This window comes from Sprattus sprattus, assembly GCF_963457725.1.
Source record: "Sprattus sprattus genome assembly, chromosome: 18".
Taxonomy (NCBI): domain Eukaryota; kingdom Metazoa; phylum Chordata; class Actinopteri; order Clupeiformes; family Clupeidae; genus Sprattus; species Sprattus sprattus.
In genome coordinates, this window is record NC_137916.1 from 22,360,945 (window position 1) to 22,432,259 (window position 71,315).

The following is a 71,315-nucleotide window of genomic DNA, read 5'->3' on the forward strand; positions in this document are numbered from 1 at the left end:
GTCACAAAGAGTGCAATATTGGTTCAAATCAGGCGTTGTGGTTTGAGACAACAGTTTCAAATAAATACTAATTTGCAGCTAGTGGAGCCAATGTGCCAAACATACTTTATTAGTGGCTGGCTGTTTGACAGATGGTATCCAGCTCTGATCACACTTTGTACAGAACTCCTTTTAGACAGACTTGATGATTGCAGATTTCTAAATGGTCACAAACTTAAGAAAGGCAAGTGTGAGCTTGGTGAGAATAGAGATAGTTGGGCATAGCTGAGAGAGTTCAGAAATAGTTAAGATTACAAATTTCTATGTTTACATAATAATGAATGTATCGCATCTGTCACCTTTAATGGAGAGCTGAAAAAATGAAGAAACAGAAGAAGAATGATAGTCAACCTTCACTACCCATTGCATTCACATGTGACCTCCATCAACTCACCTTCTGAGAGTATGTGTTTGTCATGTAGGTTGGCACATGTATGTGTGTGGGTGGTCGCCTATGCATACTTTTGAGGGGGATGTGAATGTGGTGGAGGGGGTGTTTGTGTGTGTGTGTGTGTGGTGGAGAGGATGAGGGGATGTGTGTGTGTGTGTGTGTGTGTGTGTGTGTTTGTGTGGTTGAGGGGATGTGTGTGACACAGTATTCTAAAGGTCAGAGGCACTGAAGGGGCGAAAGCGTGATGTGTCTGCAGCTCTGGTAAACAGGTGAAGAGGCCCAGTGCTTCAACCACTATGTATATATGTGTGAAGAGAAAGTGTACATATATATATATATACTGTATATTAGGGTGCATCAAATGGCAAAGCAAAAATTAAATCTCAACATGTCAAACCGTATGGAGTTGCATTTTGTTCGGACACACATAAAAATTACTTTTGCAAAGTTTTGGGAAAATTCATTGAGATTTAGAGGTGGAACACAGCATGTGAAAAATATAAAAATGGGCCTTTTTTTCTTTTTTCTAAAATTTTGCATTTTTTCACTGGTATTTTCTTCAGGACATGCATATCATAGTTCTTCTTGAAACCAAAGCCCAGAGTGGCACCAGAGAATGATATCAAAAATTGTCCGTTTTATCATGGCTCCCCCAATGGTTAAAAGCTGATGTGCCGTTCCACCTCTAGAACACCACGTATCGCAAAAATATTTTGCATTTATTATTTTTGCATGGATGGTAACACTTTGAGCACCCAGACAGATCAATATGCTGGAACTGTGTATTTTGATGCACTTTAATATATATACTGTACGTATATATATATATTTATATTGTAAATATATATTGATTTATTTATATATTGGGAATCAAGAAAAATTAGAGTAAGAGGGTATATGAAAAACTAATGTCAACAACAGAGGACACAAGTCTATGGGTTGGTTTCTCAGGAGGTTACATATATTATAAATATGTATATACACACATACAGTATAAAATATAATGAGAGAGACAAAAAAAGGGATAAGAGGGAGGTGCAGTAGAAGGTTCGCCCGCTAAGACAGGACAGCTTTGGAGTTACAGAAAGGTGCATTCATCATACAAACATACAGGAAAGCTTGATATCCACTGATTATTCAGAATGCAAAGTCAAACATACCCACATTACATCAACATGTAACAAAAATAATCAAAAAAACAAATGTACTTTTTTTATACAGATGATATATGTATCTCCCACTTGCTTCTTTGCTACCTTAAATGTGCCATATAATGCATTTATTCAGTATTCGTCTGACTGCTCAAGCAAGCACACTATTGAAGTTTTCAGTGTGATTGCTTGTGAAATGAACTCCATACCATTACATATTGACATTCAAGGAGCAAAGATGAGACGTCGTTGTGTGGTGAGAACTGATAGAAAACAACAATCGCCGCCATTTTCCCCCCAAATCTATATTTATTGGTGCCACCAATAAATAAAGCAGGATTCCAGTCAATGGAAAAATGGCCTCTCCCCACCGGCGGCTGTTGTTGTACGATTTTTTATCAGTTCTCACCACACAACAACGTCTCATCTTTGCTCCTTGAATGTCGATATGTAATGGTATGGAGTTATTGAAACTTACTACGTGTAATTCAGACTAGAAATTGAATGTTTATTTTTCGAGTCTCAAGCCTATAAAGTTGCACTGGCCTTACATGTAAAAAGCCTTACATTTACAAATCTGTCTGTTCAACCGTTAAGATCAAAGCTTTGAGAGCACAGAGTTTTCTAAAATGAGGGTAAATATTGGAGTTGCGTTTGAAAGATGGAGACAGCAAAGAGCCCAGAGGGATTTTAAAACAGCTCAGATTTTAAGCTTGGCTCGTTTTCTTCTGAACAGGTAACCATTGAGCTTCAGCTAAAGTTACCTCAACTCATTTATCGTGGCTACTGGTGGTAGGAATGGGCATTTTAGGTTCCCAGAGAGACAAACAGACAGAGTGATAGAGTGGAAGAATGGCAGATGCTTAAAATTGCAATGGAACCATGATCCAAAGCCAAACATTAGTATGCCACTTGGAAATCACAATCATCCTGAGGTTCCCTCTGTGACAATGGGGGAAGGCTAAGGCAGACAACCAGGTGCTACAGGAATGCAGGATGTGGCGATTAGTTAAACTGTGATCTGGCCATGGTGTGCATGACGGCACATAATGCATGAGGGTTGCTTTGAATACAAAACAGTCCAGGTTAAGCCAACCCCCTGGCCAAACACCAGAGATCTGAATGCCGATTTGTTGGATTTAATAATTCTCAGAGTGAATTTGGTTTTTACAGATTCCAGGGTTATACATTTTACTTTATTTACTATAAATGTTACAGATGTTACATCATTTTTTTTATTTCAGCCAGCAAATCGTTACATTCTGCAATGGTGATTTAAAGTGATTTAAAGTGAAATAGTCACCACCACATTTTTGTCAGTTTTTTTTTTCCTGTGTATTTTTGTAAAGTCTGAAAGTGAAGTTTAAACCTCAAGTTTGACTCAACAAACATCTTAGTAACATTGTTTAACAACTCAAAAATCAACATTGGTGTTAAGATGACGGGGTGTTGGTGTTCATACGTGTTATATGTTCTTATTTATTAGTCCTTAGAAAGTGGAACACAGGTCTTCACTGCCTGGCTATGTCTATGTCTTCCTGTGGTGAACTTGGCACAAAGTGGTTGTTACACCGAAATAATTCAGTTGTGCTTCAACACAAGTAATGACACTACATATGGGCAGCATTTTGGGATGGCATCATGGATGGATGCACCATTTCACCATTGGCCTTCATCGTGGCAATAGAGGTAACCATAAAGCCTTCTTAATGATGCAGGACGGCACCTGTTTAGCTTGGCATCAGAGCTAATAAGGACGATATCATGACGCTTACAACTGCTCTATGTACCCACCGGTTGTTAGCCAAGTTGAATAATGATCTGAAATGGGCAATAATGAAAGTGAAACAGCAAATGTAGAAGTGTATTCATCAGTAAGGGAAAACTGGTGAAAGAGAGCTTTTATATTGATGATGAGGTGATTCCCCTTTAGTGTAGAAAAAACTGAGAGGAATTTGAGTAGGTGGTTCAATTTCCATGTTGAGAGACCAAGGACAGGTTACAGAGCTTAGATTATTCATTGTTAGGGCTATACATACCATTGATAAGACCTTCTTGCCTGGTATATTTAAATGTTGGTGCTTGCCGTTTGGGCTTTGGTCAGGCATAAGGTGACCTTTGACCTGTGAAAGAATTTGCTGTTCCAAAGGTAGGCAAATTTGAGAGGATTGTAAAAGAGGCTTGGTGTGCAACGGTGTCTGAGTCCTGAAGCTTTGTATGGAAAGGGACTTTACCAAAGTAAAGCTTGGTAAAATGACCAGCTCGGAAGGACAAGTTCAAATGTGCCAAGACCAGCCTGGGGTTGTCACAGTAGTTCAGATCCAGTAGTCCAGGACACTGCACACCAGGGCCGTGCACAGGAGTGTGCTAAGGTTGCTTGGGCAACTGCCCGTTTGCCCTCCTCGAGTAAAGGTGCCCCTCTGAGGCCCCTCATAGTTAATTTTAATAGTTAAATAGTAAATTTAAACACCTGCAGAATTTCATGTAGACCTAGTTTTAAAAAATCGCCACCCGAAACATGTCATAAAGTAGCCTTCTTCACTTCCAATCGATAAGCCTATGGGCAACGAGAGAGAAAGTCAGTAGGGGGAGCGGGGCATGCGCCCTCCTCTGTTTACTCTGTTACTGCACGCGACGGGCACCTGAGCCTGCATTTTCGACGGTCACGGTTGTTTTCTTCTGTGTCGATGAAAAAACTGCTTTAACGTTGTCAGAAAAGGTGAGTTTTAAGTTGTAGACATGTATAACAAACAAACAATCATCATCATGTTTTATGAAATTAATTAAAACCTTCATAAATCGAGGCTCAGTTTGCCACGTTTAGCCTGAATAATTAGATGGCTAGTTTGCCTACCAGACAACCAGCCTGTTATCACATGCTAATGTTTTGGTAGGAAAACTAAGCTACATGTCTGCTGACGGTCAGTTTATAACCTTTCGTTTTAACAATAAGAATAAATGATGGAAATAATGCATCACATAAATTATTTCATTTAAAGTGGTTACATTTCGAAATCCTATTACTATTTTGGGTGTTGTTAAGTGTAGAGTGCAGAATGCCTACGGAAAAGAGGAGGACTCAGGAGCAGGGATGTGCACAGGAGTGGGCTAAGGTTGCTCGGCAAATTTGCGATCAGATGACAGGGGGCGTGGCAGCGGCAGTTAGTGAGAGTTTAAAATGATATTGGCAAAATTTGCGATCAGATGACGGGGGCGTGGCAGCGGCAGTTAGTGAGAGTTTAAAATGATATTGGCAAAATTTGCGATCAGATGACGGGGGCGTGGCAGTGGCTGTGAACAAAAAAATTATGTGTTGCCCCTTTTTTCCTGGGCAGAGCAACTGCCCTTTAAAATTCCTGTGCACATCCCTGCTGCACACTGCATAAGATCACTGTTAGAGGTGTTACGTGTGAGAGGCTTTGCGCTTATATCAACCACAACGCTTCTGTTGGATCTGGGTAGAGTTGAACCAAAAAAAAAAGAAAGTAAACCAGTGGTTATGACTGAGGCTCTCACAGACCACTTGAGGAAGATGACATTCTGGCATACTTTTCAAGATGTAAAGTATCGGTATTATGGGATTAAGTGCACCTTGTGTTATAAAACTTCATAAGTTGTTGGGTATGAGAACTTACATGTGACAGTGAGAGGTCTGGATGCTGTGGGAAGTCCACAAACAATAACACAAGGAAGTTAACAACATATCAATCCTTCTACTATACACATTGTTATCATCCACATTGTTATAAACTGAGACTAATTTGACAGATATTTGGCAATGAAATGGGGGAAAGATTAACTGAATATTGAATTCTTTATCTAAAAAGGTCAATTGAACAATTTAATTGAAGAGTCTACCATGCACTGTCTATCACAAAAAAAAAATCCCCCTTGTATTGTCCCTCATTTAGGTAAGAAGTCAGAGGAGACATTTTGACTCATCGAATTTCTTGAGAAATTATACAATGAGCTCTGATGTCCCTTATGCTACAATAACCTGAAGGGTATTTCACAGCTCTTCTCTGGTAAATGCAACACTTGAGCTAATTTTCAAAAAGTGTTATATAAGGGAGGTGAAATATAACATGAAATGTATTTGTATCTTCTTGTGTGCTGTTAGACATTTTCAAGGCGTTTTAAGTAAAAATGTTGTAACCACAAATATTTATTCTAAATAAATATGTAGTGACAATTTATTTCAGTAAGTTTAAGGCTACATATCTTTAAGAAATGGTCTTAAGGTCTCTGTTTATTCTAAAAGTAACTCAAGTAATTTGAGGTTAAACTGAAGTTTATTTTTGTTTGCCTTGCGAAAGGAGTGAGGTGTTGTGTGCTCACATTAGGGGGGGGGGGGGGGTGGGGGGTGGGGGGGTGGAGTTGGATAGGTGTACGTGTATGTTTTTGTGTTGTGCATGTGTGTGTGTGTGTGTGTGTGTGTGTGTGTGTGTGTGTAGGTGTGTGTGTGTAGGTGGGAAATGTGTCCACACATTGAAGAATGTGTGAAATGTAAAACTGGTGTGGTGAGCAAAGCATGAACAGCACAAGCAGCTCAGTTACCACCACCCTTCTCCATCAACATCAGAGCCTTCTTCAGACGCTGGTTCACAATGTTCCTCTCTGTCCACCTCACTGGGGGACGGGGATAGAGACAAACAGGGAAAGAGCGAGAGAGGCAGGGGGAGAGGGCGGGGTTGAAAGATGGTACAGCTAGAATTACTTTAATAAATAGTTAATAAACACCATCAGCATAAACAAAAGGCAGAGGCTATTTTAACGATATCACCTATAGTCCAGAACAAACCCAGCAGAGATGGTTCAGACAGTCATAGAGAAAAGTGGCATGGATGGAAGGAAGGATGGAGTGATATGATAATGATATTATATTATCATTTATCAGACGTACCCATGTCATCGGTCTTGCGACCGTACCACTTCTGGGGATCGATTGGGGTGGGGGACAGAGGGTGATTCACGTAGGAGTCCTTTACAAGAGTCGACCACACCAACGGTGCCCCTGAAACAGACAAGGGGCTGACAGGATGTGGCAACAACAACAAAAGCCCACACATGCCTTATATCCAGAGTTCGCTTAACAAGGTTTGTGTCCGAATATCCTGTAAACATATGGCTCTTTCAAAGAATTGTTTACATTTCCAGCTAGTCTTCTTAAAGTTTTGCAGTCACTGCAGACCTGCAGGCTTGTTGGTGTTTTTTAGCAGTGCATAGCTGTGCTATGCAGATCGCATAGTACGTAGATGTGCATAGACCAACAGATTAGGGACAACTTGAAGGTGCTTCTTTCCAAAGCCAAGTATACACAAAGGGGGTGAAGTATGGTTTCATAATGAATGTATGTGAAGGATTTTGTGCTTAATAGATAGAGGAATAGAACCTTTACTGATCCCAAAAGAAAATGTAGGCATCTTGAAGAAGCAGCAGTATTGGATAGGCTTCCACTTGCACCAGTGCCAGAAGGCAATGAATGAATGTATGTATGAATGAATGAATGAATGAATGAATGAATGAATGAATGAATGAATGAATGAATGAATGAATTAATGAATTTATCAAGGAATCAATGAATCAATGAAAGGACGGACAGGTGAATGAATGGATGAATGGATGAATGAATGAATGGATGGATGATGTTTGCTGGTGGTACCTGGGAAGATGTTGGTGCGCAGGCAGTGACCCAGGCTGTGGTAGGAGTTGTGGGAGTCTGCAAACACAGTGCCTCTGTCTGCATAGTGAGGAGCCTGCAAGGGAGGCACCTGTGGAGCGACCAACCTACTCATCTGGCTCACACACACACACACACACACACACACACACACACACACACACACACACACACACACACAGGCACACACAGGCACACACACACACACACACACATACACATTTGATAAACACACACAAGCTCAAAAACACATATACACACCGACCCATATGCACTCACACACAAATGCACGTACATCAACATTTATAGATAGCAAGACATACATGTACCCCCCCCCCACACACACACACTTAATCATTTCCATCTGTCACATGAACATGGCTGAGTAGTAAAGAAAACATAACTGATATGTGATATAAAAATTGACATTTGGGCTGGAAAGAAGGCATCCTTATATGTTGGTTATTCTGTCACCTGATCTTTATCATAGCCAGTGGTGTAATCACCCAGTTTGAGCTCACCTGTGCTTTTCCTCCATTCACTTCGCCTGAATGGTTACTCATCCCTGCACAAAGCTGGAAAAAAAACAGGTCATAAAGTTCAACCAGTGCTACTCGAGGGGCAGCAAGAACAATAAAAGGGTATTTGGACAGTCGTTCTTCTCAGTTAGGTCAGCCCGGGAATGGAACCGGGTCAATGACATGACATGCATATTTTTGTGTCCGACTGCATCATTTTATTTTTAAGTAGTTTGAATCAATTCATGACATGCATCACTTTATTCTATTAAATCTATTTAGTTTGAATTCATTTTCAGGAAATCAGAAAAAAGGATATTATTTTATGTTTTGGGATCTCAAACCCCCAAAATGTCAGGTGGCGCAACCGTCCGTGCAAATGAACAGACTAAAAAAGTATTAAAAAATGGTGTTTTAATGAAAATAAATTCAAAGTAAAATACTTTGGCATGATTTTATGCTTGAAACCTTTCAAATAAATCCAATTTTCAAGATATCAATACTTTGATCTAGTTGAGATAATTAAAAAACTTTTGTCCAGCAATTTGTAAGCTCTCAAATGTCAGGGTGGCACAACCGTAAAAATGTGTCTTTTATTCTGAAGTAGAATGTCAATAATAGTAAACAGGATATTGAATCATCTAGAGGACCCCAATTGACCTTTATGACTGATTGAAAAGGTTGGTAATTTTCTCTCAAATTTTGATAAAAATTGTTACTTTCAACTCCTAGTAAGATTGGTTCACTTTCTATGTCAGGTGGTACAACCAATGTAAAACTAGGGAAATGTTATTTTATCATAAAGCTCTTTTTACATTAAATTATTATATGAATGAACTTGAACTTGAACTCAAAAACTAATACAGGTGTCCAACTAGAGGCCTGTTTAATTTGAAATTAGTGGGGAAAATGTCAGGTGGTGCAACCAGTCAGTCAGGTGGCGCAACTGCAGGGAATTTAACTATATATTATACCTTATAATATTATTATTAATTATAATATGATACATAAGGCTCTTAGATTGTCTATTAATTTTCTAAAATGTTTATAAGTTTAATATTAAAGATGGTATATAGTTTCTAACATTTTCATGATTATTTTAAATCATTTTAGATGTCATTATCAACTAAAGAAAAATCTGCACGACACAGGGAGCTCATAATTATCCGGCTGCAAGACAAATATACCTTGCAAAAAGAAAAGAAAGGTATGATAAACTGTAATGCAAGCCTGGATTTGGTGGTAGATACTTTTATACAGTTGTCAGACCTTTCAAATTTTGGAACCTGTACAGAACTGTTGAAACATTTCAACCATAAGCTCGACAGCCGTGCTAGCCAAATGCCACTACAATTGGCCACACCAAGCCAAAGAATGCAGGTTTTTTGAAAGAAAGCCTAAGAGAAGATGAAGTTGTCCTCCACATCGTTTTTTCTGAAAACTTCTCCTGCTAGCTTCATAGTGAGGTACAGTCTTTCCATTTTGGAGGGAGTCGGAAGCAAGCTACAGTCCACACCTGTGTAGCTTATACAACAGCTGGCTAACAGGCCTATGCCACCATCTCTGCGTCCCTTTGGCACAATGAGAGAGCTGTGTGGGCCCACTTGGAGCCAGTGCTAAGGGATGTAATGAGGAAATGCAACCCATCCCCCACAACTTTATACGTAATGAGTGACGGTCCAGTCACCCAGTACCGAAATAATATATTTTTTTTTGCTCAGCCCATCCAGCTGATATCATTTTTGACTATACAAAGGATGTCCTCAAAGTGATATCAGAACCTTGGAGTAAAGTATCAAATCAAAACCTGATACTTTAGAGTGTGACTTTGTTGTTGATCATTTACAATCAATTACAGTACATCTAATCAATCTGTTGCACTATAGCCTATTCCTATACCGAATGTGATCCTGTGGCCTATATCCTGTTTTTGATCAATTCACTTCCTTTTTTTTAATAGCCTTGATAAATGTGATCAATATACTACCTTAACATCAGCAGAGACTGTTAACTTAAATATTTTTTTGTTGTATTTGAAATAAAAATGCAGTCATTACTACTGTTGTCAGGTGGCACAACTGAATCGTCAGGTGGTGCGACCAGGTAACATTTATATTTAAGACAATAAATAATAGATTAAAGTGACAAGTGGTTTCAAACTATGATGTGCATAGCTATTGTATTGAAAACATTAATTTTGTATATTCATAAAACAATTTTTCGGTCTTTTAATGTAAAATTGGATACTCAACATTTACAAAATACCTGGCGCTAGGGTGCGATAATCTAAAATTGTTGTTAATACAAAAAACAAACACAAAATAATAATCTGTAAGGCACTGTATACAAACTAAGGAACACTTGCTAAAAAAATCACTTTGAGTTAATAGTAGGTAAATATATATATTTTTTACAAATATTTGGTTGCGCCACCTGACATTTATTGGGTGGTGAAGTTAAAAATACAGTCAAAAAATGAATTTGATCACTTTGAAAAGTTATTTATCAAATAAGACTTGTTTCAACACATTGCTCCAATTTCAAAAACATGCATTACATCAATTTTGAAAACACATTTTAAAAATATTTTTTTTAAAGCCTTATTTGTCATTGACCCAACCATCTCCCACAGAACATTAGAGAATCAACATATTCAACTGCTTTAAAAGAACTCCCAAAAAATGGTTGATAAATAACCAAAAATATGATCATTATAGTGGGTAAGCAGTAGATTTTTTCTTGTTTACCACTTTGTTCTTTCCCTTCTACCCATGGTTTAGGACTGAGTGGAGCTTGTATATTGGGATTTTATTTTATGTTATGTTTGATATAGGCTATACGTTAATGCATTTTTTCACTCTGGCAGGGGGACTGCCAATGGAATCTAGCCTTTTGGCTGTAATTGGGTGCATTTACATTTTAATGTTCATGAATGTACACTGTCCCTCTTGATCAAATAAATACACTGATTGATTGATTGATTGATAAAGAAATGATGATGAAATTATGAGGCACATATTAAATGTATCAACACAAAAGACACAAACACACTCATATAGACTGACCAAGAACAAAAGAGAGAGAAGAGAAAGGATGTTGGGTGGAGGTGACCAGTCTTTACTGATTGCTGGTTTGTTCTTGTTTACTGACCAATACTGATGATCAAGTCATCAAACCTCAACTCTATTAGGAAACTGCTCGAGCCGCCAGACCAAGCTACGTCAAAACCAATCCTTCACAACTTGGGCAAGGCGAAAGGCTAGCACTCAAACTAAAATATATCTTTGAATAGCAGAGCAGTCTATAAGTAAAGCAATATAGCATGTAAGGTAGCTTGTTGTCTGTAACGTATCACAGCCGAAGTCGACGCTAGACTTCGTGAAACCTTTATTAATTGGACTAGAATAGATGACACACCAACACACGCACCCAGAAATGAAATGCGTAAAACTGAACCACGTCACTACACCAATTTTTTTCACAATTGGACTGCACGCTAAATTGTGTCCTTTGTCCACTTATGTGTACGCTCTGTAGGTTATACCACCCGATTTACAACACTGGAAGATAGAAAAATGATTCTCAAAAGCATGAAATTAACTGTTAAGTTATACCTGCGTTTGTAGCACTTCTCGCTGTGTAGTGTAGTAGGCTATGCCTCTTCGCTGACACCCAACCTAACCTGTGTCTGGTTTAAATAAATGATTTACCTCAGCCGACCCCCTGCTTGGACCTGTATTCCCTACGGATGTGGTTGCGGTGCTGTCATAATTGGGATTAGCTTCGGTTTAGTTGCAGTGATGTCATAATTGAGTTTAGTAGTTGCCGATGCATTCAGATGTTACCGTTTCCAAAATGTTCCGCGTAGTGCCAACACTTTCGCAAAACATTCATTAAACTTTTATTTCGGAATGCACTCAACTATGAATTACTTTCCAGTAGATGTTGTGCGCAGGTATTTACCTGAGTCCTTCCGTGACCTCGATTTCCTGAGGAGACATTCAGCCATACAATTTCCCCACATCACCACACCATTATTTGCAATACTTTCATTTATTATTTTTTTTTATTTAACATTCAATTAAGAAAAACATCAAGTTGTGAACAAAAGCAAAGAGTTCAAATTTCCTCCACTGTTCTTTGTTTGCTTCTTTTTTTTTGTTGGTTGATTTGTTTGTTTTAATTCCACAATACATTTTCACAACATGTTTACCATGACAACACAACTGAGCATAATAATAATTATAATAATACAAAAGTTGCCATATTTATATATTTACACACCCTCCCCACCCTTGGTGTCTGGTGCCTCCTCCCCTCTCTGGCAAGGGACTCTTCAGTGCCCATTCAGTGCCATCTTAAGTGGGGGCAAACTTCTTGGCTTGAGCCCTCACACGCTTCTCATAGTCCATTCTGTTCTGACTGAAAAGCAAGACGAGAAATTTGCTTCCACATTGATAAAATGACAGGCAGGTAGGTGAACGGGGACATCAAGCACACACGGCTATGACACTGTAATTGTATTTTAATCCTCATGGCTGGAGTCTGATATAGGCAAACCAACCTTAATGATTTGACTTAAATAGGGTTACCAACTCACCAGTATATTGTGTAGGCCTCTGCCTGTGCAGGGTCTTGGATGTTGGGTTCATTCAGCAGCTCCTGAATGCCAAGCAAGATCTGCAAAAGTAAACAAATATTTGAACTTCAGTACTTGGGTCTTCTATGTAGGATAGAAAAAAGACTGACAAATAATAATAATGTTAGGACACACAGGAGGGTATGTGTGCGCGTGTGTGTGCTTTTGAGTACAAGTGCACGGGCATGCTCGTGTACGTGCATGGATCTGTGTGTGTTAGGGGTTGAACAAGTACATAATTTTAGAAATCAAGTTATTGTTTCCAAAAAAGAAACTTGAGTACTCTGGTGGCATGGCGGGGTGTTCGTGCGGGAGGTGTTTATCATTAGACTATGCAACTATGATGGGGTTGGTCTTAGCACATAAAATGAATGGTATGACTACAACTCTTGGTCTTACCTTACGCAACGGTGAAGTATGGATGATACAGACGATATTTTAACATTAGTTAATACATTCTGCAGTAGCCCAAGATAGAAAATCATGTAAGTGTTCTGATTGTGTTAACCTGTAGCAAGCAACTGATTATTATTATTTTTTTTTTAATGTATTGAAATCTTGAGTCATGTTTGCTCGTATCCATTTTAATTTGTTTAGCTCATTAGTGTGGTAGCTCGGTCTAGTGACAGACTCAATGTCTGAGCCATCCTTAAGAAATTCGTCTACAACTCACAATAGGGGCAACACAGATCTTCCAAACAATAGATTTCTGCTGACACCACCCTTCCTCTTGTTCACAAAGGGCTAGAACTAAAAACTGAACTGTGAACTGTAAACCTTTAGATCCTAAGGATGGGTCATTTCGTGGTGTAGGCAATTATGACAGAGACCGACAAGTTCGGAACTGAAACACTCGCTCATCATTTTCTCTGCTCTCAACTCCCTCCAAAGGCATTTCAATCGCTTCAGCCCGACTCCAAGCAAAACTGTATGGGAAATGTAGTCAATACTAACGATGGACAATATTTAGAAACTGAGCCATTTTCAGTTCTTACACTAACATCACGTGATTAACGAGTACTTGATATTAATGCAGAAACTTGAGAACTGATGTAGCTGCTTGATTATTCAAATACTGGAGTAGCCTGTGCAGCCCCTAGGGTGTGTGTGTGTGTGTGTATGTTTGTGTGTGTGTGTGTGTGTTTGTGTTTGAGTGTGTTTGTGTTTGAGTGTGTGTGTGTGTGTGTGTGTCGGTGTGTATATATGTATGTGTGTGTGTGTGTGTGTGTGTGTGTGTGTATATACGTGTTTGTGTGTGCATGAAGTGTGTAATAGAGCAGGCCTTGCCTGTTTGATTGTAATGGCAGGCCTCCAGTCCTTCTCCTCCTCCAGGATTGACAGGCACACGGTGCCTGAGGGGTACACGTTGGGATGGAAGATCGGAGGCTCAAACTTGCCTGCCATTAGGAACACACATAAGAAATGATCAGAACCAGCCTCTAGATAGAACGTGTCTGCTTGTCTTTACTTATTTAAGAGCATTCTGGCAACTGTTGGTTGTAACAGTTTTCAAAATGACTACATGCACTGTTGAGAAAATGATATGACTCCTAACCTCCATATTCACAATTACATAAAAGGGGACATAAAATTGATGATGTTACCACGATGTCTGACAGTGTTCTACACTTCACAAACTATTAAGAACTTTGCATTCGTTTTTGAACATAGGTGTTCACCTTTGATCATGGTTCCCTGTACTGTGCCCTGCAATTTTTAAACATACATAATCTACTGACTCTTAAAAAAATACTATGAAATGGCCGGTGATAACACAAAAGGAGCAATCCATGGCTTGTCATGTACTCACATTTGGGGGGTGAAGAGGGGTAATCATCCTTGAAGAGCATGCGGAGCTTGTACAGACCTCCCTCCCACAAGGTCTGCAAAAGAACACACGGTCATTGATCTGGAGTATATCAGTGATTTCACAAGAATGTCATCAAAGACAATTCTTCATCAGAGATCATTATACAGGTTAAAATTAGCATTTGAGTGAGAAGTTATTTTTATGTGCTTACTTTCTCAAAAGTACACACAAGCACTGATCATAGACAGTGTGCTTGAAGTGAGACTTAAGAGTGTAAAAGATCAGTAACAGGTTACCTCGCACCTGGGTATTTACTTACCCCCTTCTTCCCAGGGATGGCACACTCCCAGTTCATCAAATTCATGGTGCCATCAGGGTTCTTGGTTGGCACAGCAACGTAGCCCTGACGGTGTAAAAGAAGCCCAGATATACTTTCATTAGTATTAAAGTACTCAAGACGTGATTAAAAAGCCCACTTGTACACAGTATGGACAGCACCAGTAGTGCATCATCGTTATATAAAAGCTATGTGCAGCCTACAGATTCAAGGACAGATACACTCAAAATGCAAAAAGTGAAAGGTTTAAAGATGGATGCTTACAAATGGATGGTCTTTTCTCCAAGCTTTGCGCTCCTGCGACAATCTACTGAGGGCTATGCCAGACATGGCGTGGCATTAACACCGTCCTATGGACAGATGCGGAATTGCATGCGATTACAGATAGCGATCTGACAGCTATTTTATCAGACCTTGCGCCTGTCTACCTGAGTTTGCCGCGTCTCGTCCCTTACAAACTTTTATTTTCCTGCGTTGGGGAAAAAAACAACGTTAGACCACGTAATACCACACTAGGAAGTAGACAAAATGTTGTCAAGGCCTAGCCTGAATTTCCGCTGCTTCTAGTTAACGATGCCTAGTTTACCTAGTTATTCTAGCTAGCTAGCGAAAGAAAGCTAGCTAGGTCCAAAAACCTTACAGCCGAGATTACGTTAGCTAGCTATAGTTTATCTGAAAACACGAACAAACAAGTTGCCTCTGAATTGTTAAGTCTTTAAAAAAATCTCCTGGAGAGACTCAAAATAACTTATTTTTTTCGTTAAACCTGTTCCGACTTACTGTCGCTTTTAATGTAAACTGGTTTGGGGGGAAACACGAATCTGCTGTCAACTAAAGGACCCCAATTTGTTTTTACTTTCAGGACCCTCAGGCATAATCGTGGATGCCCTCACTCGTACTCCGTGTTCCGCCATGGTTAGTGTGCTCTCATCGTGAGAAAAGATACCGAAAACCTCAACAAACTAAATTAATAATAAGGAAAAGCTAGCATGAGGAATACCTATTGCCTAAGGTAATTCGGCCAACTGGAAAATACCTAAATTGCTGTTAAACGATTAGTACTTGTAGGATGCTCATGTTATTTTTTTAGGCTAAGCGTGAATTGAAATTGATATATAGATATAGATCTAGTTTTAGCATTAATTCGGACTGTGTTGAGGACAACCACGATAATTCAAGGCGAAAGTGCAATAATATGATGAACGCTGTCATTCAATGTAGAGAAATGTTTGGGTCCATCATCAATATGCCTCACTCATCATGGCCGTCATGGTGGCCACATTTCATCGACTTCACCCTCTATACGCCGCCCCTTTTCGCGCTGCTTTCAAATTAATTCAAGTAATTTCTGCTAATACCCGGCAAACTTTCAACGACTTTGTTAAATACTTCACAACTGTGATGTTTATATGCCCATCAAGAAGCTCTGTCAACTGTGACCTCGACTGTAAATCTGTCAGGCTTGTAACGGGACTCCTAAAATATCATCGAAACCGGTTTGCACCGGTTTTTCATAGCACCCTGGCTGTGTCATCAACTTTGATTCCTCCGCCTCTCAGTAACCTCTTCTTGTCTTCTTATGCAAAACTAGATCACGCTATCTATGCCCAATAGATCATCATTTGAAAGTATCACACTTGAAGAACATTTTTGAATGTGTCTTGAGTTTTTTAAGACTCCCATACATTTCCAATGACATGCCCAGACTGTCACTATCTTACATTAATTAAACAGAGTCAATATGTTAAGTTCCACTGATTTTAATTTTAATTAAGTTTTAAACAAAAACACTTTCATTTAAACATTCAATATTACATTGCAATTGCATTAGTAGAAACAGTTTCCCACATTACTATGCAGTGATAATGAAGATAGCATTATTTCTAAGACAGAAATAAGGTGAAATCAGTATTCAAAAGTGCACTTTGTTATTTTCACATACCCCTGCTCTACTCTACTCTACCCTAAACCTGTACAGTTTGAGCTTGTCAAATTAGTCAACACACCATTTCTGAACATGCATATTCATACATACCATACATACTATTGGCCTTGGCCAGAAATATAAGCTTTGTATTGGAGACGTGTACAGCACTGATGTTGAAAACGTCTGTAGCACACTGTTTTCCACTTTATCCCACTATACAATACAAAGGAGTGGACCCTCAAAATGTAGTAACATTACATATGTGCTTTTCACTTTAGACTCCACTGATGCTTTCACACCTGCTTTCCTTTTCCCTCTGAGATGACGTGTTCTGGTGATGCCTTGGCAAACCACTCGGACCAGGAGCCATCATACAGGCACACACCTGGATGCCCGCACAAGTGCGCTGCCAGTGCAATGTGGCAAGCAGTCACACCTGAGCCACAGGTGACCCAGAAGGGCTTCTGCAAGTCCACTCCGGCATTGCGGAACATCTGGGCCAGCTCCTCTGGGTCCTTCTCAAGCCCTGAGGACTCCATGAAGTTGGGGAACGGCATGTTGATGGTGCCTGGGATGTGGCCGGGCTCTGTGTCTATATGGGGGAGGGGGGGGATAAAAGTTTGACAGAGGGATTGTGTGTGTGTGTGTGTGTGTGTGTGTGTGTGTGTGAGAGAGAGAGAGAGAGCGGGATAGAGGAAGGGAAAGGGGGAGAACGAGAGTGAGGGAGGGAGGGAGAGAGCAAAGATTAGAAGGAGTGCAGGAGCGTACCTCTGAAAAATGGTGCCTATGGCAAGCATTGAAAATGCGCACCTGTCCGAATATCATTTAGATAATTTCACCATAATATCAGCTCAAGAATACAGGACCTAAATGTCACCATCAAGCGCTAATGAGTGCTGGCAAGCATAGGATGTACAGAGCTCATTAGTAAGAGCATCATTAGCAGGGGTGTTGCTAGGAGCTGAAAACGTTCAGGGCTTAGCCCAGACCTGAACAGGGGTCTGGGGGCATCCTACCCCAAATGATGGCACTAAATGTATCATTTTCACACAGTTGGGAGACAGAAACATTAGCCTAAGTCTAAAGACAGTGCATTGCCTGTCTGACTCACATGAATATTACCCAAACCATAATTTATACCACACTGCCTGTCTACATGAGAACACTTTTATGTTTAATGGTCACACTGACATGGGACATGGACATCAGCGCTCAAATTATTTGTTTATAATTGGTCTCATGATTTGTTTTCTACTGGGGCCTTTTTGGGTGAACCTTAAAGCCAACAACTCAGCTTGTCAGCAAACACAAGCAATCCATAGTCAGAAACCTGTTGCAAATGAACAACTTGTTCTTTCCAGCAACTGCTAACCTATTAAGTCTACCCTGCAGTTGATTAAAGATGATATAAACATAAAGCATGCTCTAAAACTGAATATTTGACACAATAGGTTATAAACAAACTGTCCGCCCTTCAAACTGCATTTTTGTCATTCACAACTGGTGTCATTAGGATTACAGCAACAACTTAACAGAACAGAACTGAATACAGCCTACTTGCTCGTGGCTCTGGTTCAATGCCCCGAAATCTTCCACTAGCCCTTGCATCAACGACTTGGAACTGTTTAGTTGTTAAATTCTCTAGCATGTCCTCGTAGGTCTTCACCCAAGAGCCGTTGATAGTTGCACGAAACTCTGCTCGTTCTGGTTTGGAGTACTCTGAAGTAACGGTGTTACCCTCATTCAGCCAATTTTTCATTCCCCCGTTTAGTACTGATACCGACTTGTGGCCGAACAGCCTGAACATCCACCAAACCCGAGGTGCAGCGAATCCCCCGAAATCGCTGGTATCATAAACGACTACGTGAGTGTCATTACTAATTCCTAAATTTCCCACGTATTCAGCAAACTCGGTCTGGGAAGGCAGCATGTGATCAAAAGTGGAAGTTGTATCGCAGCATTTGTCGATGTCAAAGAAGGTCGCGCCGGGTATATGTCTCTGGTTGAATTCTTCTTGAACATTACGATTAAGTTTAGGAAGATACCAGGAGGAGTCAATAATTCGGAGACTAGGTCCCACTCGGTTGTTTTTGATTGCTTCAGCAAGCCACTTTGCAGCGACTAGAGATCGAACCTGACCTGCCATCACTGCTAACCGTAACTGGTTTGTTAGCTTATCGTGCCCTCTTGTGGTAGATACCCAAACTGCAAGTGCCTTAAATGACCAAACGGCACAGCTTTAGAGACGCGAGACACAGCGCATCGCGTCATACTCTAAAAAACACGCCCACTGGAAAGAAAACAATTTAGGATCCTTCTTGACACTTTTGTCTGCTAATAAGATACTAAACTAGTTACTTCAACCAAGAAAATGCCAGATTGACTGCCGATATCTTTTAAAATGTCGTCCCTTAAGTGCTCACTGCTTTCACCAAGTCATGACAGTAAGGACTAAAAATAGTTTGTCGTCTTTTCTTATTGGTGGATGTTCCCTGCTAGAAAACAACCAGCTCAGACACGAGTTTAGTGTATGGCACAAGCCCTCTCACGCGTGCATGTCGACAATATCTTATTTCAGGATGTCGAGATTTGTGTCAAGGCTAATACATTTGAACCTATAGCTTCTACTACATTAGCCTCACTATAGGCTATATGGGAAAACAATAAATTGTGTTATGTTGTGTAATCTACAGGTAGGTGACATGACAGCGAATGAGGGAATTAATTTTAGCATATCTCCATACAGAAGTTAAACAACCAATCCTACATTAGCACCTATTTATATTATTATTGTTGTTGTGGTGTTCTGTGCAATAAATTATGTGTAAGACATATGCAGCTACACTTATTTAGGGCTATACAAAAAGGAATACCATAGCAGTTTTCTGTGAGACTGCCCAGTGCCTTGAGTCCAGTGTTTTTGGAGTCGAAATTCAGTCCTGTAACAGTGCAATAACCCTGCGTGCACAGAACATATTAACAGAGCAATTTGTCGTTTGCTCGCACAGAATGTTGGGAGGTAGGCCCTACCAACGGGTCTTTGTCTACAGCATGCAGATGCCATAACACTACAATACCTTCAACCCCCCTGACAGTAACCTAGACTTAGAATTAGGCATTACATTTCCAATAAGCCTGTCCTTAACTTCCCCCTGAAATCATTGAACATTCCTTGATGCTGTTCGTATGAAGCTTTAAATGTCTGAATCAATGCAGAAACCTATCCTTGGAATTTACTGAGAAGGTAAGGACGTGTCAGTTAAGGTCCTGAATTAAATGTTTAGATTTTTCAGTTTTTCTGTCCAAATCCAAATGTGTTCTTTAAAACAATCACATTATGAATGACATCACTGACTGCAGACTACTGACTAAGGTATCCGTCATGTTATAAATATGATTAACGTGACAAACTCTTTATGCTGACACTACCATGACCTTCAGTTCCTCGCAGTTTATTATTTCATTAAGTGAGAAGTAGTTACAGTAAATCGTGTGACCTCTCTGTATCGCACACAATCTCCCATACCCCCAATTTCTCTAACAGCTCACGTTCAGCGAGCTATTTTAACTGGAATTCTCCTAAAAACACAGTGTGTGCGTGTGTATGTGAAAGAAAGCTTTTCTTTGTATATTGTGCTGTGCTGGTACACAGTGATTCACCTCAGAGATCCATCTGTGGGTTATCCTCCTAATGTTCTGCTGGAAAGAGCACCACATCACGCGGCCTTGGAAGCAGTGGCATGGCGTCCTTAATGTGTGTACGCGCGCATTTACCTTGTCAATGGCTGTCTTGTGTAAGGCTGCCTGAGGGCTGGGTGTGGAGACCCATGATAATTGGCATGGCTAGCCTTGACGCCTGCTACTGTTTGAGCAGAGCATAGTGCTTGAGGATATTTACCTGTTGTGTCCTGAACCCTGAGCAGATGGGTAGATGGCTGAGTGGCACAGACAGTGTTGTTGTTGTTTATTTCTCTTTAAAGACAAGGCATGCTGACTTGAGAGACCGTTTGTGTGGATAGTTGCATGTGTGTGTGTCAGTGTGTGTGTGAGTGAGTGTGTGTGTGTGTGTGTGTGTGTGTGTGTGTGTGGTGTGTAGCATATCTTCCTTTAAGCCTAAACAGCTGTTAAACATCTTGTAAACAGTATACAATATGTACAGTATACAAATGTGATTCCCGATAGCTAAGCACACTGGAATTCTCAATCGTTTAATAAATGCTGGCGTCATTAACTGCAGATGTCAGCCTCTTTCTTACTAAGCCCACTAAGCTTTTGTGTGCGTAAACATTTTGAAATGATTTTGTCAATTTTTCATTAAATGTAACTTCCTTCAAATAACGCTTAAATAGATGCATATACCTGTGGTGCATTGATTTTTCAAGCCTGCCGTGTAGAGTGTCGTGGCAGGTCTCTGGAGTGTGTGTGTGTGTGTGTGTGTGTGTGTGGGTCTGTTTGTGTGTGTGTGTGTGTGTGTGTGTGGTGTGTAGCATATCTTCCTTTAAGCCTAAACAGCTGGTAAACATCTTGTAAACAGTATACAATACAGTATACAAATGTCTGGGTGAGTGGCACAGCCAAGGCATACTGACTTGAGAGACTGTTTGTGTAGATAGTTGTGTGTGTGTGTGTGTGTGTGTGTGTCTGTGTGTGTGTGTGTGTGTGTGTGTGTGTGTGTGTGTGTGTGTGTGTGAGTGAGTGAGTGTGTGTGTGTGTGTCTCTGTGTGTGTGTGTGAGTGAGTGTGTGTGTGTGTGTCTCTGTGTGTCTCTGTGTGTGTGTGTGTGCGTGTGTGTGTGTGTGTGTGTGTGTGTGTGTGTGAGAGTGAGTGTGTGTGTGTCTGTGTGTGTGTTTGTGTGTGTCTGTCTGTGTGTGTTTGAGTGAGTTAGTGTGTCTGTGTGTTTGTGTGTGTGTGTTTGTGTGTGTGTGTATGTCTGTGTGTGTGTGTTGTGTAGCATATCTTCCTTTAGGCCTAAACACCTGTTAAACAGCTTGTAAACAGTATACAATTTGTACAGTATACAAATGTCTCTGTAATTGTCAACAGTGTAATTATATTAATACAAATCTGAATTCATTTTAAAACCAATATTTATAAAAGGTTAGGAGACTATTTGATAATTTGTTAATAATCTTTATTCAGTGATATTTTTAAAAGCAAAAAGATAAATGTATAACAAATTGTTGCTTCTGGAAAAAACCATCTCAGGATTTTTCAGACCAATAATTGAATTATCACATCAGGTCACAATCACTTCATATAGGTACATGATGTTCCATTTGCAAATCACAAAAACAAAGTGAGAAACAATTTGAAGAAACATGTAAGGAATCCGGATAAAATGAGTTAGACAGAACAAGACGGAGTCAAAAAAACAAAAGCATCAAAGGTAATTTAATAGATCATTAAAAGGACTTTGTATATTATGTTTCTTGTTAAGATCATAACATGCTCTACTTATGAAGCTCTTTAATCATTATTGAAGCAGATATCCACTTAAAAATGCCTCCTAACCATCCTTTATGACATCCAATCAAACATCAAATGGTGGAAACCTCCAAGACAATACAGAGCTCTCCAAACAAGAATATTCTGAAAATGGCAGAACATGACATGATTCAAAGCACTTGGCAGATTTCTTGTAACATTTCATTTCTTTCATCAGTCCCCACATTGCTTTAAATGTAATTCTTTTATTCACTGTAGTAATACAAAATAATCATACAAAACATTTTTCCTACAGTAATGTAATTAACAAATGAATCTGTCTTTCCAATCTGTAATCACACATGCTTTCTCATCTTAAATATTCTGATTATTAGCCATTTTAGCCAGAAATTACTCAATACATCTACATAGTGTCACATACAGCAAGTACTTGCTTAATGGTAGAAGTGCTCAAATCAGTGCAAAATCAATATGGTGATGATTCATGTATGAAACAATCACTCATGTTGTCCACTAACTCTCTCTGATCCCTGAATGGGGACAATGTTTAAGGCAGGTACTTCTTGGCCTTCATTCGAGGTATGATGTGCATGTCTCTGACATCATTATGCTGAAGGAGCCAGCATAAGTAGCGCTCCGTACCCATACCCCACCCACTGGTGCACAAGGGGATGAGCTGGCGCATGTTGATGTACCACTTGTACGACTCTTCTGGAACAGCATGGTGCCTCAAGGCCTCCTGCACTTTCTCTGGGGTTGGGTGGCGCTCTCCCAGGCCTACAGTCTCACCCAGTCCCAGCAGGAGATCTGCAGCCTTGGCTTTGGATCTGCCCGAGCCTTCGACGTATGCCTGATAGAATGGCACTCCGAGGTGATCCATTTCAGTCAGCCAAACGGCACCACCATACTTCTCTATCAAGACCCGCTCACCTTTCCGAGTGAGCTTTCTACCAAACTGTGGCTGGCCATCTTGAACCCACTCTAGGCAGTCTGGGGATGGCATCATAGGGATGGCCTGTTCCAAGGTGACCCTTGGGAGGTGTTTCTCACCTTCCAGCTTTTTGAGCAGGTCCTGTGCATGGGACAGAGTGCCAGTCGTGCTCAAGATGATGTGAGAGTGTTTCTTTAGCATCTGTTGGGTCATGTAAGCCACAAAGCCTTCAGCCACAGTCATCGCAGCGTCCATATCACCCAGGAGTTCACATTCAATGTGGTAGAACTGGTTAAGGTGGGTGGCATCAGGATCTTCTCCCCGGAAACTGGGCGACACATAATAGGCCCCGGGTAGACCTTCCTGGAACCGCAGGAAATATTCAAGAACAAACTGCATGGAGTCGGCCAAGTAGACATCCTGTCCCAGCATGTTGACAAACACAGGTTCTGAGTCGGACCCAAGGCCCATTGGGGAAGAGATTGTGTCAGTTGTGATGGGGGTCAAAGCGTATGAATACTGACAGATGTTGTTGAAGTACTCTACAGTGCTATGAAATAGGGTGTTTTGGATTTGGAAGAGATTGCGATACCACTGGTTGGTTATTGCTAATGTGGCATGTCTTTGAGGATCCTCCCATGACCTTGGGGCTATGTTCTTTATGATCTGTGTGTGGACCTTGTTGATTTCTTCTGATGATGCTTGTGGGCCATTGGCCGAGGTGACAAACCCTGGGTAGGTTTGGAAAAACTGTGATTGTACACTAGTGACTTTCTGGCAGGGTGAAGTCACTAAGGGGATCAATTTTACGTGGGCATAATCAATTTCATAGCCCTCAAAAATGAGAGCCACTCCTCGCGCCCTCATACCTTCCTGCAAGAGCTGTGCAACTTTTCGGGCGGCAAGGATGAGGCCTGTGTAGTCTGCCTCTTCTAGGCGGAAGATGTCACTGGGGAGCGGTTTGCGCGGCACCAGAACCGTGAGCCCAGGCGTGTTGGGGAAGGGAGTCAGGAAAGCTATGTTACTGTTGTCCTCCCACACCCGCCACTGTTTCTCATCACCGCGGACAATGCGTGAGAAAAGATTGTTGTGTTTGGGGTCTCCCAGGAAGTCATAGCAGGATGGTGCATTGGGTGTTGGAAGCTTGGCTCGTATCTTGGACTGTATGCTATCAAGTTGAACATCTTCACAACGTGGGCCACTCTTAGAGCTGCAATAGCCCGGATCATCTGTGTTAAACTCTTCCTCCCCAGCAAGATGTGGTCTCCAGCTAGGTTCCAGGCCATGGAGAGGCAGTACTTTGATCTGGGCAGGCTGGTCTGGCAGGGGATGTGCTACGAGGGCACAACGCTGGACGCCAAGCCGTTCACACAAAAGATTTGCAACTCTTCGAGCGCCCAGTAGCATTGTCATAAAGTTGGGAACAGTTAGCTGGAAAATGCTGTTGGGACCACTGAGAGACTTCCGAGTAAGGATCGTGGCACCTAGAGTACATGGGTCAGGTTGTAAGTAAGCTACCAGTTCATCAGTCTCCCAGATTATGTTAGAGAAGGTAAATGCCGGTCTGAAGACTTCTGCACGAATTGTGTCGTTGACAAGAGACGCAACAAACATGACCGCAGCATTGGTTTCAATCACAGCCTCACCTTTGTGATCCACTGCGATGATTCCAGCCTGACAGCCTTTAAGGTTCTCAGAGATCACCTCCTGACAGGCCTGTTTAAGTGTGTAGCCTTTGTGACTGTACAGACTAGCAACTCTTTGAGCAACTGTTTGCCTGAGGAAAACATCTCCATCACCCGAACAAGTCACTGCCACCTTCTCATCAGCATATATTCCTGCACCCATCACAGCCGTGTCGCCCACTCTGCCCTTTAGCTTGCCCACAAGCCCACCAGTTGAAGTCGCAGCTGCCAGTTTACCCCACCTATCCAGAGCGATTGCTCCCACAGTTTGTGGGTGATTGTTTTTGGTGGACTGCATACTGTTTAGTTTAGCATCCAACTCTCTACGGCGCACATCCGTCTGGAAGTACTCAGCTCCCACAGGCTTCGCTTTTTCTGCTACACCTTGCAGAAACTCTTCAGCCCCCTCCCCGACCAGGAGTGAGTGTACACTTTGCTCCATGACTTGTCTGGCTGCCTTCACTGGATTTTTCACTGTGCGCAAGCAGGCCACTGATCCTGAGTTGCTACCAGTACCGTCCACTATGGAAGCCTCCAGCTCATGGTTGCCATCTTTGTTGTAGACGGCACCTTTGCCTGCGTTGAAGAGAAAGCAGTCCTCCAGGGCTACCACACTCCTTTCCACTGCATCTAAGCTGCTCCCTCCATTTCTCAGGACTTGTGCCCCAAGCTTTAGGGCAGATTCAAGGGCGAACTCAAGGACCTCCACCACTTTCTGATTCAATGAAACATCCTCACCAGCTCCACCATGAATCAGCAATGTGAAGTCCGGCTTCATCTCCGAGGGTTGGGGTGGTTTTGCGCACATATTAAGACCTTTGCAAATTTTAGCCTCTGTGTTTCCATTCATTCTGAGCTCATCATTCCCCTGCATAATACACTCAAGTGCCCCCATCTGCCCAGCAATGGAATATCTTAGTGCCAGGAGCATGACTAGTTTCAGCGTCATTTGCAGGTTTGCATGAAGTTTGTCCAATATACCCACAAAGCTACCTTTTCCATTCAGGACGATGCGAACCCGGTCCTTTCTCCCAAGGTACGTGACAGCGAGCTGGTCACGAGCATACACATTTCCAACGGCACATTCCACACCTTCCATCAGGTCTTTCCCTGTGAGGTACACAGATGGACATCCAAAAGGATCCAGAAACTTCTTCAGAGGATTGTTTGGGGACATGGAGTGACGCAAGACTGCCAAGTGAGGCCCCACACCTTCACCAACTTTTGTGGCCTTGACGAGATTCTTGTGCTCCAACAGAGCCAAGTGGAACAGGCCTATGAGCTCCTTGGAATACTGAGGATTCCCATCAGGACCAATGCATGCAGCTAGTGCACTAACTAACTGTCGAGATCTGGCTGTAAGGGAGTATGTGGGATCACAACGACCATGTTTGAAATGGCGCATATGTGTAGGGGTGACAATGATGTGTTTTATAGCTGATTCCCCAAGCGTTTGCCTCAAGGCTAGCTGCAGGGAAAAGTTGACCCAAGCATCATAAACCCCTCGTTGACTCCTCAGGATGGTGAAGACATCGGGATAAGATGGCATTTCAAAAGTGAGTATAGGGTGGGTTTCTAGGGTAGATGTGTCAACAGGATGACTTGGCATGCCAATTCCTTCAAGTTGAAATGTTAAGGGTTTGGGTTTTGTCAAGCTAGCGTCAAGAGCTGCAGATTTATTCTCTTTCTGGGCATGGATTAAGTTTCTATTCTGTGACTCTGACAGATAAAATGCACTTTCAGCCACAAGCCCAGCCACCATTCCATCCACAGCACTGTGTTCAAACAGCAAGCCTGCTGCACTATCTTTGAACACCACCATGTTAACCACCTGTAAGGAAGAAAAGAGAGTTTTTTTTTTACCCTAGAATATATTTTGTCCACTTATTTAGGACTTGTTTTCATCTGCCATGGTCAAATATAATTATCATTGCATGTCTGTTGTACAGCCTACTATTTGATTCAATATCACAGTAAGTATCATTGAATTAATGCTGCAATTACTCCTTTAAACAGAATCCAAACAGGATGATTCTAACCGATAAGCAGTTCAACAAGATCCTATAACAACTTTATTTTAAGCCACACCAAACTCATTACCTGCTCTGTTTTTTCCCCATTTCCTTCTCCTTCACTCTCATTCTCTCTCTCTCTCTCTCTCTCTCTCTCTCTATATATATATATCTCTGTGACATGATTTCCTAAAAGGGAATCATTTACTGACCTTGTCATAATGCCTCAAGCAACTCCACCCTCTACCCCCGAGTCTGACAGCATTGAGGGTGCTTGCCACGTCAGATGGCGCTGGTCCATCTTCGAGAGAGACCGTCAGTATGGCACTCTCCATGAGGTCCAGGGATCCTGCGGTGGGCCCTCCCCTCTTCAGGACCTTCTCTCTCACTTCATACCAGTCTGTACGGGGGAGGGAGGAGAGGCCACAGATAGTAGAGGCGTCCTTGTCTGCGCCCGCAGCAGGCTGGCTACTGATGTGCTCTAATTGATCGTATATGCCCCCAAGGGAGAGGGCTGTGAGAGGACCCCCTAGACTGGGCCTATGCAGGATCTGTATGGGAAATGCCCCCGCTCGGCAGGTCAGGATGGCGTGAAGACTATCTGGGTAGAGCTGGAATGGACAAATGCGAACAATGAAAGACACACTCAGTTCATTAGAATATTGTATCCCCCTTGGTGCATAGCTAAAATTGTAGATCGGGAGGGAAAAAACATGAGTACAGAGCCATAAAGATGCTGTAAGCAATAATATATTTAAAAAACATGGGTGTGCAAAATTGAGTGTGCACATAAAGCATACAGCTAGAGGACATAGAGGAGCAATTTGCTAACCATAAGTGTATTAGATGAGAACAGCTGACAGCACCTTATATAATACTCATAAATGCCGCTACAAATCTACTTTAAAACAATGGCAGGAGGCTTAACATCATTACCAGCGTTGTATCTGTACAATGTCTGGTAATTAAGTGCATATGGCATCCTCTTCCAATCTCTGCTCTCTGTTTTTTCTCTCTCTCTCTGTGACTCTCTCCATCACTGTCTCCATCTCTCTCATCCCTCTCCCACCATACAACCACAGTTTTGCTGTCCTAAAGACACTCTAGTATTTCACATGAAGACAACACATTTTATACAGTATAAAAGATAGATATCCGATACTGCAGAATAAACATATAATTCACTCTCCCCCCACCCTTTCTCTGACCTTAATCTCATAAAGGAAGTTTCGTTTATGTGGATATTTGGGATAATGTTATGTGGATATTTTTTTGTATTTATTAGAATGAACATCCAGTTCAAATCTCACCTTATTGTGATGTGAATATTAGAGGCATGTAATGTATTATCATGTAATGTCAAGTAGTATAAATGTGTTCCCCCTCTCCCCCAAAATCACCTTAATCTCATCTTGTTTCTTTCCAGGGAGTCGGCTGGCAGCAAACACTTCTGACTGCTGTGTGCGCTCCATTGGCACGTCTCCCTCGACCAGCCAGGGCTCGCTGTACAGCTTGGCCATGGCCCACACCAGTGCTGCTGCCCTCCCCAGGTGGGTGTCGTCTTTCCAGGCCCTCGACTGAGGCAGGACTGTGGGGATGGCGGTGGAGGTGGGCAACGCATCACGACAGGACAGCAGCCGGCTTTTGAACTGCTCTGTCACCCAGTTCTCACGACCAGAACCAGCGTCGGACAGCTTCCTCTGGGCCTCCTGTAGGATCTCCCTCTGCTGGGAAAGGGCATTTTTGTACTGCATGTACAAGTCAGGGCTCAGAGTGAGTTGGAGGACCCGGCCAGCTTCCTGCAAGGTTGTGTCCAGGTCTGGTATGGGGTAGTCATGCAGTGCCATCCTGTGGAGAGGAGGATCCAAGATACTGAGCAAAGTTATCTGGAATAGTAGGGTTATTGTGTCAATACAAAAATCAAATTGCTTTTCACTATATGAAGAGGTATTAGTTGTAGGTTTATGTAATATGTGTCAAGCAGTAAGACCAATGCAAGTTTAAAAAAACGCAACTTGACTAATGTGGCAGTCCAGCCTATTTTGGTGTACAGTTTGAAAAGCGACTTATATCCTCCTGGGAACCAAGAAAAATTAACAGAATAGCTGAAGAGAGGAAGAGGGTATGCATGAAAAACAAATGTCAACTACAGAGGACACAAGTCTATGGGTTGGTTCTCTGGAGGATATAATATGGTATAACTGTATGTGCACACTGAACCAAATGTCAAATTGAGTTAAACGACAAGCAGGTTATGTAACATCAATTAAAGGTGTCCAAAACAAATTACAGCTTTACCCTTTACCAGCAAGAATAGTTATACATTGAAGTCTGCATTTTAATTTTATAGCGTTATCAGAAAAGTATCCATTGGGAGAATACGTAACCTATCCAAAAACATAACACTGTCAGTTTAATACTCATGGAGGACATGGGGAACATATTATTTAATCATCAACCAGACCTAAATAATCCCATTAAGAGTATTCTCTCGTGCTGCACAAGATTCTCTACTTTTCTTGTTTTGGCCATAATTCAATCACTCCATTACTGTCCCCTAGAAGAAATGTCTGTCAGGGCACACAACAGATCCATTGTGGCACAAGGGGAGCTGAAATGCCCTCTAGTTCTGCCCCCGGAATTTTCTGTAGTGAAATATTTGACTGTTAATAACCTTTTACGATAAAGCATTATGTGCTCTCACACACGTTTCTTGTGGAGTCGTCCTAATTGTTTTTGCCCCCCTCTCCTCCACCCTTATGATAACCATAGAAAGGTTGTTTGCATTTTGTTGTCATGGGAACATGTCTCATGGTGCGTGACTGAATGGTACAATTTGATTTGAGCTGATTGGTTGAGAACTCAGTTTTTCATAATACTTGCTCTTAGACTTTTCTTTTGCTGCTCAAGCATTCTTGCCACCAGGCCAGGTTCAAGTTCAAACTAGGTGACAACTGATCAGGCAGGCGACTGACAGTTAAGTTACCTTATCCAACATTTCTATGATATTAAGTAACAGTAATTTCATTTATTTACACCACAGCGACCAACCAAAGTTAACAGCTGACTTAGTTCACACACAAACATCACCTTCTATTAGAGGCAAACAGAGACTTTCGGGATTGAATATAGCCAGATTCTGATTTTAGATATTAAATTATATGTGTACAGAAATATAGAAAATCTTAAAATACACAAATATACGTTATAACATAGTGCAGTACATAAAATAGCATGTACTTCTCATAATAACAAATGATCAATACCCTTGCTGTACCATTTCAATACAATCACAATCTATCAACATTGTTGGTAGATGCCAAAAACCACAGAATATACAATGACCTTATAAAACACAGTCTCTAGGTTGAAATTTTAGAAAAGTCTTTCAGGAACTCAAATAACAGATATGTATCATCAATACTTCAGTTGTCTAACCCATTACACTACTCATTAATACCAGCAACAGGTTTTAAATTAAGGATAAACAGTATGTAAGCAATGAACACTGAATATTTCAACTTCAACCATTTACTGAATCACACAGTCAAGGTCCAACCTCAACAGTTATTCTATCAATGCTACACTGAAATCATTTCAGCCTGACTGAGCATATGTTATGTAAAACCATGCCACTTACAGCAAATCTACAAGAATGATCAACAACAACAAATACACAAAACCTGACTAAATCTATCCATGTCCATGTCTTGTGCATACAATAATTGGAAAGTACCCTGCAAACTAAAACATATACACCCATGCTTGAAGAGGTATTTAAGATGTCAACCTTCTTACTAAAAGAAAGGAAATTTCAGAACATCAACAACTAAGTATTGTCTTACCTCAGTCCTGAGTGTGCTCAAATAAAAATGTCAGTACAACGGAGAGATGGTCACTGCACAACAAGTTTTGTTGCACGCAACACAAGGGATGGCAGTAATAGGTACCTAGTGACTTCAATTAAGGAATTCAATTTCCTGTTTCTGGGTAGAAGTTGGGTGTGCTCTAAAAATTCCCTCTTTTCGGTGGAACTGAAGGAGGGTATTTTTGAAGTGCCTTGGGATGGAAATGTGTGTGATCACTTTTAAATGATGACTGGCAAACAAGTCTATGCTCCTGATACTTTTTGAATGTCTAAATAAGAATAAAGATCAAGACTAGTGATTTTCCCATATTGGTGTAAAAGTGAAGGTTTTTATTATAATTCAAAGCATCCAAGAAATGCAAGTGTGACGTAACAGTAAAAATAATGTAGTGTAAGATCCATATTATGTTAAAGCTGCATTGTAGGTTATAATTATTTGGCGTCAAACACAATTATATTAGCTGTCAACTACAGGAACCCATCTATAGGAAGACAGCCTTTGTAACAGTCTTAAAGGTCAAAGGGCAAAAGCGTCTGAATATCTAGAAAAGTGCTGTATAAAAATTATAATATTATTATTATTATTATTATAAGGTAAAGTAGCTCTTATCACATTCGATGTGATAAAGCTTGCACTGGAATGAGGGGGCAAAATGCTTTGCACGTTCTAGTGTGTTTGTGTGGTTGAAACTTCCGTCTTTCTACTTTTATTCAACTGTGATACTTATCTAATTCTGATCTGTGTTTCTGCTAGGGCTTTGGTGTGCTTGATTAAGGTACAGTCAGTGATATTTGGCGTGAAAAAAGAAAACCCATAGAAACAAACACAGAAAATTCCAAATATGGAAAATTTCAATTGTCTTGATTTTATAGGTAGTGATTTTGATTGTGAGTTTAGATATGTATCATACCATAATGATTCATATCTACCCAAACCAGTTTTTTTTTTTTACTGGATTAATTCGGATGTCTTTCTAGAACCACAGCTAATGAGGATAACCGTCATGTTCTCACCACATAGATATTACTACACTTGGAATTGTTGGATGTTAGGCCATATGAATACTCAAGATTTTTTGAGAAAATAGAAAATTCCCATAACAGTTTAGGAGTATGCAGTAATTTTTTATGCAATTCCTTCTGGAATCATAATGCTGATAATGGGTATTAATTTCCCAAGGCCAATTACGTACACTGTCAATTTATCTGATACTGCTGTGGGTGGTTTGTGCCTTTCAGCAAAGCATCAGATTAATTAATTGTTACAGTCCCCTACATAATCCCATTGCTACATTTTGTTACAATCCCCTGTATAATCCCAGTGGAATGGTACAATAGAGAATGTGCCGTGGGGAAAAGTGTGGTCCTTGCCTCACAAGTACTTTTAACCAATAAAGTGTAAGAAGTTTTGTTAACTTAATTCACAGGTTCTACCCAGCATCATCTTTCCTTAAAAGATACGGGGCATTGAGTCTGACTGCTCTTTCTTTAGAAGAAGGCAGCATAAAAATGTACCTGGATCATTTCTTAGAATGAACTCAGTGACTATCTAGACAGCATAAAATACTCTAGCTAATGAGGACAGTGCATTATACAACCATTGTGACCTTGCAGGACTGATATTAAACATCTTCGACTAAGGTTGGCGATTTGATTGATAAATTGTTAATTTAAAGAAAGAAAAAAGAAAGAAAGAGGCAAAAAGCCATCATGTGCTAAAATAAATAAATGAATACAAAACGCCGGAAGTGATCTGTGCCCTGCGAAAATCGGGTCGCCATTGTCTTCCGGTCTGAGGCTTCTGACCCTGGTGTGTGAGAGAGCTTCTATTTTTGTGGAACAGTACCTGTGCAAGGACATTTTCTTTAAGTTGTGTGTTAAACGTAAGTGTCCATATGCAAACGATTGCCTCTGTTAAACTGTTAGTTCTTAAATATGGCGGTTAGTGTATGTATATTCATTTATACTTGAGGTCACTGATGATGCTGCTAACGTACCAGTTAGCTAGCTAATGTCAGCGCTGGCTTCCTATCTAACATGGCCAGTTTCGATTAACCAGCTAGCCAACTCTGTCTTTTCCATTTGAACATCGCATTGTTCGTGGAACACTACTTTAGCTAGCAAAAATGGTTAAGTGTTAGTAATAAGCCACGGCTAAACAGGTTGTGACCGCGTGAGAAATCACAATGCTAGCTCTCGTAGCTACTTATGCTCAGTCAGAGACAGTATATGAGGTTCAGATAATTAGGGAGACGCTACTATAAGGCTAGTTTGTTGTAGCGTGCTAGCTGTCTAATTTCTTACTGACGTTAGTGTAATTAATATGTTGCGATTACACGTTATCCTCTCCTGATGGTAAACTGAATTCCTTTTCCTATTGCTATTGAGGGGCAGAAGAAGGAACAGTGGTTCTTTCTTACTCTACCATTTGGTAGGTGTAGGATCTTGAAGTCAAAAGTTGATTTTCAGTTTGCTGGCTGAGCTTGTGAAGACTTAACGTTGTGACATAACAGCAGCAAACAATGGACCTAGTTTGTCCCTATTGAGTGTTTTTTTGTTATCTGCTGGGTGAATATGAAAAAGTTTCAAAGGTTGTCCGGTACTTCTTTTAGACTGACACGTGATCTTTGCATAAACCTCCTTTAAGACAGACTTGCCAATGGCATTAGCAATGCTGCTGGGATCACACTTTTCTCTGCATTGACAACCACAGCTGTTTTCGAGTTGATGCAATACACGACAACTGATGGTGGAGTTATGTCAATTTCCAAACTACCAAAGGTCTTTCTTTTCCTCCTGACAGTTTTTCTGTCTCCGTGGTTTTCTGATACTAGTGCATTTGTACAGTGCTTTGGCCGTGTTGCTAAAGTAAATAGTGTCAGTGAGTTAACCACAGAAATATTCAGTCCAAAGCCTTGCAACATTCATGTATGTTTTTCTCGGACATAGAATGAGGTGGGATAAGCAACCATGCATTAATTCATATGCTGTGTTATTTGTCAGATTTGCTAATTGCCCTTTTTTGTAACCTCAAAGTGAACGCTTAGCCTAACCTCTGTGGACACATGTTGACATTCATCTTTCATTACCTGGTGGTGTATTTAAAATCTGAATCTGAATTGAATGGATGAGTTTTTTTCTGAGAGTCTTGATTGAAATCTATCCAAGCTTGTTTGTCTAATCTCTCCTGTGTGCCTGAACTGCCTACATTTTAACTAATTTAGATTTTTTTTTAAAGGTGTAGTCCTTGATTATAATCCATTTCACATTTTTGTCAAATTTGGCAGCATTCTGAGAGCTGAATTTACTATGTGCCAGATATTTATGATTCAACATGCCCTTTACATCAGTCTTTTCTCAATCTCTTTTCCCTCTCACACCCTCCTTCTTTTTTCTTTCTTTCCCCTTCTCTTCCCTTCTTTTCCTTTCCCTTTCACCCTCCTCTCCCTCCATCCTCCATTATCAGGTGTGTATGTGTGTTGGCCGCGCCGTAGCGTTGTCACTGATGGGCGGCTGGTCTCGCAGTGCGGTGCTGGAGCTGTACAGAGCGCTGCTGCGCGCAGGGCGGCAACTGCAGTACACCGACCGCAACTACTACCGCCGCGCCGTGGCCCGCGAGTTCCGCCGCTCACAAGCGCTGTCCATTCCCCAGGACAAGGAAGACGCCCTCAAGAGGGGCCAGTTCTTCCTCAGCAGCCGCCTGGGCGGGCTTGTGTAAAGAGGGAGTGGGGGCCAGTGAGTGACTGCCACTGGCCAGGTAGGCATGGCCAATTATTAACCATTTACTCATTTTCTATCTTCACATTTTCAGTTGGCAGTTTAGCCAAAACAACTTATTGCATAATAATACAGACGTACATTTTTTCCGTCATATGTGTTCTCATGTGAGTGTTGAACATTTTACCCTTGTGTTTGCAGTTTACCTTACCAGTTCTACCAGTTGAGCTATAAGTTGAGCTATTTATTTTGATAGCGCTTAATCTCCATTAGTCAATTATTTTTGTTTGGGTGTGGAGTGTTCGAGCTTTCTGCAGGGATGATGCCAGAAAAAAGACCGAAAATGGCCTTACTGATGACATGCTACCCACTATAATAAAATTCTAAGCTTTTATGATCTTAATACTTAATAAAGTAGTAGATAAAATGTGGACACCTTGCTCCATCAGTTGAGCCATAGATTGACGTAGTCATTTTTGTAATGCTTACTTGCCATGTTTTAAACTTTAGATTAATTGTAGGGTTGATACACTTTGCATGACTGGCATTTTATTCATATCATAAAAAGCCATGTTCTGATGGTCTTAATACCTTGAAAAGCAGTAGATGGAATGACTTATTTTAAAACTTTATTTTGGTCGAATGGCAATGTCTGATGGCCCCACCCTGTTGAGTAAGTACAGTAAATTGTGGACCTAATTTTAAACAGTTCCATGTGCTAGAGAGTAGTTCTCGCTCAACTTCTCTTACTTGGTGCTTGGATAATGTAGTTATTAGAGCTGGATAGAGGTGACATTCACGCATCAATGGTGAATGTAAGGAAATAAGACACAGTATTGATGAACTTTCTCCTTTGTACTACTGTTGGCTTTATCTGGTTGATTAACTTAAGTTAAGCCTTCTGTTAATCTTTTGTTGGTTGGCTTCTCTCTCTCGCTCCCCCTCATTCTTTCTCTTTCCTCCCCCCTGCCTTCTCTCTTCTGTAGAGAGGGGAGAGTAAGGTATGGCAGGAGTGAACGGTGACCGGAAAGGCAAAAAAGATGACAATGGCCTGGGCACTGCCATCGACTTCGTCCTCTCCAATGCCAAGCTGGTGCTGGGAGTGGGGGGAGCAGCCATGCTGGGCATTGCCACTCTGGCAGTCAAAAGAGTGAGTGCCAACTCACCTATGCCAGTACACACAACATTACATGGACAACATGAAACACCATTCCTAATGCCATGCCTGGTTACCTGTACTGACAGTACATGAATAAGTCATTTCAATTTTGTCTGAAGTCTGAAACTAACTGCAACCCCAAATCAGAAAAAGTTTGGACGGTATGGAAAATGCAAAGAAAAAAAGTTACATTGACTTGTATTTCATTGCAGACAGTATGAACACAAGATATTTCATGTTTTGTATGGTCAACTTAATTTGATTTGTAAATACATCCATTCCTGCCATTTAGGCCTGCAACACATTCCAAAAAGTTGGGACAGTGGCAATTTAAGGCTAGTAATGAGGTAGAATAATTAAATAATGATGTGATTTGAAACAAGTATTCAAGGAATCTGGAGAAATTTCAGTGCGTTAAGGGCAAGGGGGCAAGCCTAAGCTGAATAACCATGATCTCCGATCCTTCAGACAGCACCGCATCAAGAGCCGTCATTCATCTATAAGCAATTTAACCATATAGGCTCAGTATTACTTTGTTAAAACGTTGTCAAGCACTACAATTCGAGTTACATGCTCAAATGCCAGTTAAAACTTTACTGTGCCAAAAGGAAGCCTTACGTTTACCGTGTCCAAAAGCACCGTTCTCTGGGCTCGGATGGTCTGGGATGGGACCATCTCGCAGTGGAAATGTGTATTGTGGTCAGACAAATCAGTATCTCAGGTCTTCTTTGGAAGAAATGGACGCTGTGTGCTCCGTACCAAAGTAGAAAAGGACCATCCAGGCTGTTACCAGCAAAAAGTCCAAAAGCCAGGGTTTGTCATGGTATTGGGTTGTGTCAGTGCCCTTGGCAAAGGTAACTTACACTTCTGTGATGGCACCATTAATGCCGAAAAGGACATCGAGATTTTGGAGCAACATATGCTGCCTTTAGGACGACATCCTTTTCAGGGAAGCCCATGCATATTTCATCAAGACAATGCAAAACCACATTCTGCACACATTTTAGAGGCATGGCTGCGGAAGAAGGGTGTGCGGGTGCTGGACTGGCCTGCCTGCAGTCCTGACTTGTCCCCAATAGAGAATGTGTAGCGCATTTTGAAACAACAAAGACCCCGTACCGTTGCACACCCTAAGACTTGTTTGCAGGAAAAATGGGACAAAGTAACACCTGAAATGCTTCCTCACTTTGTGTCTTCTGTCCCTAATTGTATTTTAAGTGTTGATAAAAGGAATGGCTACTTGATACATTCTTTACTGTCCCAACTTTTTTTGAAATATGTTGCAAGACTTAAAATTGAATTGTGTTTATTTTGGAAAAAAAATTCAATTCATTAGGTAAAACATCAAATAATGTGCTGTTGTAGTGTTTTCAATGTTATACAGTTAAAAGAGAATTTACAAATAACTGTAATTTTAATTGACCCTACCGTCCCATCTTTTTCTGATTTGGGGTTGTACATTCACACTCCAAAAACCCCTGTCCTGTCCGTTTAAACCTGTACTTCCAACCTTGCCCCCTCCCTGCTGCAGATGTATGACCGTGCCATCAGTGCCCCTACCAGCCCCACTAAGATGGAGCCATCAGGGCAGCGCAGCTGGGAGGAGCCCAGCTGGCTGGGGTCCTCTCCACGCACACTCAACCACGACATGAAGACCACACTCAGCCGCTCGTTGCAGACCCTGCCCACCCCTGCCAACTCCTTCGAACCAGGTGAGCAGCCAGGTTAACCAAGGAAAGGTCGTAGGGGAGCAAAGTGATTGGCCGAGTAAACAAATTGAAATTATAAATTATTGGCCAGGCCAACCAAGTCAGTTTGTGACTTGCCAGGTAAACCAGCTAAAACTGTAGGCGAGTAGCCAGATAAACCAAGTTACATAGTAGATGTGCAGAGTGAGATTACCGCAGTATCATCATATCTGTTTGGTCTTTATCGTTGGCTGACCATCAGGGCCTGCTAAGCCTTCTCTGAAGGCCTAACCATTTTCATTTTAAAATTGGCAAATACCAATGTATTCATTAATAATATTCTTGTTTACTGTTAATAATGTCTCTGCGCCTGCTCGTTTTCCCAGTCGCCTCCTTGTCTCGATACATTTAAGTACATGATTCAAGATTGGGAACAGACAGCCGCACAGCAGTGTCAGTGAAGGGAAAACATCTCGCACGCCAGTGCGATCAGCCAATGCAATTGTTCTGTTTCTACGAGGTGGGCGTGATCTGTCGGAAACATCATCGACCAAGCCCTTCCCAGCTCAGACTCCAGGCCTAAGTTCTTAATCGTGCTGCGTGTTTGTTTGGTTTAAAGTGACAGTAATGCCACGTAAACCTCCTTTTGCTGTTGACAATAAACGATTGAAAGGATTTATCTTGTCTTGTAGTGCCATTGCTTTTTCAATAATCTTGATCAGTTCTAGCTGTTACTTTAATAACCGGGTAACGTTAGAAGTTATGTAAAGAATTCCAAACAACCTTGCTGAAACTATGCATTCCTTCTGTCCTTTTTTTCTCAACATGCTTGATAAATGGGCGTTTAAACGCTTTAACGCTAATTGTTTTTCACTCACACCAAGCCTATATCGTTATTGAAGGCCTTACCATAAAACCAATGGTCGGCCACTGGGCCTTATAATGTTTGTGGCATCAGAGTGGGTGGTGTAATGGGTGATTGTCTTCACTGACAGGGAGATGGCTGGACTACCTCTATGGTGGGTGATGCTTTTGACTATTCACTGGTTGCCACAGATATAGCTTTTTGTTTTGTAGTAGTTCCCCTTACCATAGTGAACAACCTGAGTAGTTCATGTTCATGTTTTGCAATGCCTTATTTAGATAAAGCTGCAGAAGCTGATGTAGTGCTCAAGTTCTAAAGAGCTTCCTTTAATCGTATTGAACAAGATTAGAAAGGCCCCATTGGCTTCCTTCCCGTAGACAAGTATTAGATCTTTAAATAAAACTTAGACCAGTCTAACCTGCCCACATTAGTAATTGTGAACCATGTTTACCACTGCTGCTTGTGTAATGTTGATGTTAAGGCTGCGACATCCCAAGAGTGAGTGTGTGGTGTGTTTGTGTGTTTGTGTGTGTGTGTGTGTGTGTGTGTGTGCGGCGGGGGGGGGGGGGGGGGGGGCCTTCACTGCATATAGCTCTGATTTATGAAAGAATGGCCTAAGTGGGTTAGAGGAGCTTCCATGGTCTGATATGATATGATATGAAATGAATAGAAATAAAAAATTTAACAATAAAGTCACTGTTATATTTCCTCTCTGTGAATTCGGTACCAAAGCTGTGTATTCTACTGTGTGTCCCACTATCCTCTCTTCCTGCCCCTCTCATGCCCCATGTCTTCCTCCCCACCAGACCTCATGCGTCGTGCTGCGGGCCGCTCTGACCACGGGCAGATGGACATGGCTCGCGCCCGCATGCGCCTCTCGCTGCAGGAGCACCTGTGGGCGTTCTTCAGCGAGCGCGTGGCCATCCCTGTGGAGGAGCAGGCCGTGGCTCGCCGCGCCGCGCTGGACATCTGCTCTGAGCTCCGCGTCTTCCTGCACGCCAAGCTGCCTGACATGCCGCTCCGCGAGATGTACCTGAGCGGCAGTCTCTACGACGACCTCCAGGTGAGTTGGTGGATTGGGGGAACGCTAGTACACGTGGGGTAGCCATAAACTGAAGAGGAGGCTTTTCATTTAAAAAATGTCTTCTAGTAGCATCTTTGTCACTTTGTTCGCAGGGAAATCAAAATTCATAATGTCTTTTAATACCAGCCATTGTAGAAGCCATTTAGAAGCAATGTTGTTTTAGCTTTTGCATCAGAGTGGAACAATACAAAGTGGAGAGGCTTTCAGCCATAACGATGTCATCCTCGCTTCTCACACTATTATGAATTCCTTACTCCTGTAATGCTCAAGTTTCAAATGAAGCAGAAGTTTTTATTCCAATACATAATTTGGTTGCTAGAATTGCTTTAAAGCCTTTTTATGCACAGTGCAACCCTGTCCTGCGAGCACCTGTCTGAGTCTCACCTGTTACAGGTGGTGACTGCGGACCATGCCCAGCTGATGGTACCCATGATCCTGGAGAAGAACCTGTGGTCGTCTGTGCCGGGCGAGGACACGATCATGAACATGCCAGGTTTCTGGTTGGTGCGCCGGGAAAACCTGGAGTACTTCCCCCGCGGAAGCAGTTACTGGGACCGCTGCATGGTCGGGGGCTACCTCTCCCCCAAGAGCGTCCTGGAGGTGTTTGAGAAGTTGGTGGCCGGCACCATCAACTGGCCCGCCATCGGCAGCGTGCTAGACTACGTGATCCGGCCCGTGGTGCCATCAGAGACTCTCTCGCTGGAGGTCCAGTACGAGACGGACCGCCGCCTCTACGTGGACTTCCTCCCTCTGCTGATGATGGATGACGGCGTTTCGCTGATCGCCAAACCGCACCGGCTGGCGGCCGACCGTCACGAGAACCTGTGGCGGCAGAGTTTCCGCGTGGCCGAGACGGCCAGGCTCCGTGCGCTCGACCAGGAGGACGGCGGCTGCCGCTGCACCTGCTTGAAGTTGGCCAAGGCCGTGTGCAAGCTCAACCCGGCGCTCGGCAGCCTCTCCGCCAGCCAGCTGACCAACACGCTGCTGCTGCTGAGCGAGCGCGAGGGCGACTGGACCCAGGAGGCACTGGCCGACCGCTTCATCAGCCTCCTGCGGGCGCTGGTGGGCCACCTGGAGGCCGGGGTACTGCCCTGCGCCCTCAACCCAAAGGCGAACCTCTTCTGCGAGCTGACACCCCTGGAGGTGGATGAGCTGGGGTACACGCTCTACTGTGCCCTCTCCGACCCTGAGAGCCTGCTTAGGACTGCGTGAGACTCGAAAGTCACCCCAACCCCACCAGTAGCATTGCGCCTGAAGGCCCTGCGAACATCTGTTGCCATGGAAACGGGCTGTGATCGTGGCGGCCTTAAATTGTGAGAACTCACTCAAAAGCAGCCTTCTGTTGTGAAAAGACAACATCTGTGAACAGCCCACATAACTGGCTGTGAAAGTCATCGCAGCGCCCTCTTGTGTATCGTAAAGGTGTTGCAGTAGACTTAAGACTGGTGGAATCATACCGAGTCCTCAATGTAAAAATCATACAAATGATAAAATGCCCCATCAGCCAAATGAGAAGGTAGCAGAGGCCCCCTGTGTCTAAGCTGTTTCAGGAGTGGTCACAAATACAGAAACGCCCTCAAGAGGCTCATTATAATCTCATGGAACTCTCACTTTTTCTTTTGTATGTGCGTCACCATCTACATTTTCTAATGATGTTCTAAAGATCTGCAGCAGAGGCAACAGAACCTATACCATATGGTACACACACAGCCTAACTTATATGACCTGGATTTCCTTGCGCCCTCATATCAGTAAATTATATATATTAAACTTTATTACATAGTTCATTATATATATACACACACACACACACTGTGATGGGTGAGTGTTTAGTGCACTGTGTTCGTTCTGTGTTGTCAGAGCTACTGGGAACGTTTAATGCTATCTACAAGAGGTCTTTGAATATCTGATCTATAAAAGTCCGATCGATTGATGTGAGTTTTCTGCATTGTGTTTTATGCTTCGGAGTCGTGGTGCCCGAACGTCCCAGTCCTCATCGGCGTGGTTTACAGTGGGCTAAACAAGCCCATGGTTCAGTCACTCTTTCAGGGCCAGCACAGACTTGAAGGAGATCTAAATCTTTCACTAGCTTCAGATGCTTTTTAAAATGCTCTGTGTTTCTGTCTATTCAAGTCAAAGGAGTTCCGATATGAGATTATTGTGGAAACTAAGAGTTCCAAGGCTACACTTCTCCCCCATGACAGGGTGCCTCGTTTTGCCGGTGACCTAGGAGGAGAGGCCTTGCTTGTTTGTGAGCACTGAGATGGGCCCTTGTTTGGGTCCAGAAGGGAACCAGTGTTGTGGAGTTTGGGTGGCTGTGAATGGGCTTATAGATCAAGGTCTTGCTGTTGGCCCGATCAGCTACAGCTGTCTAATGACTTGAGTGTGATTTTTGAGATTTTTTTTTTTTTCTGATTTTTTTTGTTTTGCATTTTTTTTTTTCCTCCCTCCCTCTTTTTTTAAAAGTCATCGTTACGGAGCGTTTCTCTTAAATTAATAAACTCTGATGTTGATCACACTAGACTCTTGAGATTCTTGAGAGCAGAGGCGCCACCTCTAACAGTGCTGTGTTCTGCCTATGCAGCTATCACAAGTCTTACTCTTTTCTTATTTTTTTTTGCACTGGTGTATAAAATGGCCCTTTGTTTTACTTCTTTCCAAACCAGATAGTTCCTGAGATTATAATACAATAGGATTTGCAAGTTTTTTTGCTTTCCTCTTGCCTGCAACAGAACAAGCATTTCAGTAGCAAATCGACCTTTACTCATCAAAATTGAGCATGAAAACTAATTGAATGAATGCCCCTTGAGATTTTCTCATCTCAAAACCACACGTAAGATTTTGTGTGCCCCTCTGTCTTATCCAATTTGACAAGAATGTAAGATGACAATGCGACACTCGTGCTTGTCCCCAGACCGGGTGATAAGAATGCCTTGTGAGTTCAACGTGAATCATTAGAATCATGTGGTTTACAGGGCGAGGGGGATGGGATCTGGTTTGAGCTTCCTGTTGGATTCTGTAGCGATTATTTAGAGTGAAAAATGCAACCAAACTTAGGTCATCACTCTTGTCATGCTTAAAAGCAAACAGATAACTTGACTGTGCTCTCTGAGTTCTGGTTCTCCTTTTTTTATATAACTTATTTGAGTTGTGGCATATTTGAAGATCTTATGCGTATGTCAGGGGTTACGCAAAGGCCAGGGTTTGCGCTTGGCGATTTTGGTCTGCATCTGGAAACATGCAGAGAAAGGGCTGGTGACTGATATTATTAGTCTCTTGTCTGTCATACATTGACACTAAAGAACTTATGTTTTCCTTTTCACCTGGAAACAGACCATCTATATATTTGTCATCTTGTTCTGGTGATGTATGGAAAATAATAACTAAAAGGACTAAGTAGCTAGTCTGATTTGTGTAAAATGGATTTGTTATGCTCAAAATTTGGTCACTTTAGCCTTTGTTCATTTACAGAACTTTTGCATTTGGTGCAGACCCCATGTGGTAGAACCGTTCTGTAGCTCATCCTTTATGCTTTAGAACTACAGAACTTGTTGCCTTCTATTCATGACCTAATTTGCATACAAACCTTTTTTTTAACGGTGGAAAAAATAAAAAGTTTTTTTTTTTTTAAATATATAAACAAAAACAAGCCACTACTCATGGTGGCTCTTCAGGGCCACTGTAACGACGGAATTCATAAGTGGCAAGGGTACTGGGTCGTTTCTCTCTGTTTCCTCCAGTAGTCAGCCATTTCAGACAAGTTTTGTGGGATATGCTTTGCGTCATAAAAAACAAGACAATACAGATGTACAAGTGTCAGAGGTGTATTATTTTTGTATTTATTGTATACTTGTAACCAAAAACATGACTCACTTGTGAGTAAGAAGAACAGTCCTCCTGTGAGCAATGCTAATGTCCTTATGTGCTAAAGAGGAAGAGTGTCTGTACATAGTGCACTCTGGAACATTTAATCCATAGGGGCTTCGTCTGCTGGTAGAAGAAGGGTTTCCAGATGTGTATTTGCACTTGACTACAGGAAGCCTTTTGTCTCAACTAGATTATGTTGCAGAATTGTGTTCAGGTCAGTCTTTCCATTTTTAAAGGTGTATGAAATCATTTTTGTTGGCCAGAAATGAAAATGCTTCTAGTCTTATGATGTAACCGGCGTGGTGAACAGTGCTCCTTAATCTCACTGTGCACTTTACATACTTTGTTTCAGACCTTTATGTATTTGTTTCGATATCTATTACTGGGCCAGGCTCTATAAATTGACAACAAATATATAGAAGATATCTCAAAGTATTACCATGGACGGAAGACATTTGAAAAATTCTCAAATACGGTCCTTCAGTTAGGTCATTGTAGGTCCAGAAGCATTTCCAAATTTCCTTGAAAAACCCATTGGCCGCACCTTCAACCAACATTCATTTCTTTTAGCACGTTCACATGGCCCAAAGCAAGGCATCTACCTCCACCCTGTGCACCTCAGCGTGGCCATGGACTTGCATGCAATGTGTCCGTTTTCTCACTTTGATGTTTTTGGTGGGGTTTTATTTGTACATCAGTTTATTTTTTTAATTTCTGAATGGAATGAAAAACACCAAGCACTTTGTATATCCAAATAAATGGTATGTCAGATTTGCTGTCAGCTTGTGTTTTTGCTCCCCCCCCCCAACTGTGCTTTTATGAGCATTTATAATATAAGTCCTAGGGACTCCCATTTTATTTGCAACACTGTATGCACCATGTCTGATTAGATGTGCAGCAGATTGAGTATTAGAAGTCTTCACATTCGTAACATAATTCTTGCTAACTGCAGTGTACTCTGAACAAGTCAACTGCTGTTTCTCAAAATATCGTCAAGTGACAAGTTTTCACACTCAAAAATAACACACAAAAAACAGGCATGTGTGGGAAGGTATTTATTGAAGCAGATTCTTGCAACGATCACTCTCCTGACAGATTATGGCAATAAAAGGGTACATGTTCATCAAAGTTTGTTCAGTGCTCCTTGACTCATTCACAGCAAGGCCATTTTTACAGCAAGTTAAACAGGAACTTAAAGTTCAACTTCATGAAAACCAAAAAATCCTGTCACAGCAAAAATCATTTCTACGACAAACTCAGCACTGTGACTTTCATATGGCAAGACAATATTTGACCAAAACAAGCTTGTTTAAAACTACATAGTTTATCAGTACCTCTCATTCATTGTTACAAAACAGCAAATCTTAGCAACACTAGACTTGCTTAAGAAAAAGCGTAAGAGTTTAGAGCAGATCCATCCTCGATTTGGAGTGGATTCAAGAGACTCCACACCAGATCTTGACCAGATCTGTTCCGGGGTCAGTCGTCCTATTTTTGGTCTGCGCTGTTCGGCCCTTCAGAACTTGTTGTACAATTTCCTGATCACTTGGCAGGAGCGAAGCCCACGCGGTCGTGGTCGCGGTCGAACACGCTGTAGTAGCGTCCGATGAAAACGTCTCCCAGGATCCACAGAGGACCAGCAGGGGGAGGCACATCCATGGCCATGAAGCCTGACAGGCAGATCTTTTGGCCCATCTGGCTCTCCTGTGGGGGAGAGACAATACAAGACAAAAAAAATTATGTAAAGACAGTCATTTTAGCTGGACCAGAGGGGAAAATAGTCTGCAAAGGGGTTTGTCATTCACTTGTGTTGGTAAAGGACGAAACTTTGAAATAGGCTGCAAGATAAACTAACATTGACTTGTAACATGAGGTGTCATTAAAACAATGAAACTTGTCATTGTTACCTGTAGGACGTAATCTTCCCCAGTTAAGTTAAAGAGTTTTCCTCCCAGGTTAAACGAGATCACCGGCAGAGTTGGGATCTTGCCACAGTCGATCCAATACTGGAAAATAAAGAGAACTTCATGAGAAAAACCCCACTAGTGATGTCAGTTTCTCCCTTTGGAAAGGAGTTTTGTCCATTCCACAGCCAAGTTAGGGCAACATCTATCCACCCACTGGCCAACATTTCCACTATCCATCTGTATTATACTGGAAGTGGATTAAATGATCAAATGGTTCATAACTATATGTCCTCTAAAATTACAGATGTGAATACAATAAAAGATCTGAATACCTGCATCAGTACATTTATAGAAACCTGAATTCTTCCTAGCCACCATACATAAATCTATGAAGTTAAATTATTAATGAAATATTACATTAGGTTATGACTTCTAATTATAATGCTTTTACAAAAAGTTAAAACCACAATGAAACAACCCTCCCTCCTACCTCCCCCATCAGCAGAGGCAGAGCCCCGATGGCCTTGTGCAGCGCCCGGACCTCCTGAGTAGGCCCAACCATCAGGGATGTTCCCGTGTCAACAATTGCCTGGCAACCATCCTTACAGAGCGTGAGCTGATTGCCAACCTCAACCCTGATAGAAAAGATAACCAAACAAATCTCACTTAATAGGTTGATATTACTTTAGCCACAATTAGCTGACATGGAAAAGCTTGAAAGGCCAACAGTAAGCTCAAGGACAATTCCATGGCCCAAGAGCCAAGCATCTTAGCAATTACACTTTTACACCCCAGACCTTAGGAATGAGACCCACATGATGTCATTATCCACTGTGTCACCCGTCTGTACACATTTTCATGGCAATTATAAAATCGGCCACACACATGGCCACCTTGTCATTTACAGTACTCACGCATCCATCTTAATCTGCCAGTAGGCCTTGCGTGTGACATTGACGTAGTGCAGCTCTCCATCGTAGTACTGCTTGTCAGTGCCTCCTAGCATTAGCTCTCCTCCAACTGGTGCTTTGGCATTTCTAGAGGTTTACAGCGAGAACAGGCAAGGCATTACTTCCTCATTACAGGAGGGTCAAAACGACCACAACTTTAAAAAAAAACAAAAAAAAAACAAACACAAAGTCATTGTTGCCATCGGTACTCCAAGGGCTGAATTATACTCCAAAACGTCTTCATTCACGAAAAAGTGATGTGCATATGTACTGCAAGCCACTTTGCATTAACAAGTGTACGTTAAAATGAATAGAAAGCGTACATTTATTTTGTTTTCTCTTGACTGAGCCAATGCTTTAAAACATACATGCACATGCCTCGTCAACACGATCAAGTCGGCATGGACACACAATTTTAGTGCTGTACAGTCGGTCCACGCGGACTGTGCTGATGAGGACATTTGCATTATGCGCACTGCATCCGGACCTAAACGTAGCCATGTCCGTGGAAGTATACTTCTCAATTAAGACACACCAAACCCTACCCTTGAAATAGAACACTTCAATATATGTGAGCAGAAACAAACCAAACACTACTTCCTTCTTTACGCAAAGCCAACGTTCCGCCATTTTAAAATGCATGCTTAATAGGACGTTAAGGAGCATGCAACCTCTGATTTGGAGATCCGTAATCTTTACTTGTTGGTACATGGACACCGTTTTGAAATCAAGACAAAACCACAACACTGCTAGGTCTATTTAAGCATGCACAAGCCAAACAAAGTGTTCCTTTGAACAGACAAGCCATGTAAATGTGTTTGCTTTTCCTGGACAAGTGTGAAACTAAATTTACCAAATGGGACAATTATAGTAGGTGTGGGTGCCCTTGCATATGCACCGCATCAGGGCTAGATCAACTAGGCACCTGCCTTTTTTGGAAAGTGTTAGTGTTTTACATGGCATTTAATATAGTCTATTGAGAGAAACAGCCAAACAACCACACATTGACCAAGCAATTGTTTAAGAAGGAGTTCACTTGAATAAAGGAGTCTGTTGAAGTCTTTTAAATAGCATGCACATGTTGGCCCAACACCCCACCTACAATGGCATACAGTTGGGTTTTAATGAAAACAACAAGCTTTAGATTCCCCCATCCTGTTCAGAGAGTCCCATAGCACACTTCCCCTCAATTAACACACAAACACACACAGCACCCACCTGTTTAGGTAGAAGGAGAAAATGTTTTGAGGGAGCAGCTTTTTGTCGATCATCTGGTCAAACACAGGGGTGACCTTGGCCACAGAGATGGTGGGATAACCCATACCTAAGAGGCCATCGAAGCGTGCCACAGCAAACACGATGCCAGGCTGCTGCACCGCCTCTCCAAACTGCTGCCCTGGCACATTCAAACCTGCCAACTGGTAAAAAAAGACACCCACACAAATCATGGGCATGAACTACCCTCACATGACTACAGAATAGAAACACACTTTGAAAGAGATCTGAACAATGATAATAAAGGTGTCTGCATCCGTGTGTGTGTGAGTGTGTGTTTGTATCCAAGTCCTTGTGGACTGGCTGGATATGTTATATTGGCTGAATAAACTTACATGTATTTACATGAAATGGGCAATGTTGTGCCTCATGGGCCAACAACTGTACACATATTAGTTTTGTTACTTCCCATCCTTCCAACCTTCCTTAAAATAACACTTTGGGAAGCTGGTCACATTGGTTTGACAAACCTAGTATGCAACATAGATCAACTCAAACTCACTTAAAGAGGTCAAATTAGATTAAGTAAATTAAGTGAAAGCAGCGACAAGCATAGCTTCACCCTGCACCCCAGGAGGGCCTCCTCTGCAGAAACACATGGACCATTCTGGAGCTAAATTTAAAGCTGGCAAAACAGCCCCTTCCAAAATACTCCTTGCCTGAAAATGGTGTGTTCATAGTCCTTGGTGTCAGACATTATTGGCAGCATTCAGAGAAAGCTCTGTCTCATATGTTCAGTAATGTACTCACGTTGTACCATGTTGCGCGTGCGTGTGCGTGTGCATTTCATGGTCCCCTGCCCACTCACTCACATTGACCACATCCTCACTGATGAACCCAGAGAGGCTCCCTCGGCCATAGTTGATGGAAAACTTGGTGCCATTCTTCACGTACGTGCTGGACTTCTTGGAGTTGTAGCGGTGATGCATCCCTGGAGGAAGTTGACCATTTTAAACTCATGGCAGTGTTGCTAGCTTCACATGTTTGGGTCACAAGACAGCCTGCCATTAATCATATATACATGTTGAGGCTTTAAAATCACAGGGAGCTAATCTTATCTGCAAAGGGCCAATGTGACTAGAGGTTCTCAGTTTAGACTAAACACAAATCCTCCTGATGCCACTCATTTTAGATCAACTGATGTCACTCTCCAACAGACTGATTGATTGATTTGACTGATTGCTTACCCTGAGAGACAAACAGGCAGCCAAACAGAGGAGGAAACTGCTTTTACTACAGACAGAGCAACTTCTACTTACAGCAGGCAATATCCAGGAAGGAGCAATGGATAGAGGGAACCCAAAGGTTCGAGGAGCCGGTGTCAAACAGTACTTTGAATTCTTGAGATGGGGTTCCGATGTTCATCACTCCGTAGTATTGAGCCTGGAGGAGGAAGGGGTAGTTTTAGAGGATACGACATTCCTTTCCTAGCAGTAGAGATTGGTCAGGTCCACATGTTAGGCAAACATAAGTTTAGAAAAAAATACCAGGCCAACCTCGCTCTGAGTACAGCACGCCCTACACACCGATACCATACAGCTAGGACTTACACTCATTCAAACTCACATACAGGAAGCAAGCAGACCAACCGACTACTTACGTCCATAAAGTTCGTGAGCCTCTCAGCAGGCGGGGTGGAGGTAGGTGCGGGTGCTGGTGTAGTTCCCTGGTGCGCTAGATCGCCGTTTGTCTTACCCAATGCCAAAAGTTGCTCCACCGTCATCCCGTTGTCGCTCATCATGCGCCTTGCCGTGCGCGTCTTGTGTAGAGGGACCCTGTACAAGTGTTAATTTATAAAGAACATGTTTTCATTGCTTAGGACGTACACATCGTTTTTCATTTTCACAGCACTTCCTGGGTGAACACGCACCGTTATTCTTAACACTTTACATCGCAAAACCTATAGTGTATTATAGTTGAGAGCTGCCCATTTGGTTTGCCACCGTTAAAGCTTATACAATTTCAATAAAATTGACATGGCAGTCATTAAAAGTCTAGTCAAGTTATGCAACTAAACGCCATAATACTTGAACACACGAGTGACGCACCACAAAACAGATGAAATCAATTAACCTCAATGTCGAGCTATTCACAAAAAATTAAGCAATTGTAACAAATTCACCAGCATGTTCACATTAACGTTTGCAAACCTAACATAATGCAACCTTATATGTAACAATATTAGCCTACCTGACAATAGCATAACTGTGCACCAATAACGCCAAAATAACGATGAAAAGTTCTCTCAATAGAAACATTTTAGCGCCTGACGGGCTGACGTTATGTTATGCTACTTCCACTTCTTCACTTCGTGTCCAACTCGGCGTTCAAAGCAAACCGTATCAACACCCCCTGTCTCGCATTTAGTAGGATATAGCCCTCAAATGATATTCGCGCACCTTCGGGTCATCTCGCTTTTCTTCGCTCAGCCCTATCTTGATTGGTCAGAGCTCTCCATTTTGACGCTCTGATTTGCAATGTAAAGTGTCAATCAGTCGACGCAGACGCTGTCAGTAGACCATTAGCAAAGTCACGAGTTGTAAGGCACGTCTGGTGAGAGTTGTGAAGGCCATGTGTAATTTAAAATATTCAGTTTAGACTAACTGGTAAAAATCTGTGTTCCCACTCTCTGTCTGAAATCCTGCCAGTTTATGTATTTAAAGAATTGGAAACCTAAAAATCACCAAAATCACTCTAGTAGCCTATTATTCCATAGCCTACCAAAAGTCAACCCACTCTGCTATCAAATTATATATTCACAGAGGTATTATGTACAGTTTATGCTAATCGTTTTCTTTATGGACGTATGTTTTATGTCTGTTGTCATAGGGTACTTGGAAACGTAGGCCCATTCTTGGTTTCTCTGACAGGGTGAGTTTCCTTTTGTGTCATATCCACTAGCAAACTGTCAGTAGATTGTAAAAAATGTGAAGCCCTAATCAAGGCATTGGCTTTCTGAGTTAAATATTCAATTCATGCGAACATTGCCTGTCTTTTGACTAATTTCTAGACTAGTTTCCTGCTTCTTCAATATAAATGTTTGTTGATTAGTATCTCTGTTTATAATTTTGATTATTTCATTTATGTATTGGATTTCATGTTCACGTCTTTGCCGTTCTAGTCCTATCATTTTTATTAATGCTTGAGGAAGAACAGCTCAAATGATTTTCTCTGTCAGCACAAATATGAATGTTGTGTTAGTATAGCCCTGCTTAGTTCATAGCAGTGCATAGACATAGTAAATTGGCCTTGCCTATAGTGCCTGTAACTGAGTGGAAACCCAAATCAACTGCATTATGGATAATAGGCCCCACCTGAGCCTAAAGCCATATTACATACCAAATGATTTCCCATGACTGCCTGCCTAAAATAAAAACAGGGGAAGAGTTCTTAAAAGAGTTATTTTTTGTAAACATAATTTGATGTGTGACTTTGTATGTTGAAATCCATGGTGATGTTAGTTCTGTGTTATTGATGGTACCATGTGCCTTTAACTCTTAGATCAGTACCAGAAACTCTTAGAAATAGATAATCCTAATGAATAATCCTAAATTCACTGGCCTACATATGTTTATGACAGCCAGAGAACTCATTATATAAGTTTATGAGTTGTTAATGCTTTTAGCAAAGTGGGTCGTGCAGAAACTCTGACTATGAGACAGACTAAGCCAGAAAGAAAGTCTAATGAAAAGGAAGATAAGGAAGTGGATGCCTGTTTGTTTTCACATGTGGTTTAGCTGTTGAAATTTCTGTTGCACACGTTCAACACTTTAGATACAATTGTCAAAAAAATACCTCAGAGAGAGAGAGAGAGGGAGGGAGAGAGAGATAGCTAAATGGTGCATGATGAAGTTCAGCAGTGATAAGTTAACAACCTTGATATTGACTTTAAACATTCTCAGATACTCTCATGGAGATCAAAACACTGCTTTCCAAATCATGCCTCAGGAGACTGGCATCCTTTGCAGCACACACTCACACACACAAGCACTGTGTTTGTTCACGGAGTTATCAGTGGAGACTTCCATGCCAGGCAGCACACACACACACACACACACACACACACACACACACACACACACACACACTGTGTTTGTTCTACTTTTTTCTTACCTTCTGCACTTGTTAAGATGGAGTTGGTCAACATTCCTTTTCTTCTTTCATTGTGCAAACTATTCATTTTTGGTATGCAAGAGGATGTATGTTGGTCCACCGACTATTGCTTATAGGCATGATTTCCTGATAGGTTTGTAGTCCAAAGATAAATATAACCCCGGTGTGATGGTGTGTATGTTTTGCATAGTGTGTAAAGCATTGGTAATACAGTTTAAGCCCAATATATGGTCGTCCGTTTACGGATGTGCACCTCCCAAATTTAGTAACTATCCGTCTCAGTCAATCCGTTGATACATCACTGTACAGGCTTGTACAAACTTTTCTTTTAATATAAAGTACCTCACAGTTTATATTGCAAATTCTGTAAGTGTCTCCATATCTGCTGTGACACTGAACAGCTACATTAGCTGAATTTGCTACAGCAAAATTCCCAGTCACAGAGAGACTTTGTTAGCCTGGTGACACCAGCCTACGCATTTCCGCCTGAATTGATTTCAAGCTCATACTCAGTCTGGCCCAACCCCATTGACAATCGTCTCCAGAACTCAAAATTTTGCAGGACCAATCAGCGAACAGTTCAGAGCTGTGACGCAAAACTCGCCTTGGAGGAAAAGACACGAAAAGCTATCGGAAAAGTTGTCTCAACTCTCGAGAACATCAGAAAATTAAAAGGAGAACAAGAGTATTTTCTTGTAAGTTTTATGATTGGAAAGGACGTCGTAGCTCTTCTCCCAACTGGCTTTGGGAAGAGTTTAATCTACCGAATGCTTACTAAACGTTGCTGATTGGTTAAGGGAACTCCAATGATTTTAAACCTCAAGATAAGCACCCGCCCATCTCGGAAACCAAAACGCATTGGGTTGGCCCAGACTGAAAGACGGAATGAAATGGAGTCACAGGCTGGTAATGGCCAGGCTAAGACTTTGTACCTTTATGGGATTAATTTCTCCTCTTGCAGATGCACTTCTCTTTTCTTTCACCAGATGGCGTTGTTTAATTATTACTCTTGTATGAAAGATGGACGTGCATCTAATACCAGCAGGAATTGAGGGAAGAACCTCACCAACCCCACAACAGTTGATGAATGGATTTTAACATTTAGATTGTACTGTGATATGACCTATACAATTCTTGTATAAGAATCTTATGTAATACAAAGATACAGTATATGTCGTTGACACACCCAAGGTTGTACATCTTGCGCCAAGATCTCTGTATGCTAACACCTGACATCTAATCCTCATCACTATTACTGTGCTATTTGAGCATTATATTCTCACTCGGTACTTATTTTCACATACACATTTCCCTTGTGGATCCAACAGAACAGACACAAAAAAATAACTATGCATTGAAACTAGTCTACTTTATCAGCTTTGACGCATCATAAAGGAAGATTCCAGACAGAGGCTGCAACATGTTTGCAAACAGCATCTGCTAATAGCGCTGTACTGAGAAAATAAAGGCCCTTTCTGCCCAAAGTGACAGCCTATCATCTCTCCTCTTGGTTCTGCTGTGACACATTTACCCTGGGCCTTAGCCCGCCAGCGGTGACTCAGGGAAGCAGTCAGTGGCGCTGGCAGGTGATGGGTGAGGCTTGGGCCCTGGCTTAAACCTCTTCAGAAGAGCAAAGCCCATGCACCTGGCCCCGTCAAACATGGTGTAGGAGCGGTGCAGGAAGGCCTCGCCAAGAATCCACTGCTCCCTGTGCTGTCAAATCCCATGTCAGGATAAATCAAACACACTGTATAAACACACACACACACACACACACACACACACACACACACACACACACACACACACACACACACACACACACACACACACACACATATATATAGATATATATGTATAATAGACATAGGGTGTCTCATTACCATCTTGATGTTGACATGACTCATGGGAAGAGAGAATGAACTCCTTCCCTCCTAAGTTGAGAGAGATTTTGTGTAGGTGTGGTACTCTTTGACACGGCACAGTGTGCTATAAAGAAAGCAATTTTCTTTTTTTATCTACATACTCTCATTGAAGAATGAGATTAATTCTGTGCTTTTCCAGGTTGTCTTCTAAAGATTATAAGCAGGCCATATATTTCGGTACCTATAACATGCACAATACCTACAGTCACTTAGAAAAGCTCCTCGCTTTTAAAAACTTCATGATTATCTCTTTGTATGATGATGATTATCTCTTTGCAATGTTTATGTGTAGTTTCCAAACACTGGAGTATTCTTTTTTTGGTGACAAAGTTGATTGCCAATATACGGGTAGTGATCTATTTAAAGATAGGTTAGACATGATCAAATGACCCTCAGTAGAACATACGCAATAAGACTAGGATATGCCCTAGTTCAGTGTTTCCCTGCCCTGCATACCTGATTGAACCAGTTGGTGACACTCTTGATTAGCAGTGGCACGCCTGATATAGCTAATCAAGAGCATTATAATGACACTCACTGATTCTAAATCAGGTGTGATTGTAGCAGGGGTAGCTAGATATAAAAAAGCAGGAGGGCAGGAGGCTCCAGGAGCTGGATTGTGCACCCATGCCCAAGTTTACGGGCAAACAGAGACACTTCTTACCTCGCCGTGTTCACCAATGGGCCATACTCTGATGGCTCTGTGGAGAGCCTCAATGCCATCGGCTGGGCCTGAGATCCCCTTCACACACGTGTGTTACGCTGCCTGGCAACTTTTCCCACACAGGGTGAGGTTTGTCCCCACATGAATTCTTTAGAAAACACACAGAGAACCAGATGTACACAATAGTCTGTTTCTTGTGTTTGTTTTGCCTTTATAATGATATAATTATGGCTTTAGTTGACTGACAGATTTTCCATGCTTCAACTGTTTTCTTTTGACTGCAATTGCTTGGTTTGCTTTCCCTCTAGTGCCACCTCTGATGGTAACATGACAATGAATAGGCTTGATGAGCAGGATACCTGAGGTTGGCTACACTCACTCGTCAACTGGTATCTGACAGTTGGACCTGTCAACCACAGGCACGGAGTGCAGCTCTCCGTCGCAGTGATCCGGGTTAATTCCTCCTATATCAGTTCACCCACGCCGATATGGCTGTGAGATGTAACATACATACTCTCAAGTCACACACACACACTTTTTATGTTTATGTGGCTCAACTGGGAGACACCAAGATCAGGTGGGTTTAATACCCAGGGAGCACACATATTGAAGAAACTGCAAGTCAGTCTGGAATAACGTGTCTGAATAGGTGTAAATTATAGAAGGGCACTCGGAGAGCACAGACCAAGGTAACATGCCCTGTCTCACAAAGTACACACAAGTGAAAAATAATTTCTGGATCCGCCCTGTGATTTGGATTCGCTCCGGAATCAAATGGACTTGGGCCATGCTACACCCATCCATCAAGTGTCATGAAAATCGGGCCAGTAGTTTTTGCGTAATCCTGCTGGCAAACAGACAAACAAAGAGCACCTTGGCGGAGGAAATAAATCCCAAAATACATTTCTCAGAACATTCCAGCATGTCCTCAGTCTCTTCTCCTGCATTATGGCCTTGAGGTCGTCTGAATGCCATACAAGTCCTGGTTTAGAGACAAGAAAAAGGATCACTCTATATAAAAATTATAATTATGTTTATGAAATTATATACACACACAGTAATGTGCAAAAGTTTAAAGCATGGTCAAATTCTAAATCAATAATAATCAGCAACATACAAAGTGCATTCAAAAGACTGGTCCAAAATCTCTTTCTAATCTAATCTAATCACACCTCACGCAGAACCTGTATGTATGTATATGAATTTCTTTACATTTGTTATTATGTGTTTACATTTATTAGATGGAAATGTTGTGGTCTTTGACTGATGAGGCATATTTTCAGATGCAAAACTATACAATGCATGCTAAGCCATTTTGATCATATTTTACCGCCCATTCACATCACAATATGAGGCTACTTATATATCCACGTGTATGGCTGGTTAGATCCATAGGGAAAAAACAGTACTTGCTTCCACCTGTTCTTGTCTGCTTCGGAACTACTTGGAGTGCTGCAGATACTTGTGCACATGTATGTACAGTATATATGCACGCATAACTGCATTCTACTGTAAATCACTTTGGATAGTGTCTGCTTAAAGTCATTGACATTATTAACTGTTTACCCCCTCTTGTGGTGCAGAATGAATCTCTTAAACGGTGATGCTGATGCGTTATCTGAGTTTGTTCCTCCCAGCTCAGCCAAGTCAGAGACAACAGCAACTGCCTGTACCTCCTCCTCCACCTCCACCTCCTCCACCTCCAACTCCTTATCCAGTTCCTGGTCTAGTGGGTCTTTGTCTCCCTCCACCTTTACGCTGCGCACCTCTCGCTGCAGAGAGATCCTGTGACATAAAATGAGAGCATGGAAGAAAATGGCAACATTCACGCTTGAATAATGACTGTAGGGCTTGTTTGTTTGTAAGTAGAAAAAGAGCAGCCATTATGCAGCTTAGGAGAGGTTGGCATGAATAGCGGAGGTGGCATAATGAGCGGGGGAGAATCCTACCACAAAACAGAAGCAAAGTGTAAAGTTACAGCTGGGGTATCAGTGTTTGTGCTCATCGTTGCTGCACACGGTTGTACTTCCGTTAACATTATCTCTGCATGCTGTACAGACAGCACTGCCAAAACCGGCAGCAGGAAGACTAAAGTGTAATTGTTCTCACCAGTTGATAAGGGCATGAAGTGTGTTAAGTTTAAAAATAGTTGTTTTAAAGGATAAGACCTGAAACAAAGCCTTGTCATCTGGCTGAAGAAGTTGAAACCTAATCACAGGTTTGCCTACCATCTTTGGATTGAAGGCAGGTAGCCGCTCTGCTCAACTCTGCACTGTGCCATTATCTTAAAGTCCCAATATTACGTAATGACCGCTTCAGCATGAAGGATGAGCAGTCAGATGATCAGTAGCTTATGTTGAGCCATGGTCTGTCAGTGCTCAGGTGGCCTGTCTCCCAGGCCTTTCTGTGTGGAGTTTGCATGTTCTCCCCGTGTTCACAAGGGGTTTCCCCCACTAAGAACCCCAACATAAAAACATGCAGAAGAACTGAAATCCGTCCCTGACCAAGACGGATCACTTGACTTGGTCCCCGGGCGCCTATCGGCTGCCCACTGCTCCTGGGGGGTCCTGGAGGAAGGACAGTCCAGGAAGGGAGAAATGCGGAGATAAAATTCTCTGCGACCTCAGGCCTGCGTGTGTGTTTGTGTGTGTCCTGATCGCCTGATCGTGTGTGTTACTGTGTGTCGTTTGTGCTAATAAAAACTGACTGAAGTCAGCCTTGTTTGTTTGTATGGAAATAAATGTAGAATAATAGACTATGGGCATTGCACAATGAAGATCTAAGACTGTATGAAGCATAACATTGTTACATTAAGCTGTATTTAAGAGTTACAAATTCACAGTACTCCTAATTTGACATTCTTCTGTTATGTTAGCCCTTCAGAGGTTGCCAGTGAGTTAAGAATGTTGTGAAACATTGTATAGAATATCTGCAAAAACATCAAATAGATAATGCCATTTCAAAATCTTGATGAATGCATTCTCTTACTGGAATGTTCCAAAGCTAACCTGTCTGTAGTGTTTAGTGAAATACCATGTTCAGTTAAGACATGTCTGACAGTGTTCTCAATAGGTGTTGACAGAATATACAGTTAATTTGCAGTTATGGGCAGTCAGATGTAACGGAAAAAAAAAACGTGTGCGTCAAACTTCTTCAGGGGTGGATCAGGTCTTAAAAAACATGTTGCACAAGTCTTCATTGTTAAAGAACAAAAGCTCCCATAGTGAAATCATGCAACAATTTAATTGTTCCTTGGACTTCATTGTACTTTTAAGACTTCTACTGATGAGTATAGAGTTATGCTGATGACTGCCAGCTTCAAAAAGTAACATTGTCTGGTATTTATAAAACAATGAATAATTCTCTTATAATAAAGTCAGCAGGAAACCAAAGCTTCTCAAAAACGGTCAAGACTGATGAAAAGGAATGCATAAACGGACAAGTGAACAGTTTCGTGTTGGTTCTGAAATATCTGAGTATCTGTTCCTTGTCATAACGTACATTGTGTGAAATACTGTAATTTCCCTAGGTGTGAAATCTGAGAGAAGTGGATTGAACGAAAAAGAACGAGGAAGAAATCCAACCCACATGTTTAGCTATTTCGGTTAAGCACCGCCTCTTGTATATCATGATCCCCTTACACTACTGAGACTGAGGCTGACAGACTTACTTCACCAGATTGTTGCTGACTGGTTCACCGCTCCACATGTGAGGATATGATGTTTGATGAATGAGTGCCAACACAGGAGAGAACATGGTAAGCAGGACAATTCTTTTTTTTAAGTTTCAGTTTATTACGGCTTATCTGGCCTTATATTAACAGAACAGTGCAGGTGTGACTGGATGTGAGTAGAAAAAAGATGGGGGGGGGGGGGGGGGGGGGGGGTCGAGAAATGACCACAGGCAGGATTTGAACTTGAACACACTACCCACAATACAAAACAGATCTGTAACACGCTAACCGACAGAAAAACAGATGGGGAAAAAAAAACACCACAAACCAAACATGATTGTAAAGGATAGAATATATTAAAGCAATGCCGCCTTCTAATTCTGTGTATGTGTGTGTGTGTGCCCACGTGGGCCTGCTTGGGGGTATTAGCATGACGTCCAGTTCTCCAAGGCAGAGGAGGCAAGGGGATTCAAGGGGGCTATGTGTGTTAAGAAGCCTAATAGCAGAGGGGATGAAGCTTGCCCTGTCCCTGTTGGTTTGGAGTACAGGGGCAGCATATCTCCTACCAGAGGGTAGGATCTGAAAGCTGAGGTTTGGTTGAGTCCCTTCTTAATTCTTAATTACTTTCTGTACGATCCTTTGATCTCAGAGCTGCAGGAGGGTTGAGCACTTGTCCCCACAACGCTTGGACCCCACCATTATCACCCTCCGCAGTTCTGCCTTGTTGGTCTTTGAGAGCCCTTGTGACATGGGAATATTTGCAGGTTGGCTTGTGATGCTGGGGACTTGTTGAAATTAAAGAGTCAGAAGTCAGCAATGCTCTAAAAACATTTGAATTTGAAGTTTTTAAAGTTTGAAGTTTTTCTAAAACTGTTCCCCCCCCCCCCCTTAAACAAGGAGCACAGTCAATCAAAATAAGATCAACCTGTTTCTTAATATGACCATGCAAACAGTGACAGTTTTAATACTTGTCATCCATTGTTTGGGAGAAGAGACTGTAACTTGTTTGTCATCCATTGTTTGGGAGAAGAGACTGTAACTTGTTTTTACAGACTCATGGAAGAGTTGCATAACTTTCAAACACAGATAAGACAAGTGAACGTCATGATTGTCATGAAAGTCACTCGACAGGTCAAACCAGTGCCCCATTGTTGCTGTCAGTACAATAGCTTCCAGCCTCATAAAGTGCACTGGAATAATGTAGGCACCTTACCTTGTGAGTGGGCGCCTAATAAATGTGGGTGCAATTGTGCAAAAATAGTAATTATGTCATCATAAGGGCCACAAAGATAACATTGGTACTATCCTGACAACAACACCAATAATATGTTGGTTATCTCACTTAATTGGACAGGCATCAACCATTCACCACAACAGCAGATTAATAAAGTTGAATACATGAGGGCACCACACAAAGTACTTTGCTTGCTCCCACCGTAGAGTTAGCTGGCTACCAAGAGCAGGCAGAGAAGAGAGGTGCCCCCGTCAGAGTGCGGGGAGAGAAGAGAGGTGCCCCCGTCAGAGTGCGGGGAGAGAAGAGAGGTGCCCCCGTCAGAGTGCGGGGAGAGAAGAGAGGTGCCCCCGTCAGAGTGCGGGGAGAGAAGAGAGGTGCCCCCGTCAGAGTGCGGGGAGAGAAGAGAGGTGCCCCCGTCAGAGTGCGGGGAGAGAAGAGAGGTGCCTCCGTCAGAGTGCGGGGAGAGAAGAGAGGTGCCCCCGTCAGAGTGCGGGGAGAGAAGAGAGGTGCCCCCGTCAGAGTGCGGGGAGAGAAAGGGGAGAAAAGAATGTGAGGTCCACGCTCCTCTGGAGATTCGGGAGAGAATTGTTCCTTTTCTCCATACAATCACCATGAACTTCACAAGATATTTAAAAACATAGGGCGCTCCTTTATGGATATGATAAGGTAACCTGTTATGGAGTCCTCCACAATGCACAGCTTGCACCTCTCTGCACCTGGGCGGTCCATCGTCCATTGGTGAACCTAGGTCTCCTATTGGAGGAATCCAAAAGCCTCAAGGTCCTTTCCTTCAACTCCGAAAACACCTGTTTTCTCTTGAGCGAATAAAGACTCCATTGTTTTTTCAGCTTCCTCCTTTCTCAAATCAGCATAACATTACATAACAAAGGGCCCTCCTTAGAGCGCTATGTCATAAGGTGCAAAAATCGTTGATTTGAGAGTGTTTTCGAGAATTTCTAACACTGTTGCATTTTACCTCTAGGGGGGGCGCTTCAACAAGCAAAAATGCGTTTTGGCTACTAACTGTTAATAACTATGATGATGCACACTTTCTTTCTCCACACAGAAACCAGACGCCTTCAAAAGAGGGTCCAGGTCCGGTAAACCTCCTGCCGTTCCCCCCAAAAGCCATTCTCTGAGGGTGTATCAGACACCTGGAGATCCTGAAACCCTTAGCAGTCCTTCAGTCAGTCCCAAGGTAACCCCAATGTGAATCATTAAGTTTTTTCTGAAGAAGACATCAGCAGTGTTCAAAAGTCATGATGGGCCCTCTCTCTCTCTCTCTTTCTCTCTCTCTCTCTCTCTCTCTCTCTCTCTCTGTGTATGTGTGAATGTTTGTTTATTTGTGTGTGTGTCTGTTTCTCTTCAACAGCCCCTTCCACGGTCACTGACATCAGCCAGGTTATCACCCAAGCTACAGTCTAGATCTCCACACCAAAGCACTTCACTTGATTCACTCAACATTGGCTATGTAAGTGGTACAGTGGTTTCATGAAGTATTTCACATTTTGTTATGTTGCAGCCTTATACTAAAATAGTTTAGAGGGAAAAATTAAATGTAAACCATTTTAGCGTAAGGCACATAACAAAATGTGAAAAAGAGATACACTGTATATCTGTATTTCTATATTCATCTACATCCACTGCAATCAATTATTATTTTAGGGTTCCGTGGCTATTGAGCGTCCTGTCTCTCCTGGTCCTGTCTGCCCCCCTCCGGTGCCCCCCAAAAACTACATCTACCAACACCCCAAAGTCCTGGCCTCGAGTGACCCCAGCTTTGGCAGACAGACTCCATCTCCTGTTTCATTATCCAGCACTGAGAGTGAGCTAAGGCCCTCGTCCCTGCATTCACCATCTGAGCCATGGAGCTCCACAGGGCCACACAGGACCCAGTCTGAGGTAAGAGGAGAAACCAATGACTGTCAAAAGCATTGGCAGCATGGTGTAATGCCCTTCCGTTACAAAGAAAGATGTAGAGGTGACACGTGTTAACATTGCAGCAAGACTCTGTGCAGTAAGTGCTTTCTGGAGCCACATACGTAGTCAAAACCAACCGGGTCCACTCAGAACCAACCCATCTTTGGGCAAATCTCCTCCAGTCTTTGGTTCCTAATGATTACTTCACTTTTTAAATTACTTTGTAACTCCTACCCTCACCAAAAATGGTTTTAAGAGATAAACAGTCAATGACATTTCTTAATTTAACATATTTGTTGATGAAAATTCAACTCCTTGCATGATGAGACATAGTGTTAGACCTGCCATTTATGTAAGACTCCTCATATTCCTCATTCCTCATATGCACTGACGTTTGCTTTCAGGGGTCTGTTGCCGTGGCGCGCACCCTAACCTCCCAGACTCTACAGCTTCCTCCCAAAGTCCCCAAAGCCAGACACATCTACCTGACCGCTGATGACCTCTCCGGTGATGACCTCTCCGAAGATGACCTCTCTGCTGATGACATTGAAGGCACACAAAGCCACCTTATAACAGACCAGGTAAAGACTACGCTGTTAGACAGTTGTGTAAATGTGAATAGCCAAACTGGCCCATCTGGCTGAAGACCTTTATAAGGACATGTCCTTTTGGTCCTGACAGCCTGCTGAATACGACACACCGTCAAACAAGGAGACAATCCCCTGTCACACCACCCCACCTCCAGTCTCTCCCAAAATGAAGACCCAGGACCGACCTCAACCCACCTTGAACACCATAAAAAGTTATGACAACAGACCTTACCATCCAAAGGTAACTATGAAGATTACCACAGTGTTTTAATCGCAAAAATGACTAAGCTGTTGATATCATTATGATATTATTATATTCATTCTATTACAGTTCATTCGTAGGTGGGCCCAATGACTTGTATGTAGACTTGTGTTATAGTGATGGTTTTGTATATATAGATATGCAGTATTTCATAATATTTTCATTGTGCTATTATTGAGTTGTTTTTTACTCTATGTTCTGTTTAAAGGCAAAACTGAATTTCGGTGCAAATGTAGATCATTTTGAAGTCTCCTGATATACTTTGAAGATCTACCACGGTCATATTTTTCCTTTGATGTGTTTTTAAAAGCCTCCACCCAGACCATCCATATTATCCAGATGCCATGCTCCTCAATCTGACCATCATTACCAAGCACCCATGGGCACAACGGAAAGCAAGACTACAGAGGTAGCTAAGACTACTAATGGCTTTTTTGGTACCATTTATCCTGTTAAATGTTGAATGATTTTAGTGTATGAGTAACAATGCTATTGCCGTTTCCATAGGAATGAATAAATAGAGCATGGGAAGAAATTTGAACAAAACTAAATCCTTACATTTAATGGACCACACTATCCCTCATCGTAAAAATACCTCCCTTCCTAAATGGCACTTCTATTAGTACTTAACTTGCACTTACAGCAGTTGCAATCCTGCACTTTTTTTTCTATTTCTTATGTTAAACAGTATTTATTGTTACACTAGGTCTTTATTGCTCGTAGCTTGACTGTTCTCTCCCTTGTACGTCGCTGTGGATAAAAGCGCCTGCTAAATGACTAAATGTAATGCAAATGTAAATGTTGCCCTCTGTCATGATGCTCAGAACAGAGACCAGTCTGAAGGCTATCAGATCCCTCGCCCTGGTGGTCCTGCTCCTGACGCCTCTAGAGACAGGGGTGTCAACTTGAGCCCCAGTTCAATTTCAAGAGATGGCTACAAATACATGTCCGGCAGGCCAAGTCCATCAGCATCTTTAAAGCAGGTGAGGGACTTCAACATACAGTCTATTTCTAGGGTGATTAGAGGATCCATGGATGGCAAAAGAAACCAGGCGCACATTTTTTTAAAGAACACTTAAGAGCAAATTCTGCTACTGTACAGGAGCAATTTGTTCACCACTCCCATGTGTATCTGTATTTTGTGGCAGAAACCTGAACAGAGACCTGAATATGAGTTTTCAATGCCAACTGCCATTTATGAGCCAACACCCACAGTGGAGCTGTTGGAGCCTGGGACAATTGAACCGGAGGTGAGGCTTCTCCACGCAAACAAGACTTCACACTAAGTTGCAGGTGCTGTCAAACTGGTCTTTGCCAAAAATAGAACAGGACTGTGGAAAAAAAGAATATCTCGGTTCATCTTTATCTGTGTTATGAATCAGGCCCCAAATGATGTCATCATGACATTTGAAATATTTAGTGCTTGCGCTTTTGTTGTGTGCAAAAATCCCAAGATCTATTGGCCTGAAGCCAGATGGTGTAAATACATCCCCATGAAAACAGAGGAGAGCTAAGATGAAGTTAAGGGAAAGAAAGAAAACTGTTCACCGCTGTTAGAAAGCTGTTCACAGTTGATCGTTGACCTTGCCTCAACAAGACAAAGAAAGACCCTGACTGACCATGTCAGGACAGGTGCTATCCTCACCTTTAGCCACATTCAGCATGTATCAATTTAAACGTAAAAACCTTAAATCAGTAACGAAAGCATATTTTGTTTGACACGTGGTCATATCTCTTTGACCTTACCAGCTGTCAACAGCCAGTGGAGGAAAAGTGTCCTCCCATTATGTCCGCCCTCGACCACCCTCCTTCTCGCCCCCACCACGTCCATCATCCTCGGGATCGTCAGGGCACAGCAAGATCCCACCATATGTGCAGGTGCTTCCGGGCGGCTCTAGATTTCAGGTAGCACAAACACGTACAAGTCGGCCACACAAGACATGAACAAGACACGTTATCAAACAATCTTCTTGTAAATTTACATTTAGACTTCAACTCATTTAGCTACAGTGCCGTGGGGTTACAAAGGTCATGCAAATGTATAGCCTACCTAAACATGTAGAATCACCCATGATACATGTAAAAGTGTGTGATATGTTCCAGAGTAAGATGTAAACTTTCCGCTTCCTTAGCATAGTGATATGAATGTCATATGATTTGAAGATGTGTGAAGGAGAGAGGAGTTCAGACTGCTGCAAGCTAATTCAGAACATCTCTCTCACATTCTTTTGTGCTTTGACGTTAACACAGTTTAGAACCCAAGGAACTGTTCATAAGTCACACATTCCACCTGGGACATTTCCGAGATACCTATCAGAGCCACTTCTTGTCAATGATCTGACGATGCCCAGGAGTCAGGTCAAGGAAGAGGAGGAGGTAAGTGTTGAGTTACGTAAGAGTATCTCTGATTATATGTTCTCTGCCAGTAAACTACGGTAAAATCAGCAAAGTCATAAGTCATATTATGGGTTGTCATTTTTTTACAGGAACTTGGCCGTTTGTCAAAACAGTGGAGGAAAGAGTGTGAGTTGTGTTTTGTGGAATTAATGCTTAGAAATCACATACTAGTATTTTAAGTTGGCCTACTTTGTATTGAGAAAACTCACTACCAATAAACACTATTGGATTAATTTAAGATGTAATTATGTGAAAAATGTGGAGAAAATAAAATGAAGGAACATCCAAAATGTGGATTGAATAAAGTATGAAGCCAAGGTTTCTCAAATCTTCAAGAATTTGTGACATCTTATATTGGTGTTACAGTGTTATTCTCTGTACCGTCCTCGCGCCACAGTATGAGTGCTGAAGAGGAAACGACCTGGTAAGAAAAATCCCCACGGGATCGCTCTATTAGCTCTGATAGCTCTATTGTTTATTGTATAAATAAAATAACTAATAAAAAATATATATAATTCAACTCAACAGTGGAATTTGAGAATAGACTTTAAATTCACACGTTGAATTGACAATCATAGTAGAATGATCATGATACAGATATTCATTTAAACTAGATGGATATATGTTTTTTCCTATCTTTAATCAAGAGTGTGGTCTTTCAATTTGAAAGCATTATTTATTAATTTCATGTTCAGATTGTGTCATGTTTTTCCTCAAAACCTGTCCTCTGTCTCAAACAGGCCCTGCTCTTTGCCCTGTGTGCTTCGCTCCTGCTCTTGATTAAAGAAAAACACTCGATTGTATCCATACCTGTACTGCCTCTAGTGTGTCTGAGTATGTTCTAAGTATGTTCTTGTTCTGCCGCAGGAGGTTTAACCAGACGGCCAAGAAGGTATACATGACTTTAAAGTGCTTCGAGAGCATGCTGCTGAAACGACGGGACACACTTTGTTCACACATCTCTGAGCTCAAGAGCATCTCGGACAACCTAGACAAGATTAAGGAGAGCCAGCGGCTCAAGGGCTTCAAAGGGGGCGCGGCTGGCACAGTGGGAGGGGTGGTAGCTGTGGTGGGCATTGCCTTGGCACCTTTCACCATGGGGGCCACACTTGCAGTTACGGCAGTCGGGGCAGGAATGGCAGCTGCTGCTGGTGGAATGGGTGTGGGTGCGGCAAAGAAGAACAAGAAGGTTAAGAACGAGGACCAAAAACGAGCCGAGGACATCATGAAGGCATACAGAAACCAGGTGGTCGATTTGGAAAAGAGTTTGGCGGTGGTGAGAACTGGTATGGAGGAACTCCGGCGACACGATGTGACACATCTGCCAGGTGCCTGTGAAGATTCTGTGTGGATGGCACGTATAGCAGGCGCTGCATTTTGCTATGGCGAGGTTGGCGGTGCCAAGCCAACACTCTTGAGTGTTGACGACATCATGAAGGGGTTTGATGTTGTCCCAGAGGAGTGCCGCTCTGACAGCAATGGGCAAAACATGAAGAAGGCCTGCAAAAAGAAGTTTGCAGCGAAGGTCCGCACGGCGGCCCAGCAACTGCAGGAGGGCCTGGATGACATGAACCATGCTTTGGAAATATTCTCAATGGCCAGTACAAGTATCTGAAATGGAGTAAATTGCTCCTATTGGCCGGCTTGTGATGGAGATTTAGAGAAACACTGTCCATTGACCATTGCCAGTTAGTGACACTGTAAAAGGCAAATTCCTTGGCCACAGCCAGAGTACAGAAACATTCTTACTAACCACAACTAGTGTCTAAGACTACAGAAACATTCTTACTAACCGCAACTAGTGTCTGAGACAGATAAAGCTCTTGACTGACCACTGTTAATATCTAGGGATCAAGGGAAACATTTGATTGGTCACCATCACTGTCTGAAGCTAGGAGAAACATTCTGATTAGCTATGTCTAATGTCCCATTGGCAGTGTCTCAGATATGGGATTTATTTATTGGTGCCTCTGTATATGTCCACTTTTATGAAATTTGTATTAGCCTTTCAGTGTTTTGAAGCAAAACTTTTGTGTTCATGTATAAGTGCAAGGAATACAGTTCACTGGAGTAATTCTGGTGAGATATCTGTGTGTGTGTGTGTGTGTGTGTGTGTGTGTGTGTGTGTGTGTGTGTGTGTGTGTGTGTGTGTGTGTGTGTGTGTGTGTGTGTGTGTGTGTGTGTGTGTGTGTGTGTGTGTGTGTGTGTGTGTGTGTGTGTGTGTGTGCATGAGTTTCCAGGCCTAAGCAGTATGCACATGAATATTAAACAAGATGCATGGAAAATTGGCTCTAACTGTTTTCTAATCCAATAATTATTTTTTTTGTTTGTTTGCGCAGACAAATTGACTGCTTCAATGATAACTTGACTCTTGCTATGTTGAAAAATTTCTCCCAATTTTGTTTGGCTAATCATGTAGTTATTCAGCAGTATGAGAACCCAAGATTCCTTTGATGAAGTAGTAAAAGTAGGTTACTTAAGACAACTGATGTTTTATGTGTTCAAGGCTTGCCCACTTTCATCAAAAGGGTTTCCACCTGATTTTCCGCACGATGTGTAAGAGATATTTGTACCTGTGGAACTATGCGTGTATCTAGCAGATTTGATCGATAAAAGGTATTTCACATTAAATGAGTTGAATGATAGAATTGTGTCTTTTCTTTTTCAATTCTCTGACAGAATTAACAGACCACATACAATACAATTTAACTTTCAAACAAACTAAACAATTGGTGGCAATGCACATAAGAGCGGCACTCCTGAGATTTCTTTGATTATTGTTTAGCCACTATATTCCAGAGACTGAAAAAACTTTGAAAGATATTGTTGAAAGAATTGAAAGATATTGAAAGATAATGTTGTTGTTCATCCACAACAGAAACTCAGTGCTACCTACAAGCTAAAATCTCTGAGCACCCACATTTACTCTAAGAAATATTTCCTGGTACTAAAAAGCGCCCTAAATGCCATTATTTTCAACATAATCCTCTGCTGTTGTTTAAAATGGGTTTAACCAAGTACAACAAATGTTGGAAGTGTAACAAAGAAATGGGTACATTCCTCCATGCCTTGTGGGATTGTTCCTTAACATTGCCTTTTGGGAAGGCTGTACTGCAAAAGTTTGAAAGCTGGGTCGGACAACCCCTCCCAGAATCCCAATGGTTATGCCTATTAGGGAATAAGCCTCAAATGCCACCAGGCCTGGCTAAAGAAGTTACTGGAGTGATGATAACAGGTTTTATGGTAGCAGCCAAAATTATTCTACGTAAGTGGAAGAGCCCACACAGACCAGAGTTTACAGAGTGGCTCAAGCACATGACAGAGATATAGCCGCTTTTGAATTTATGATAGAAAGGGTGCAGAATAATTCAAGCAAAACAAGCCAAGCATGGCTATATTTTGTCTCCAGTATTGTTGCAAACTGTTAGAAGGGATGCAGGACTTTCATTAATATAATGGAGAGGGGTGTATATGTATTACACTTAATGTACTGTATATGTGAATGTAAAATGTAGTGGGTCTGGGATGCTGCGAGGGTTCATATGGGCTGCCTTTAAAGGTTTTGTTTTATGTTTGTTTGTGTGTGTGTTTTCTGTTTGTCTGCTTGTTTGTGCGTTTCTCCTTTAAAATGTGAGATGTTTTGTATCATATATCGAAAATCGAAAACTCAAATATGTATAGGCAAATATGTATCTTTAAAAAAAAAAAAAAAACATTATCATTAAACTAACCGTGGTCCTCTGAATGAGCTTTGGACAATTAGATTCAAGGCAAAAAAAAATATTTTAAAGGTGGTTCATGATGCTGGTAAATTCAAAAATATTCTGCAACCTTTGGCCACACAACATCAACTGATGTTGGCATATTATTTGAAAATGCCAGGTATTTTCAGGCAAAGCACTGAAACTGAGTGGGTATCAGTTGTGTCTGTGGATATCTTGGATACTGACAAGAGGCTATAAAGAAGAAATGTAAAGGTTATTTTGATTGTTTATTTCCCTTATGTCTATTGCTTACTTAAAGGACTAAATATGGTGCTCTCTGTTGGCCACACAAGTGCACTGTCAAGTGCACTGTCAGATTTAGTGAGAGTACTAAAGATAGGTGAGATGGATGGTCAAATATAATTTATAATGGAACAATTAACAGCGGCCTTCTTGGAGAATTTGCTGGTGTACCATAAAATACCCACCAATAACTGTTGTATCCTAGTACAGACCCCAAAGCGATGAATGTCCCAAGAATCTGCCCTACACCGTATCTTCTTGACCAGCAGGTGTCCCTAGAGTGCATTTGAAGCTTCGAACCACTTTTCAACACGTCTGGCTGGAAAGCTTCAAGGTTTCATGAAGATTCATTTCGCCACCACTAAACCATTTCAGGCTAAAATCACCACTGAGTGTACAAAGTTCGGACTTCGAAGAATATTCACCACAATCACATGTCATTGAAATTATTTCAGTTTAAATTAGGGGACTATATCATAGGTTTTGGCGGAGGTATACAAACAAATGGCCCGGGTGTGAGTTGGTCTTATAAAAGCTCAGTATCGCCCAACGCCCCATGTTCTTCATTTCTCCTACTTAACGACAGTATAGTTTCATGGAAACCTGTGCGATTGCGCTCTGAAAACACGATGGCCGCGTAATTGTTTGCAGCAGACTGACAGCCGCAAACTCCGCAGTGTACAACCCAGTGCACTGATTTTCAACTATTTCTATCAAAATGGCGTAAGTATTTACTCTAAGCCGAAGCACTGTTTTTTTGGGCAGTGCTTGAATGTCTGAGGTCAAGTGTATCTAGCGTGATATAACATTACCTAATGTTAAATGACGTTAACTACTATATTATCATTTAGTATGAGTAGTCGTAACACGAGAAAGTGATTAAAAGAGCGAACTGTATCGTTAGCCTGAATAACTTAAGCTGGGGCTAAGCCTCCGATTGAAAGGCTTTAGCCAGTGGATTATTTCAAATAAAAACACTTTAACCTGATTATTGAGATTGTCATTCAAAATTTCTTGTGTAATGATACATACTGAGGGGTATGGTGATAAACATGAGCTTTTGTCCTCTAAATATATACTCGACGGTCGTCAAAATATACTGTCTGGCTTCTTCAAAATGGCTACCGCCGTCTCTCCAACAAAGAATCTTTCGAGCTGGTTAACAAAATGGCGACAACCTACGTTGTTTCAAAACGGTGACGCATATGTCAGTGGTGCAGGTTCTAGTTTTTGACATAACGTTGGATAGAGTAGCCATTAAATATTGTATTTGCCTTGCTTTACTGTTTGGTCGAAAAACTCGTTAATCGATTACTCGCTCTAGATTTTGCTCTGACCCTCCACGATGTGAAAATAACATGCCCCAATTCCATTAGCCTCGCAGTCCTGTTAGTGGGTGGAGTTAACGCTTTGACCAGTCCTTACTTGGAGACAGCGGACGTTTCTGTTGAATGAAGTATTACAAAAAATAGTATTAGTACGATATAATCTAATTTATGTAACGCCCCATGTATGATTCAAAGTCTTAAACAGTCCATATGATTTTTATGAGCCCCTTGTGTGTCTATCATACTGTATACGATGTGTGAGACAAATGTCAGATCATATTCTCCTTTTGCTGTGTGGCAACATGAAAGTCACCAATTCTTGACCCTCTCTTGTTGCAGGTCCTTTGTGACATTCCCAAGCACTGCTGTAGCAGACAGCATAGAGGAAACGTTTGACTTTCACCAGATCCGAGATCTCCTGATCCTGCGTGTGACCCACAGCCATGTCACTAATGAGCTCACAGTTTGGCCAAGACGATATGGAGGCCCTGTTCTGGGGGCCTTCGATTCTGACGGCTGACCCAATCCAGTCTCTACTGGACTCTGATGAAATGATTGCCTCCCGGCTAGAGGAAGCGTCTTCTTTGCCCCTCTCTTCTCTTTCTTCACCTTCTTCTCAGTTCTCCTCTCTCTCCCCTCCATCCTCCCCTACTCCTCCATTGCCGGATGATAAAGTGGGTGGAGACTTGCTGCCCCTCCCTTGGGTGGCTGCAGACCAGTTGAGCCATGCCCAAATAGATTCAGGTGACACAAAAGGTGTGATTTTTCATTATTTATTTATTTTTATGAATTGAAATTGATATGGCAAAATGTACAATCAAATTTAAATACATTTTAATATTATTACTTTAAAAAAAAGAGTTAAATTAATGTAATTCTCTTTTTACAGAGGATGCGTTCTCTGGAATGGACTGGATGGCTGAGACGATGGACCTGAATGATTTTGATCTGGACTCTTTCATCACCTCCTGTGACCCTGAAGACTCCCCCAGCTCCCCAGAGGAGCTTGTCAACACCCTGGACTCCCTCGAATCCCTCCCCGATCCTGTCATCGAATCTGCCACTCCAACTCTTGATGCTCCCACACTTCCTACTCTGGTCCCAGAGGCTCAGGCGGAGCTGGAAATCAAGATGGAGCCCCCTTCTCCGGTTCCCTCCCCATCCGTGTTCCCCTCACCCTCCCCAGACTCCACCCTGGAGCTGGGCAGTGAGGTGGACGTCTCAGAGGTGGAAAAGCCCATTCCGGTGGAGTTGCCGCAGGTGTCCAGGATCGTGCTGTCCCTCTCTCCGACTCGCATCGTCCTGCTCCTTGCCCCCCCAAAACAGGAGGTGGGCATCACCCCAGCCCCTTCCTGCGCCGTCGACCTCTCCAACAGTGGCAGTGGCACATATTTGACCTCGAAAGCCTACCAGGCCAACTCCAGTCGAACCAAACCCTACCCCGCTCCGAGTTGCACTACCAGGCCCAAACCCAGCCCAGATTTGGTGGTGGTTCCGGTCATCTCCGGAGGGTCCAAAGCCCGGGGAAGAGTGTTGGAGAAGAAGCAACGGAAGATGGAGCAGAACAAGACGGCGGCGACACGGTATCGCCAGAAGAAGCGGGTCGAACAGGAGTCGCTTCAGACAGTGTGTGACAAGCTAGAAGACAGAAATCGGGAGCTTAGCGAAACGGCAGATTCCATCGCCAAGGAGATCCAGTATTTGAAAGAGCTGATGGAGGAGGTGCGGCAACGGAAGGCCCTGACCTAAGGAAAGGGCAGCAAGTTTTAGTGTGGTTGTAGTGTAGGATAAGGATGGCAGACGCTGTTAGTGGAAACTAAAGACTGGTAACAGAAAGGTTTTCGAAGTATGAGGAGGAAGAAAGAAAGTTGACTTATGTGTCCTATTATGTCATGATGCATCATTTATTTATTTTTATAGACTTCTTGAAGATGAGCATCCTGTTCCCTAATGCATGTCAGTGACAGCAGTAAATTAGATGCTTCTCAGCAGTACTATTATCAGTATGAAAATGATTGACCTAAGTAATTCTTATTTTGGACCTGTAGCACAGTATTAAATTCAGTTGTATGTTGTATCTTGGGAATTTAATATAGAGGATTAATATTAAGAGCATTATGTCAATCCTATCCCAATATACCAGGTCTTTTGCATTAAACCGATACTATAAGGTTTTTTTATGTATTCATTTTATGAAACAGAACAGACAGCTACAGAAAGCCACACATTATGTAGTGACCAATGATTACATTTTTCTA

The 71,315-nt window shown here is 42.0% G+C and overlaps 5 protein-coding genes across 6 annotated transcripts in view; 2 read left to right on the plus strand and 3 right to left on the minus strand.

Annotated features, from left to right (window-relative positions):
• Nucleotides 1-11,848: 11,848 nt before the first annotated feature.
• On the minus strand, nt 11,849-15,380 carry LOC308379315 (SUMO-conjugating enzyme UBC9-like). The gene is made up of 7 exons (XM_080856401.1): nt 15,346-15,380; nt 14,830-15,034; nt 14,548-14,631; nt 14,229-14,301; nt 13,706-13,815; nt 12,380-12,459; nt 11,849-12,201 (listed from the first exon to the last, which is right to left on the minus strand). The coding sequence occupies exons 2-7, from the start codon at nt 14,893-14,895 to the stop codon at nt 12,138-12,140; spliced, it is 477 nt and encodes a 158-aa protein (XP_080712527.1). The 5' UTR covers nt 14,896-15,034; nt 15,346-15,380; the 3' UTR covers nt 11,849-12,137.
• Nucleotides 15,381-16,309: 929 nt separating this feature from the next.
• Nucleotides 16,310-18,681, minus strand: mpst (mercaptopyruvate sulfurtransferase). The gene is made up of 2 exons (XM_080855929.1): nt 18,050-18,681; nt 16,310-17,084 (listed from the first exon to the last, which is right to left on the minus strand). The coding sequence occupies exons 1-2, from the start codon at nt 18,636-18,638 to the stop codon at nt 16,786-16,788; spliced, it is 888 nt and encodes a 295-aa protein (XP_080712055.1). The 5' UTR covers nt 18,639-18,681; the 3' UTR covers nt 16,310-16,785.
• Nucleotides 18,682-34,056: 15,375 nt separating this feature from the next.
• Nucleotides 34,057-43,535, plus strand: mief1 (mitochondrial elongation factor 1). Its single transcript, XM_080857027.1, has 5 exons — nt 34,057-34,189; nt 35,136-35,299; nt 36,840-37,020; nt 38,668-38,924; nt 39,339-43,535. The coding sequence occupies exons 2-5, from the start codon at nt 35,153-35,155 to the stop codon at nt 40,155-40,157; spliced, it is 1,404 nt and encodes a 467-aa protein (XP_080713153.1). The 5' UTR covers nt 34,057-34,189; nt 35,136-35,152; the 3' UTR covers nt 40,158-43,535.
• Nucleotides 43,536-43,908: 373 nt separating this feature from the next.
• On the minus strand, nt 43,909-49,288 carry napsa (napsin A aspartic peptidase). Its single transcript, XM_080855913.1, has 9 exons — nt 49,135-49,288; nt 48,545-48,719; nt 48,204-48,327; nt 47,757-47,875; nt 46,888-47,087; nt 45,634-45,756; nt 45,210-45,354; nt 44,720-44,818; nt 43,909-44,516 (listed from the first exon to the last, which is right to left on the minus strand). Exons 1-9 carry the CDS (start codon nt 49,200-49,202, stop codon nt 44,355-44,357), a joined length of 1,215 nt encoding a protein of 404 aa, XP_080712039.1. The 5' UTR covers nt 49,203-49,288; the 3' UTR covers nt 43,909-44,354.
• Nucleotides 49,289-68,304: 19,016 nt separating this feature from the next.
• Nucleotides 68,305-71,315, plus strand: part of atf4b (activating transcription factor 4b) — a 3,185-nt gene continuing 174 nt past the window's right edge. Inside the window, exons 1-3 of one of the 2 annotated variants that reach the window (XM_080856974.1) lie at nt 68,305-68,452; nt 69,397-69,813; nt 69,947-71,315. The exon at nt 69,947-71,315 is cut by the window's right edge and continues 174 nt beyond it. In XM_080856974.1, coding sequence (XP_080713100.1) covers nt 69,501-69,813; nt 69,947-70,806 — 1,173 coding nt within the window. In that variant the 5' untranslated portion in view covers nt 68,305-68,452; nt 69,397-69,500 and the 3' untranslated portion in view covers nt 70,807-71,315. The remainder of the gene's footprint in view (nt 68,453-69,396; nt 69,814-69,946) is intronic. The other variant, XM_080856975.1, reaches the window with a different exon arrangement.

Excerpts from the sequence above, each read along its gene's own strand:
- LOC308379315 (XM_080856401.1), bottom strand. The coding sequence starts at position 14,895 with ATGTCTGGCATAGCCCTCAGTAGATTGTCGCAGGAGCGCAAAGCTTGG. Across the intron at positions 14,632-14,829 it reads GGAGAAAAGACCATCCATTT|GGCTACGTTGCTGTGCCAAC; the intron begins GTAAGCATCCAT and ends TTACACCGTCAG. Across the intron at positions 12,202-12,379 it reads GAGGCCTACACAATATACTG|TCAGAACAGAATGGACTATG; the intron begins GTGAGTTGGTAA and ends CTTGCTTTTCAG.
- mpst (XM_080855929.1), bottom strand. The coding sequence starts at position 18,638 with ATGGCAGGTCAGGTTCGATCTCTAGTCGCTGCAAAGTGGCTTGCTGAA. Across the intron at positions 17,085-18,049 it reads TGAACCAGAGCCACGAGCAA|ACACAGAGCCCGGCCACATC; the intron begins GTAGGCTGTATT and ends TCCCCCATATAG.
- mief1 (XM_080857027.1), top strand. The coding sequence starts at position 35,153 with ATGGCAGGAGTGAACGGTGACCGGAAAGGCAAAAAAGATGACAATGGC. Across the intron at positions 37,021-38,667 it reads TGCCAACTCCTTCGAACCAG|ACCTCATGCGTCGTGCTGCG; the intron begins GTGAGCAGCCAG and ends CCTCCCCACCAG. Across the intron at positions 38,925-39,338 it reads GTCTCTACGACGACCTCCAG|GTGGTGACTGCGGACCATGC; the intron begins GTGAGTTGGTGG and ends CACCTGTTACAG.
- napsa (XM_080855913.1), bottom strand. The coding sequence starts at position 49,202 with ATGTTTCTATTGAGAGAACTTTTCATCGTTATTTTGGCGTTATTGGTG. Across the intron at positions 48,328-48,544 it reads GGCTCACGAACTTTATGGAC|GCTCAATACTACGGAGTGAT; the intron begins GTAAGTAGTCGG and ends TTCCTCCTCCAG. Across the intron at positions 44,517-44,719 it reads GGGAAGATTACGTCCTACAG|GAGAGCCAGATGGGCCAAAA; the intron begins GTAACAATGACA and ends TCTCCCCCACAG.